The 72,089-nt window shown below is 38.1% G+C and overlaps 4 protein-coding genes across 4 annotated transcripts in view; 3 read left to right on the forward strand and 1 right to left on the reverse strand.

Annotated features, from left to right (window-relative positions):
* Window positions 1-7,598: 7,598 nt before the first annotated feature.
* On the forward strand, window positions 7,599-8,502 carry LOC113013509 (histone H1-like). Its single transcript, XM_026154498.1, has one exon. It carries the CDS (start codon window positions 7,913-7,915, stop codon window positions 8,387-8,389), a length of 477 nt encoding a protein of 158 aa, XP_026010283.1. The 5' UTR covers window positions 7,599-7,912; the 3' UTR covers window positions 8,390-8,502.
* Window positions 8,503-15,948: 7,446 nt separating this feature from the next.
* Window positions 15,949-23,033, reverse strand: LOC113019633 (butyrophilin subfamily 3 member A2-like). The gene is made up of 7 exons (XM_026163399.1): window positions 22,933-23,033; window positions 19,294-19,384; window positions 18,757-19,098; window positions 18,121-18,399; window positions 17,911-18,030; window positions 16,252-16,778; window positions 15,949-16,139 (listed from the first exon to the last, which is right to left on the reverse strand). Exons 2-7 carry the CDS (start codon window positions 19,373-19,375, stop codon window positions 16,125-16,127), a joined length of 1,365 nt encoding a protein of 454 aa, XP_026019184.1. The 5' UTR covers window positions 19,376-19,384; window positions 22,933-23,033; the 3' UTR covers window positions 15,949-16,124.
* Window positions 23,034-35,149: 12,116 nt separating this feature from the next.
* LOC113015322 (high affinity immunoglobulin gamma Fc receptor I-like) lies at window positions 35,150-43,046 on the forward strand. Its single transcript, XM_026157324.1, has 6 exons — window positions 35,150-35,234; window positions 36,086-36,145; window positions 36,368-36,622; window positions 36,850-37,098; window positions 37,513-37,683; window positions 42,985-43,046. The coding sequence occupies exons 1-6, from the start codon at window positions 35,150-35,152 to the stop codon at window positions 43,044-43,046; spliced, it is 882 nt and encodes a 293-aa protein (XP_026013109.1).
* Window positions 43,047-70,384: 27,338 nt separating this feature from the next.
* Window positions 70,385-72,089, forward strand: part of LOC113019635 (high affinity immunoglobulin gamma Fc receptor I-like) — a 5,171-nt gene continuing 3,466 nt past the window's right edge. The window contains exons 1-4 of the mRNA XM_026163401.1: window positions 70,385-70,484; window positions 70,656-70,715; window positions 71,087-71,353; window positions 71,693-71,938. Coding sequence (XP_026019186.1) covers window positions 70,454-70,484; window positions 70,656-70,715; window positions 71,087-71,353; window positions 71,693-71,938 — 604 coding nt within the window. The 5' untranslated portion in view covers window positions 70,385-70,453. The remainder of the gene's footprint in view (window positions 70,485-70,655; window positions 70,716-71,086; window positions 71,354-71,692; window positions 71,939-72,089) is intronic.

The raw sequence follows: 72,089 nt of genomic DNA on the forward strand, positions 1-72,089 counted from the left end.
TATCAATTTTGGCTGCATGTTATAAGCAGGGCTCTAGAGTGCGACCAATTTGGTCGCAAATGCGACCAAATTTTTCAGTGGTGCGACTAAAAGAAAGTATTTGGTTGCACCGGTGCGACCAAATGTTCGGGTAGCAAAAAAAAAAAAAAATCTGCAACCTTCCCTGTGGTCAACAACAGACACACATTTTGCCGCTATCGTGGACTAAACCAATCAGAGATAGTAAGGGGTGGGACCTCTCTGATTGGCCGTGGTCCAGTTGAAAGTGCAGGTGGAAGTGGGAGGTGAGTAGCTTGAATAAAGCAATATCAATTCATTAAATCCACTTTTAAATATAACTGTGTTTTGCCAGAAACGCCAGATTCCAGAATCAACTTTGTCTTTCTCGGCTTTCTCACCCGACGGCCCGTAGACGGACACGCTGTCGGAGCTTAGCGGTTCTGATGCGTCCGGTCTGCGCTGTGTTTACGTCTTTTTGCGCTGATTCTGGGCTGCAGGTTTTGTCTCTCCCACCAAAATCCACCGAGCCAGCAGCAAAAGAAGCAGCAAACTGCGCTTCACATTTGATCAATGTCGTCATGAATTTTGCTGTTTTGCTTCCACGACTATTAAAATCACACTTCATGCACAGCTAGCTCTCTCTCTCTCTCTCTCTCTCTCTCTCTCTCTCTCTCTCTCTCTCTCTCTCTCTCTCTCTCTCTCTCTCTCTCTCTCTCTCTCTCTCTCTCTCTCTCTCTCTCTCTGTACTTCAAGAACAGTTTCCCGTCTCCAATCTCTGTTTTCTGTATTATTCATTCGCTTATTACCCACCAGTCTACCGTTGTTTACAGCGCTGTGGCTGCTGTCTTTTTCTTTTCTTTTTTTCACTTAAATGACCTCGGACAAGAAAGCCTATTTTTTCTGTTGTTCAATACTGAAGAAATTTAAACTTTATATGCAGAACATTGTAGAATATTTTTAAGGTTATCTGCTATAAAAAGCCAGACCAGGAAAATCTTCATGTTTTTCTGTGTTTTATTCTCAGTTACTTTCACACAAAGGCATCTGCTGTGATGTTCACAATTCTGATGAAGTCAGTACTGATAAATGATCAGAATTACAATATTTCTGACTGTCTGAGGCTAAGTTGAATCGAATCGGGACTTTGAAAACCAGAATCGAATGGATTATAGAAATCAGTGATGATACCCAGCCCTATGAGCAGCCTAGGCACGACAGAAGTGGATGTAATAGGAAAAGAACTATTGCTAACTTTTCTGTTAAGTTAAGGCCTGATCCTTCTGAAATTCATAGCCAGTGCTCTGACACGGTGTCATCAATCTTTGAATGCTGAAAAAGCACAGTGTATCCAGAAAAACACATTATATTATATCAATTATTATAAAATTTGTGTGCGCCTAACTTTTGTGCCGGTACGCCTAACTTTTTAAAGTTAGGCGTACCGGTACACCCATGGCAAAAAGTTAGTCTAGAGCCCTGATAAGTGTCTCTCTCTTGCTCAAAATTAATCTGTTTTTACATTTATCTTCCAAATAGACTGTATTGACATCATACGTTGTAGGTTTTAGTATGCAGTTGCTTTATTTAATAGTGGACTCGATTGAGGATTTCCACTTAAATATGAGAATACTCTTTACCTCCTAATTGTTACAGTAACACAACATTTAAAAAATATATATAAAAAAGTGTTGGTTAAATAAAAGATCAACGCTTAGTTATAATACAATATTCTAAAATTAACTACATGTTACATAGCTTAGTCAGACTTGTTTGGAATTGCATCATGTAAAGGTGCCACCAGCTTACATGTTGCGAGACCAGAGGTCTAGCTGCAAAAATACTAAGACTAACAGGACTAATAGTAATAGTCCTACTTTCCATTATGCCAGCAGCCAGTTTTTAAAAGCTCATACCTAGCAAAGCACTAGTTAGTCTATCATACTTTTTTAAACACAAAGTTGTTAGAATATCATACATATCTGCCATTTATCGACTGAAATAAGGCTCAAAATCCTCAACCCATATAACAAAGATAATAAAACAGGGTCTAACCTACATTTTTTCAGTTATATTTCAGTCTAATTTTAATACAGTCAGTAGCAATAAACCATGGAGCTCACAGCTCTTTGCAAGAAACTGTGTGAGTACTTTTGTCTTCTTGTAAAATGTAGCAATTTATTCATAAAACATTAAACAATTTACAGTTTGAATTACATATAGGGAGGCAGGATTCCTGTTTTGATAATAATATGTTGTTTGATGGGGTTATTTACAGACATAATGTTTGGAATAAAAAGTCTAAGACACTTTTGTGTTTTCTTCATCTCTACAGTTACAGCTTTTTTGTTGTTGCTGGTTTTACAAATTGACTATAACTACACACATGACAGATGTAAGTTATCATCAACTTAAAAAACCCACAAAAACAAAAAAACTAAACAGAGACATAAAGGCATAAAGAAAAAAAAGAAAGAAAGCAAGTCATTAAATATTATTATTCAGTGCTAAACAAGTTTTTAGGGTCAGTTGTCTACATATGTGTTGTTGATTTCAAATTATCACTATATTGTCAAACTCATTTCTTTATATTTTAGTATCATTGTTATTTTTACATTTCAAATACAGCTTTTGCTCAGATTGTTCCCACTGGACTTCAGCTCTTTGAATATAGCTCCCTCTCAATTAACTGTGAGGGTTTTACTCCTGAAACTGGATGGACTGTAAAGAGGAGACGAAAGGGAGAAGTCAGTGCATGTGTCAGTAACTGGGTGACAACAACTTCGTCTGTCTGCGCCATCAAACCTGTTTATCTCACAGAAAGTGGGGAATACTGGTGTGAGAATTGAAACGAGAGGAGCAACACTGTGAACGTCCAGAGCGTTCTCACTCCCGAGGCGTAACATGCCGACGTTTTGTCACGTCCCGCGGCGTTCCTGAGGAACGCGAAAGGAGACCTTCGGCGTTCTTATGGTACGCGGCGGGTTATGGCTGGAATCCAGTGCAATGACGCTCCCGCGGTAGTAGACGTTCCAGCCCTGTATTCCAGCCCTAAACCTAACCTTATCCCTAGCCCTGACCATAACCTTATTCCTGACCTTAACCAGGACTTTAATGATGTTAAATAGCGTGTTTCTAAGCGATTTGAAGAAAAAGAGCGAACATGTGTAGGTTCAGTCCAGACGGTTCTCATATTTCCTCTTTTTCCGAGGTCGTCATTTAGGAACGTGGTGGGTAGCCGAAAACGTAATATGGTGACGATTTGTCACCTAGCGTAAAATGTTACGCTTTGGGAGTGAGAACGGGTTGGAACGTCATAGTCGCTGGTAATATGCATTTATGTAAAAAAATATTTTTGATAATTAGCTGGAATAAATCTAAGCTGAAATGTAAAGGTAAATTAAAGAATAGAGAAATTATAGTAAAACTAAAACAAGCGAGAGAGAAAAAAGGTGCTCTATCTCTACAGGTATACTTTGCTGCCTTTCAGAGCTGCCTTAATTCCTAATTGGATAGATTTCAACAAGGTGCTGGAAATATTCCTCAGAGACTTTGGTCCATTTTCAATTCAGTTCAATTCAATGTTATTTATAACACCAAGTCACAACTACAATTGTCCTAAGGCGTTTCTTATTGTAAGGTAAAGTGGATTTGTTTGATGTGAATGTGAAATTTCCATTCTGCAACATCCCAAAGGTGCTCTGCAGTCTAAAATGCTTTGTTACATGGTGTGTTGTCCTGTTAGATGGATTCATCATACAAATAAAGGGATAGTCATCACCAATACAAAAAGTGTGCCAAGAAATTATTCCACACACTATTATAATGCGAGCAGCATGCTAAATTATTGATACAAGTCAGGATGGATCCCTCTATCTAGATATCACAGAAGAAATTAAGAGTCATCAGATCAGTTCTAATTTTTGTGAGCCTGTGTAAATTGTGGCCTCACTTTTCCTCGTCTTAGCTGATAGAAGTCGCTTCTTTTTCTGTAGCCCATCTGCTTCAAGGTTCAGTGTGTATTCAGAGATGGTCTTTTCTATAGCTTAATTGAAATAAGTAATTATCTTGTTACTTTTGTTTCCCAAACCACTTGAATGAGTCTGGCCTTTCTCCTCTGACCTCTGGCATTAACAAGTCTTTTTTGGATCAGTCTCTGTAGACCCCAAATATGTTTGTGTTGGTCATGACCCAAAGCATAGTCAAGCTCACTTAAATCACATTTTTTTCCCTATTCTGATGCTCAGTTTGAGCTTCAGGTAAACTTGGCCACTATCCAGTGCCTTTATACACTGAGTTGCTGTCTTGTGATTAACTGATAAGACATTTGTTTTAATGATGAACACATTAAACAAATTGACAACATTTAGTCATAACAGCTGACTCTCAGTAATGTCTGCTTATGTTTAAGCTGGAGCTGTGATCCTGGAAAATCCTGTTGCTCCTGTGAAGGAGGTAGAAGTCGTGACTTTTATCTGTAGAAGTACCATGGCCCCTTCTGCCCACATAGCAGATTTCTTCAAAGATGACAACACATCAACAGCAGCTCCACAGGCAAGATGACCATTACTAGAGTTTCTGAGTCTGATGAAGGGCTTTATAAGTGCAATATCTCAGAGTTTGGAGAATCTCCAGAGAGCCAGCTGGCAGTCCGAGGTGAGACATGAAGATTTTTTACTTTTAGGCTCAATTAAAAAATAACTTTAAAAATCACAGCAAAATTATAAGGCAGTAAAACTAAAAAATGTACTTCTCAAACATCAAATATTAAAAGAAAAAATAACAAACTATAGTAATGAATTATACATGTTTTGTTTTCTTGCAGCCCTTCACAAAACTGCTCGAACTGCTCAAACCTACTCACAGTGTTAGATTTGTATTGTTGATTGTCATTTATGCTTAGAAATATTTACTTATATATGCTTAGAGTTTTGTAATTAGTTGTAGATTGGTAGAGGTTTTGATCCTTGATAGTCTGCAAACTTTGTGTGTATTAGACAGCACTTTGGGAGCATGAGAGGTCATACCGTGTCTTATTATTTTATGGTAGGATTAACGTAGTTGCGTCTGTTCTAGTCTAAGTGCTCTTTGTTTAGATGAACTGCAGGACTTCCTCACCGTGTTATCTAGGATGAACCATCTAGGGTGAGGGGGAGGCTACCCTCTTCCTGACCAAGGATGTTTGACCCTTTGATCAGCAGTACACACACACACACACACACACACACACACACACACACACACACATACACACACACACACAGGCAAGGTACTCTTTGTGTATGTAGACGTCGTATGTTAATGAACCTATGCATATTCATGTAACCTCAATAAAAGGACAGTGTATGGGAGAACGGACGAGAGCTACTGGGGTCAAGCGAAGGAACGGCGCTCTGTCTGGTTCTCTCCCGTGCACGAGTATCATGAAGAAGTTTGCCTACTTGCGTCTTGCTTGCAGTGTAATTATATTGTCTTAACGTTCCAGCGAATAGGTTCAAGCTACAAACCTATCATTAATTGGTCCTTCGATGCCGGAGCCCTGGAATCGCATTCACCGAGGGGAGGAGAGGCACGCTGAAAGACTGACGTCAGCCAGGAAGTTCCTGTGGATTCGCTGTATGTCTTTTCTCCTCGATGAATGGCGATTGGCGGGATTCGAGGCTGATATTACACGCTAAGCAACACCGAGTAAGTTTAGAGTCCAACTCTATAACTGTACGTCTTCGCCGCTCAGTGGGGCGTTGTCCGTGGCCGCTTAGTGGGGCTAAAATTCGCCGTCTAAGTGGGGCGATGTACAAGGCCGCTCAGTGGGGTTTTTTGTACAGAAGCATTAAGTCGCAGAGTTGCGCAGTTCGAACTTTTTTTGGTTCGCCGTCTTAGTGGGGCGAAATACAGACCGCTGTGTGGGGTACTGTAGTGAGTTCTCCACCGCTCAGTGGGGTGTTGAGAAGTTCCGCGGGGTCCAGATTGTGCTGGACAGTAGGCCTATTTTGTGTTGTTGTCATTGTCGTCGTCGTTGTTGTTGTTGTTGTGTGTGCGGAGCAGAACATGTGGTCTGTGACACCGACTGTTGTTGTTATCATGGGTTTCTAAGCAACCAAGAGTGAGTCGGAGGGAGACAGACGTTTGTGCTGGACTTTGCTCCTGGCAGCACAAAGTATTTATGTAAAAAAGAGAGAGAGCGACGGCTCCACAGCTGCGCGGGTTCACGCGAGCGCGGTCACGCGGACCTGAGCCGTGCGGTTAATCGCAGGCTTATAAATGGAAGAGATTCAAATGTTAGAAGTTTTCAGAAAACACACCAGCCTTGGAGAGCTGTGGAGAAGGCCAGCCCACATCAGCAGCACTTAAGATATGCTCTGGTGAATGGCTTTCCCCCCACCCCTTGCTGACACAATGTTTATTCTTTAGCTTGCCCTGATCGACAGCAGCCTGTGTGCCAGACCATAGATTTAATTGAGGTGGATAGTTGTTAAAAGTAATCTACATTAAGCTTGTGGTTGCTTAAATTCAGTTCAATGACATGTGAGGTGAAGTGATATAGGTAAATATTTAAACTCATGAAGTTCATAGAGGCACTTGACCTGTGTGGAAGACGGTCGTCTTATTATGAGCCATTGTTGAGATATAGAGCACATCTGTGAAAACAACTAATATGCTCAACCCTGTATGAAACATCTAAAAATACATGATGGAGAAGCTGTGTTGAATATGTAAGTGTAAGACATTGCCACTGTGGGCAGAGCATGCAACTACTGTGTGATGTCGCGTTGCAGTTTTGTTTTTGTTTTTTGAGCTGATGAGCAAGCTACACATTATCAGATCAAGAGCTGTCTGAGAACTACTCAAAGAGAGGGAAACAGAGAGTGTGCAGCGTTTCCATGAGCAGTTTTTCTGCACCTTGACTCGTGTGTGTGTGTGTAGCATCAGCATCATGTTTTTGTTTATTTGTTTTGTTGGATTAAAAATAATTAAATAAACTGGTGATCATGCTTATGGATCACCATGGCACATATCTCCAGCCATATGATTTATTTATGCAGATGAAAAAGTGAGTGTGAATGTGTCTGACATCACAGTGTTTTTGTGCACTGTGCAAAAGTGATTGCCTCTGATTGTGAGTGAGAGCGGTGATTTTGCAGACCACCAGCTATTGTGAAGAAAAAAAAAAAGAGTGAAAAAGAGACAAATTACTACATTGTAGACGAAGAGAAATAATCATAGGAAAAAGGTTTTGTTGATCAGCCGAAAAACAACTACAATGTCATTTTCTGCTTTTAAGAAAGGATTGTTCACACAAACACAGAGAGAGAGAGAGAGATGTGTGTTGATTAAGCAGTGATGATAATAATGAACATGTTTTAGTTTGTCACTTTCAGGTGAAAAGCAGACCTGTATCAATTTTCCACATGCAACAGTCAGAAGAAAGTTATAGTTTAACATCATTGGAAACATGCAGGCCAAGTTTCTGGCTGACTTATTTACAGTGCCATGTGTTTCTCAACCTCACAAGCGAGCTCACTCCTCCCTGAAGACAAGGAATGCAGCTCCAAAGCAATAACATGATAAAGAGACAGCAGCAAGTCCTGAGCACAAAAAGTCCCAGCAAAGCAGCAGCAATGTGGATAAACAGCAGCAGAAGAAGAAAGCAAACCCATCTTCCTGTCTGATTGGTTGAATTTCACGGAGGGGCGAGCAAGATGGCAGCGTGAAGAGGAGTTTTTGTTTGAGTTCTCAGCACGAGACACTTATTTGACGTCTTTCTGGCCTTCGGGACTTTTTTGGAGATCAGCGCGCTAAACTTGCTGGATCTGAGGCCAGGGTCTGCGGCGGCAGCATGTTGAAATGCTCAAAAAGGACTGAGTGACTCGGGCAAGCCACATGCGGCTAGCGACATGAAAGAAATGGACCCTTCATGATGCGTTCAACGTGCCAGCGCTGTGGTGGGAAAGGCTCCATCATAAACACGCCCTGCGCCGAGGTTCAGGCCAAGAAGAAGAAGACGATGACTTCCAAGCCCAAGAAGGTCGGCCTCAGCGTGGGCGAGCTGATTGTGAAAGCTGTGGCCGCTTCCAAGGAGCGCAACGGCCTGTCTGTGGCCGCTCTCAAGAAGGCTCTGGCTGCCGGAGGCTACGATGTGGACAAGAACAAGGCCCGTGTCAAGACCGCCATCAAGAGCCTGGTGGCGAAGGGCACTCTGGTGCAGACCAAGGGCACCAGGACCTCCGGATCCTTCAAGATGAACAAGGCTACTGAGAGCAAAGCCAAGAAGCCCGCCGCGGCCAAAGCCAAGAAACCGGCAGCAGCTGCTAAGAAGTCGCCCAAGAAGGCAGCAGCAGCACTTCAGCTACTAGACAGGACAACGCTGAAGGAGAACTGCCGGGACTGTTGAAGAGGGAGAGGACAAAAGAGTGAGAGGACAACAGAGTGAGAAGACTAGGTGAGAACACATAGGAATTATTTAATGTGGGAAATCAAAATTTGGGTTAGCAAACCTGGGGAAAAGAAAACAGACTGCTTAAGTTGGAAAATTGAGACGGAGTCTGAAACATTGCGAAAATAGAAACATATACAAAATCACACACACACAAGCAGAACATGCATTAACCCTACTAACAATTCCAAACACAAAATGACTCATGAAGACTCATAGCACATTAGTTAAGAAATGATTAAATAATAGCAGAGAAGTGTGTAAGAAAGGCAGCTTTAAGAACATGCTCTGCTGGAGATGCAGCTCCACAGACATGCATTAGACCTGCCTAATAACACAAACACACATGCAATGAAAATTAGCTTGTTATCTTTCATCAGTGTTACAATAGTGTCAATTTAGCAGACACTTGTTATCAAATACTGAATTTATCCTAAAGAAAAAAAATTGACTCTACAAGTTGCAGGACAACAATTTAACTTTTGTGGGAAAAAAAAAATAAATCCTGGTTTGATAAATCAGTGATCAGACAATAAATTTAGTGTTAAAATGGTAAATTGGGAGAAGCTTCCTGCTTGATTGAGGCAGCATAAGTAATTTACTGTATGAGGGAAATTGTCTTTTGTGATACTATTTTGAACATGCATTTCTGTCGTCCTGTCAACTTAGTGGGTTAATAGCTGATATGCAAATTAGTTGATTGGTTTTAGATTAATGAAAGGTGATTGAATTCTAGCACGAGTGAATGAGATGTGTTGGAGTTTGTTGTGTGTTGAGTAGAGACTCTAAAACACTGAGTTTCCTGCTTTGATGTGCGAGTGAATCCTGTATTTAGATACACAACTCTGAATACGTCAGAACAGACTGTTTTGTGAAGTGCATGACAGCATGTCACATGTTTTATGATGAAGGGAAAAAGGAAAAATTGAATAAAATAGATCTGTGGCTTAAATGAGTGAAGAGCACAGACCGGGTGATTAAACTCATAGCTAATATGACATTAGGGTTATGTTGTGTGTTGTGCAGCTGATGGTTGATTTGGAGTGAATCTAGCTGATGATTTTTCTTTTGTTGTGAAGTTGAGCCTGCCGATTAGTATGATGGTATGATAAACCATGCTAATGGTATGATTTACCCTCCTGAGATGAGGAGCTTGTGTCATGACTTAACAAGGCCTTTTTATTTTGATACTTTCACAGTGCACTGAAAGTTTTGTTTGATAATCTCTGTTCTTTAAGCAGATCTGCACGTCGGGAATTAAAAGCGCTACACGTCATCGAGAAAATTGTGCCAAGTGAGTTCTCCACATTTAAATGGACTCTGGAGAAAGCCACTTATTTGGGACAATTATTAAATGACAGTCCCAGTCCAAAAGGATTCAGCGATGTAATCCAAACTAAAGTTCTTCTTTTTCTTTTTGAAATGACGTCATTTTGCTGAGAGTGGAAACTAAATGCGACGATAGGTTCCACTATCAGCAAAGAAAGAAAGAATGAATGCATGAATGAGTGAGTGAAAGGAAAACAAACTGATTGACTGGTAAAAGCTGACAAAAGCTGACAAGACTTTACTGATGTAACACGACTGTGTGAAGTTGACCCCCGCCTGGCAGGGGTGCAGATGAGTCTGTGTGTGCTTCCCTTTACAGGAGCAGAAAGATGACAGCAACACTCGAGGTTGCATGATGATTTAACCTTTTAAATGCCATTTTCTGTGTCTGTGCATTTATCAGGTGTGTTATTCATAGGCTTGAGTTGCTCACAGAGATAACTGTGACAAAGTATGCATACGCCTGCGCAAGCGCTAATATTTGCATTTTCTTTTCTTACAGCATGCCAGTTCTTCATGTGAATTGATGATGCGATTTATACCAGGACAACTGGTTGATGTTTTTTCCTACTACAGGATTTCTGGGTTTATGTGTGAGGAAAACTGTGTTTACAGGTTATGAGTGGTGATGCTGTTGCATTGTGTTGATGGGAAAATGTGAAGGTTACTTTGATAATGTGAATAACCTGTGTGAAATTTCCCGTGTTGAGAACTGGTGTTACTTCTTTCCACAGCTAGGGTTGACTTTATGGTGTTTTTATGGCACCTCTGGAACCTGTTGACCTGTGTCTGACCTCTGTCTGACTACAGTCAATGTGTATTGCTAATGTTAGTTTCTTTGAGAATGCTGTGGAAGATTCAGCTGAAACGGACAAGCGACATGAGTAAAACAAATAAGAGATACAGTGTTTCTGGGATAGTTTGATATGGGCTCATTAGCTGGCCACTTTTGAGCCCATAGTAATATATAAGTGGAGTGACTTTGCTTAAGAGCAGTCACCGATTACATTAATGTTGCCTGAGTACATGGGATGATCCATGTCTGAGGCGACTTATGAAAATAATTGTAGTTTACTGATTTGAGAAAACCTGCACATGACACTTGTCTTGCTGATGTTGAATGCTTCTTGTCCTTATGATACAATTGTTTACAGGTATGAAGTTTGATTTTACTTCCAGATTTTGTTTTCCAGGCCGTGATGGTGTGTATGCAGGCTCCTGGGAGAGCCAGGTGTTAAGCAAACTTAATATGCAAAGCACACTAACATTTTCATTGCAGGATTATGGGTCCAGGGTGGTGCTGCTCCAGGGGAGGAGATGCCCTGATGTTGCCTGGGATATGATCTAGCTAATCTTTTTCTTTAAGACTGGAATCCAGGTTTGGTGTGTTGGCGCATGGGTGTGTCCATGCGTCAAGAGGTGGAGTGCAAGGATTAACATTAAACAATGTTTACTATTATTGTTGCAGTGATTTGTGTGATTAGCCGTTTTATTTACAAATATTAAACCTATGCAAGTGGTGCATCCATGTTCAGATGAGGCTTTGATGGCCTATAAGTGAAGTTCACTGAACTAAAGAATGTGGTTTGATGATTGTTGACATGCTCTCCAAATAGAAGTTTTTCTTCTTAGCAAGGAAATACAGGTGCAGCAGTAATCTCCTGAGAAATCTTCAGAGGCCCAGTGAGAAGCGCATAGCTGACAGGACCAGGCAGTGGTTGAGGTCAAAGATCAAGCTGGTTGGGGCCCATCATGAGATCAGACCTTGGAGCCACAGCAAGGACCATGAAACTGCCTGCAAAATAGAGGAGAGGATCGTCCACAAGATGGGAGAGAGGCTTCAGGAGGATCAGAGATCATCTTCAGCACAGCAGACATCACACAGAGAGCTGTGCTACTAAGCTTCCAGGAAATCAAGAGGAGACTTCCCACAGCAAGATTTTAAATACAATGAAAGATTCAATATTGACACTGAGGAAGACAACTAAGGTGTACGACGTGCTCTGCCTTAAACCTTCAGCAGCGTTGGAACATGAAAACTCGTGGGATGAGGGGAGCGTGCCAAGCTCCATCGACAGCGCAGAAGGAGTTCGAGGATGACATCATGATTCTGTGAAAAGCACAGGAACCAGAAGCTATGGTGGTGATAACAGCAGTTTCCTATGAACATCACCTAACGCTGTGCCACTATACTGTGCATACGATGACACTCTGAAGGCTGCTGGGATCATAATAGCAGTAAGACAACCCTGCACCCTTTCCACAGAGGTGTTTCTCTGCAGAGCGTGGACAATGAAGGAGTCATAAATATCCCCCTCGCAGGATGAAGGCCTGAAGTGAGGTAATGGGAGGCCATAAAACTAGAGTGCTGAGAGGTCTGCAGCTTTGGAAATAGCTGAGAACCATGTTGACAAACAACAAAACCAACTGGTATGTTTGAATGTCTATTCTACATACATTTGGACTCTGGTCCTATGGACAGTGATGGAAACAACTGGAAGAGACATTCATGACGCCCTGCAGAACTCAAACCACTCTGCAGAGAGACATGTGATGTGCACACCTGGAGGAAGCATCACCAAGCTGAGATGTTTTTGAAAATGTTACTTTTTTATTTTTCACTATTAAATTAACAATTTCTTTGTTTGCTCGTGAGATGCAGTTTGCCATGAGATGAGATCGATGAGGAATGGGATAACTGCTAATACATTTGTTGAACTGTGTACCTTTTCAGTAATTTAGGGTGATTTGACATATGTTGAGTATAAAAAGGTTTGCATTGAAACTGTCAGACATGAGGTATTCATACCTGGGAACTTTTCAAGCATAAAGGTCAAAAAGGGGGGAAATGTTAGATTTGTATTGTTGATTGTCATTTATGCTTAGAAATATTTACTTATATATGCTTAGAGTTTTGTAATTAGTTGTAGATTGGTAGAGGTTTTGATCCTTGATAGTCTGCAAACTTTGTGTGTATTAGACAGCACTTTGGGAGCATGAGAGGTCATACCGTGTCTTATTGTTTTATGGTAGGATTAACGTAGTTGCGTCTGTTCTAGTCTAAGTGCTCTTTGTTTAGATGAACTGCAGGACTTCCTCACCGTGTTATCTAGGATGAACCATCTAGGGTGAGGGGGAGGCTACCCTCTTCCTGACCAAGGATGTTTGACCCTTTGATCAGCAGTACACACACACACACACACACACACACACACACACACACACACACACACATACACACACACACAGGCAAGGTACTCTTTGTGTATGTAGACGTCGTATGTTAATGAACCTATGCATATTCATGTAACCTCAATAAAAGGACAGTGTATGGGAGAACGGACGAGAGCTACTGGGGTCAAGCGAAGGAACGGCGCTCTGTCTGGTTCTCTCCCGTGCACGAGTATCATGAAGAAGTTTGCCTACTTGCGTCTTGCTTGCAGTGTAATTATATTGTCTTAACGTTCCAGCGAATAGGTTCAAGCTACAAACCTATCACACAGAACTCTTGCCATTGTCATAAGGACTATTTTCACGGTAATCATGGTAGTTCTGCTGCTGCTCATCATGGGACTTCTTTACTGTGGAAATATATGAGTTACAAAGAACTGACTCAAACTCACTTCACCAGAAAATTAAAATCATTTCTGGGGTTTCATATCTTACCAAATAGAAAAAATCTAACAAGAAACTTTTGCTTTGCTTATTTATTTCTCTAATCTTCTCTAAGACAAAAGGTTATGGTTTCATAATTTCAGGTATTAGTTCAGGTAATTTTTTTCCTGATCTTAGAGGAGCACATGTGACAGCTATTACTGTACATAATAAATAGCAAGAAGTTTCAGAGTGTCTGTTCAGTTACCACTTGCAGAAATTATCAAACAGTCACAAGTGAAATCAAACAAGCTACATCTGCTACAACTGTTTGTGTCACGGTCTGCCAGAGTGTGTGTGGAGGACCCAGGTGTGGACAAGAAGATGGAATTAACTCGAACAAAAAGCTTTATTTGGGGTTTATACACATGAAACATAAATCAAGGCAAGAAACAAACTTGAGCAAAAACTAGACTGTGAAGACTAAGACTAAATAAAGAAAACTTTGAATAAACTATGACACTGTGACCAGACTATGATGACCATTATGACTATGAATTAACTATGCATTAACTATGATAACTATGACCATGTGACGAAGAACGGATGGAGACACACAGACTAAATACAATGGAGGTGATGAGGGAACGGGAAACACATGGGGACACAGCTGATACAAATTAGCGTGAGGACACCACAGGGGAAAGTGAAACTAAAACAATGAACACAAAACCTCTTCAAAGTAAAACAGGAACCATAAGACACAGACATGACATGAACTTGACAACAAGAAAACAAATGACAGAGATGAAACCTGACAAGTAACTACATGAACCAACGAGGGAGACTAAATCTCAGGGGGTGATGACACAAAAGGGATCTGATAGCAGAGAACTAAAAACTGAACAACCTAGGGGCTTAAGACAACCAGATGATATTAACATAACTTCCATACTAATATAGGGAATCAATGATACGTAATGAATTCAAAAGTTTGGGGGTGAAAGGAGAAAGACAGGACAAAAGGCTGTGGAAGTGAGCCAGAGATTAGATTGATAACAAATAATAATTAATGGTGACTGGAAAAAAGATAAGTGAAGAAGAGACACTCAGTGTGTCATAGGAAGCCCCTAGCATCCTAGGCATAAGTAACATAAGGTTCATGGTAATCTGATCCAGCCCTAAATATATACTTAGGGCTGATCATTCTTGCATTTGTTTTTGTTTTATTATAATTAATTGCAATTCTCAGACAAAGTAAAAAAAAAAAAGTCACTGGACATATTACACCATAAATCAGTTCTAGCATTTTTTTTGTCTGCAGTTATGACAATTATATTATTTTTGCTTTAGATTTCAAAACTGAAAATAATATAATAATTAAATTCTTCAAAATAACCACATTAAATCATCTCTGTAATACTTCAGGTATTTATGCACTCACAAACATAAAATTTATAAAATTATTTTAAATAATAGCAAATATGGGATATTTCAGCAATTGTAATTCCAGCATTGCAAGCATATTTAGAAGTGTTGGAGGAAGAAACTGCTGACCTAATTATGCTGTATATCAGCTGGACGATGTGCTTGTATTATTAGAGTTTAATGTATGCATGAGTGTAAAATAAATAATGACATGGTAAGTGTGGAGAAAAAAAATGATCTGAGCAAAAAGTAAACACCGTTATATTGTTGATGGACAGTATATAACAATAATCAAATCACTTAAACTAATCTAAAAAACATATTCTGAGCTAAAGCTGAGTTTGTTCTTATCTTATCCCCATGCTCTGAGTTAATGATAATCACCCAACAGGAAAGCAGAGCAGCTGGGCATTGAGTGGAAGTATGATGTAACTCAAAATCCTTCCCAATTAACCATCTAACAGGCAAAACTGAGCAGATATTTTAGCAGATATAAATTCCAAAATCAATTCACACTTTGGACTTTTACCCTTTTTAGTGTCCCTGCTAGAATTTTCACCTCTTAGATCCAATTTTCTGAACTGCTCATCTCACAGAAGACAAAAGGGAAGAACCCAGAGTCTCTTTTACACCCCATTTTTATACCTGTTCACTCTTTCTCCCCCCCTTTCCTACTGGGCATCACATCTTCACATTTTGGAAATCCAATCAAGTTGTTGACATTTTATGATCCGCTGTCCACCCACACATCTGTCACTCTCTGTCTGTCTGACTTACATGATTTAACACAAAGTTTGTACTTTTTAAACCTTTAAAATCAACCCATTGCATTTTCTTTGTTATTCTTAACATGAAGAATTTTAACATGAACATTTGTTGCAGCATAATCCCTCTTCGTTTTAAATACAGAGGGATACTTTCTTTCACCTTTTTAAAATCTGTTAATTAACCTTTTTTACTTTCTATTTATTTTAATAACTTATTTTATTGAATCATACATTTTGTAGTCAGACATTTTCTAATATAATTGGCCCCAGGCTGTCACTTTCACCCCCATCCTGCACCACACCCAGGTCTCATGACAATACAGACAACACATTTTCTTCTTCCTCTCACAGTGTAATTCTTACTTACACACAGACAAAAGATTTAAAGGATCACAAAAATGTTGATACATTTTATCATAACAAACTCTCCTATGATAAAATACAGTAAAACTGCATTTCTTGTTTAAATGTATATAGTATAAATTTAAAGCAAACAAATAAAGAAACATTAGGCATCACATTGCAAAATGACAACAAGAGAAAAAAACAGCAAACTCCATATTTAATTTGTCGTGTTACTCTGTCCTTTGCTGAGGGAGAAAAGCAAAAAAAAAAACGGGTTAGGTTTATAACTGAAGACACAACACGACAGTTTGTACGTGTGATTTTAGCAAGAAATATATACAAGAAAAACTTACACACCTGTTCATTGTTTCTCGCTTGTTTCTCTGACAGTTTCTTCTTAATCTCTTCTATGTCTTCCTGTTTCTTTCTCAAGTGTTTAATAATTTGTTCCTTGTCTATTTCTAGTTTTCCCTTTCTTTCTGTCATTTGGATTATAATGTTCTCGGTTTCCTCCATTAGCTTTTCTGTCATCTTTAACAGTTCATCATGTACTTTTATTCTCTTTTCCAGGTCAGTTTTTTTATCTACAAGCTTGTTCTTTTTTTTCTCTTTGTCAAGTTTTGGGGTTTCTTTCTCTTTTTTCATGACCTCTTTCATCCCTGTGTGGTCCTCCTGCAGTAGAGTGTTGAGTTTTGTTCTCTGGTTCTTCAGAGATGTCTTCTGCTCCATCAGTTTTTCAATGGTTTGTCTGACATGTTCGAAGTCTTCCTCCTTGTTCTGCAGCTCATCTTCAAGTCTTTTCTTTTCCTCACGTTCTCTCTGTAATTTTTCCTCCATCTCTGTTTGATGTGGTTCATTTTCATCCTCATCTTGTTTGCTGATTTCTGTGTGATAAAATTGCAGGAATTTACTATACCAGTAATCAAATATAAATGGAAATAAACATTAAACATTTGAAGCATTACTATACAGACTGACACTATGGTTACCACCCTACAACAATGTAGAGTCTAGAACAAAAGTCTTCTTTTGAGAAGGACTGACTTTCAGATGTATTTCAAAATTCAGTGAAAATAGATGTTCAGAAATCACTAATGAAGGATATTTAAAATAACATTAGATGTACTGAAACTGCTACATGTGAATCAGAGAGGTTTGGCCAATTTTATTCAAAATCACATCTATCTATTCATGCATATCTAATTTTCACATTTAATTTTCTTTCACTGCTTTGTTTATAAGAGTAAACGAGTGAGAACATGACATTTTGGTCGCAATTCCTACAACAAGGATGAAGCACAAAAAGTTTTCATTTATATTATTGCTATAACTATAACTTTACAGTGGGTGATTTCCTCAAATATTTTTACCTTTGCCCCCAAAATGTCTCAGTCATACTAGAGGAAAACAATAGGAAGGCAACTTCCTCGTGTGGAATTTCTACACATTCAGCAGGTGGTTGTGGCAACCAGGTGTTCTTCTAGAGGTTGAGGGTGTTCTATACTTCACTTTTGATCACAAGGCAATTGCACAGGTTGCTAATGGGATAAAAAAACTGCCAACAAATAATCACAGTCTGACTTGAAGTAAGTCCAGTTACTCTCCGACAGACGGGCAACCACTTGCCAATAATTAACACTTAGTTTATAAATGCAGACAGAGAGTCAAGATATTGCATTCAATCTCAATCAGTCTGCACTGATGGGAACAATTCTGCATGTCTTAACACATCTCTTTACAACACAGGACACAGGGTTATATTCCTTTATAAAAGTAAAGTTGCTGAGAGCCTCCAATTTTGCTAGTAAATCGCTGTAATTTCTGCAGTTTCCATCCACTGTTTTCCCTCGAGCGCCTTTAACATAACTGTTTATGTGTTTGTGTCATTTTTACTTGAATCACTTTTGTACTTCTTAGCCCTAAATTTTAAAGGCAGTTACATTAAAACAAGACATTAAAAAGATCTGATGATAATTTAAGGTTGGGGTAAAAAAGTACCATGAAGTTTGAACTTACCGGTTTTCTTTTGTCCACATTTCCATATTAGGATTACTGCTGTCCCGACGCTTATTAAACAGACAGCCAAGTTGATGGTAATGTGAACAGCAGTATTAGACTGGACCATAAAGAGATCACCTGAAATACAAGGAGACAAAATATACTAGATTCTACTTTCTGTAACTGAAAATTAATGTGAGTGATATATTAAAAAAAAGGCATTTCTACCTGAAACGTGAATGTGTGTCTCTTTGATTTGACTGATATTCTTCTGTTGAACTTTGCAGGTGAAGCTGTAGCTCTGTCCTTTCTCCACAGTCACTTTACTGCTGACAGCATAGAGGCCATCAGAACCTCTGACATTCTTTGTAGGTTCAACAGTAATGGGTTTTCCCTCACTGTACACCCACAACATCTGAGGCTCTGGATACCAGCCATTAGATTTACACTCTAACACCATTTCATTTTTGACATTGGTGAGTTCTATGACTGGTGAGGAAACTGAACCTGCAAAGAAAAGAATGAAAGACAAAATATTGAAATGTAGTTGCCAAAATATATATCTAAAAAAAAAGGTTCTTAAAATAGTTACAGTTCGCCCAAATTTCTCTCTTTTTGACCTTAACTCAAATTGTCCTTTTAAGCTTATAGAGAGGCACAATGCTATGTGACATCAACTGTGCCAATCTAACTGGTCAAATTTCTAATAATCTTACTTATTTATTCCATTTTCTCTTTTCAAAGTTCCTGTATATAGGCTGAAATTAACTTGTACCTATCCACTATATATATATGTTGCTTAAAGTCTTTCTTCACATCTAAATTGCAAAGTGAAGAAATGAATCTGAATTAAATGAAACTTACCTACAGCAAGCGTCACCACAGTTTCTGCATTAAATTTAGGTACAAGGCATTTGTATGTTCCTGCATCAGAGAGTTGCACTGTGGAGAGTTTTAATGAAACGTCTCCACACTGCAGTTTGTTGACAGAGAGTGATGTTCTTCCTGTGTACAAAGGATTCTGCTCAGTCAGAAGCTCCACACCCTCTCGCCTCACATAGACAGATCTAGGTTTGAGGTCAGTTCTGGACCAATCCACAGTCAGGTCAACAGCATCCACAGCAGGTTCCAGGTGGCATGGCAAAATGATGTCATCACCAATCATGGCCACTACTGGCTGAGTTGGACCAATCATCTGATGCTGACCTAACAAATTTAGGGACACATACAGTTCAGCAGTTTTGTAATTGTGAAGATCAGTCTGAGCAAACTGTGTAATTGATTTATTTAACTACATCAACATAAACTGGTGCAGTTACAGTGTGTGTTTCCATCGTCTGTGTAAGACTACAGGTAAGAACTTTAAATCGTGGATTTTATAAATGTTTGTGTGCAACTTACCACCACAAGTTTGTGTTAGAAAAAGGAGGACGACAACAACATGATGCAAAACCAAGAGATGTTTATTCTTTATAGGACTCATTCTAGATGTCTGCAACAACAAAGGGGGGGGGGATAGCAACACACCTTTTTATATTAAGCCATTCTCTGATAGAAAAAAATGAAACAGTGAAAGACTGATTTGTAGACTGTCATGGTAATATCACATTTGAAAAAAAGTATTTAATTATGTTGAATTTATTTTTAATCATTTGGAAATGTGCTCCTTTCCAGGAGTAACAGCAACAAGAGAGATCAAGAATATTGCAGGAAATCTGGACATTCAATTGAAAGACAAGCTGGGAATTGTTGACTTTTTTTTCTTATCTCTTGATGAGAACTACCATGTCATCTGGACAAAGCCCAGTTACTCATCTTTACGAAGTCATTATACTACAAGCAAAATAACAAAAGCACTTTTTACTAAATCAAAGGTCTCCCTTTTTTTTCTCCTTTGTGCAATATTTTAGCAGATGTGCAATTTTCATAGCCCTTCCACCCTTATTTATTTATTATTTATTATATTTGAGTGTACATAGTGTTTATGTATTTCTTTCTTCTTCTTTTGTATATTGTCTTTTATTTTCAAACCCTGTGGTCTTGTGACATAATTTAATGGTGCAAGTAACTATACAATGACAATACAAGTTCTACATCTAAGTCTGTGAAATTTAGCACAAAAGTAAGTTTTTATTGATAAACAGTGATAAAACATTGGTGATTTTTTTTTCTGTCCCATTTTCATTGTCTGATTCCAACATCTACTCTTACCAGTAACTGCTTATAAAGAGATCAAAATAATAGAGCGATGAAAGTTGAGAGACAAGAGACACAAGTAACATTGAGTTCAGTATATCCATGAGGTCCTCCTCAACCAATAAGCTGTGTCTGTGCATAGGTCATGGTTTCTTTTGTCCTGTTTGCAATTAATAGACTTACGGTCTATAAAATGCTGATAGAAGATAGGGATTTTGTTTCAAATTGTAAACTCTTGAAGTAGCAACTAATAACAGCATGTAATTAAAAGTACACATTTTAAATATTTATGAATGTACAAGTATCCAGAAATAATAATTATGTTACTTTCGCTCCTTGACGCTTACAGCACTCTTTGTGCCTCTGTTAACTGTTAATGCTAATGGGATCAATGTGATTTTATGTATTATAAGCACCTACTAGAAAACTGAGGCTAAGTAATCTAAATAAATACAGAAGGAAAAGATTACAGTTTAGCTTTCTATGGTAAAAGTCTACATACCTGTCGAACTGCTCAAAACAGTCACCAAAGCTCAAAGAAAGTAAGTTGTAATAAAACTATGTGCACTCTCAACCCAACCCTCTGTTAAACAATAACGCGTGTTTACTTTATAGTTACTGATATCAAAGGTCAGTTCTTTTCATAAAGTGAGGACGGGTTGGAATTTTGTTAAACTTTCAATTTGATTCATTTGTTCATTTAAGTCAAAGCTGTGTTTTAACATGATGAATGTGCTTCAACATCCTACATGCTGTGAATTCCTTGTTTAGGAGTTGTGAACAAGGACATTATGTCCGTGAAAGGTGTCAAATATAACTCACTGTGTATAGTGCATACAGCTTTCTTGGTGTGTGTATTTAAGAGCAGCGCTTCAGTAATTGGATGACCTATTTCATCAAATGAAATGATAAGGGTGTAAAAAATTATTACATGGTATATTTGCATTGGGTCTTTAAAATGTTTCTCTCTTCTGAGTGAAAGAGCTTCAGCTTTCTCACGGCATAACTGGCCATTTTAAATATTGGTGTGTGGTTTTTAAAGAGAAACACTGGAATATCGCTTTCCACACGTGCTGTCTGGTTACCTTTTAATGTGCTTGAATTTGCTTCATTTAGAGGACAAGCCAGGTACATATACACACTAACAACAGTTTTTCTTTTTGAATAAGAGGCCATGTTTTGGCTTAAGCACCTCTTCAAACATACATCAAACATATCTGCTAAGATGATCTTTTTCACCCCATTAAATGATCAGTGCATATTTACAGATTTACATACATGCTCTCTCATACACATTCAATTCTCCCAACCCCCCCACACACACACACACACTATTGGGAAAATATATTTTCTAGCGCTTATTTGCCGTGTATTTTGTTTTATGCATTTAATAACAGGTCAGTATATTAAAGGCCATCTTTGAGTTATAAACTGTGTCATAGGTCATTAGATTGTTTAGCAAGACTGAAAATTGTGCAGAACAGGATGTACTCAGGATGTGTATTATATGACTATTATAGGCCTCATATTAAGAACAACAGGAAACAGCAAGGAGAGAGGCAGTTAAGATAGATTTTTAAGTAATTGTAGAAGATCAACAAAAAAGGAATCATATCTAGCTGTCTCTAACTGTAACTGATGGATGATAAATATACTCTGCTTACGCATGAAGAGGCCTGAACCCTGACATATACAACTGTGTATCAAAGTGCTTCCTCTTTGAGATCCACCGGACCACGCTTTGGGCGGTGTCATGTGGATGTCCCACATATATGTACTAAAATAAATTATTGTTGTTAACTGGACCTGTTCTGAGTATTGGTTGTTTGTTCTCAGCACATCAACAAAGAATCGAGAAAACAAACACACACACACACACACACACACACACACACACACAAAGAGATCCATTTATCTCTTTCTCCCAAACACGGACATACATCACATATTCAAAGCCTGGATGTTTCAGATTCAAATGTATACATATTTCATGTGTTCTGTTGTGTTTATTTTTTTTTGGTGATGTTTTCCGTGTTGGTGCAGTTTGCATAATAAATGTGCTCATTGATGAATCAGATGTTGATCTAAAAATAGTTTCACACACACATCCATATAAATCAGTCTTGGGACGACCTGGTGATCACACGGCTCCAGAATACAAGTGGCAAAAAGGCAAGAATTTCATGCATTAGCCTACAATGGAAAACAGTAAAAATGTAAAATATCACTACTTTTCTTTAAAAAATGCTGACATGAAATGAACGGGGCATTTTTGTGTTGAGAGAAACCATACAAAAAAATAATAATCCAATCAAATCAATTTTGTTTCTGTTCTTTGACATGTCCAAGACTCTAATCACCCCCAATGTCTGCTGTACAGACTCCATTTATTCTTTTAAAAAGCAGCTGAAGACATTTTCATATAAAAACTTTTTCAACTAATTTGTTGTTTTTATGTTGCACGAATCAGCAGCAGTCTCCCACATACAGTGGGAGACAAATACTTATTTTCCACCCTAATTTACGAATAAATTCTTTACAAATCCTACCATGTGAATTCATGGATTTCTTTTTCACATTCTGTCTCTCACAGTTGAAGTGTACCTCTGGTGCAAATTACTGACCTCTGTCATCATTTTAAGTGGGGGAACTTGCACAATCGGTGGCTGACTAAATACTTTTTTGCCCCACTGTAGCAAAATTGATATGGCACAGATCTGGCCCACACAATGTGCTTGCCAGAGGTGGCAGACCAGATTCCTACTTGTTCTCTGACTCAAAATCAAAAGAAAACCAAAACAAACAAAAAAGAAACCAAACAAACAAATAAACATAAAGACTTACCACAGATAAAGACCCTAGACTCAGACACAGTGATCCAAACTAATCCAAAGTGTCGCTGTTAAAGTGAAATGAGTCACTGGAGCCGAGCAGGAAACAAAAACTGAGACAAGTATCAACCAGTTACTGCACAATAGACACTCCGGTTGGACCAGTTTCTAACGTTCATTGCTGCACATTCCTTTATGTTTATAAGATAAACACTGGGCATTACTAACACAGGGATGGCTTACCTTGACTGCATACGGCAGATCAGTTCAGATCATGTGTAAACCAAAGAGGAGCTCAAAATGGTTTTGTCATGGTGCTGGGTCATTGACCCAGTGTTTTGTGTTTGGCATTGTGTTTATTATTATTAGCTGATCTGATGTTTAATTTCTTCATGGTTATCTTTATAAGTATGTAGGTTTCATTGTCAGGGTTTCCAGTTCTAGGTTTATTTCCTGTGTCCTTACCCTGGTGCTTTGTTTGTCTCCCTGAGTTTGTGTTTGTGAATTTCCTGTTTTACTTTGAAGGTCTGTGTCTGCGAGCGGGTCTATCCCATGCTTTGCTGTGACACTGAGCTGGGCAGACATCTCGGAAATCATCGACGCACTTTTGTAAAGAGGCTCTATCTTGACAAACCGACCAGATATCTGAAGATTAAACCACTACATTCTCGGCTAAAAAATATTAAAACTATATTTGGTGACACACAAACAGGGTTTTTCAAAGTACAGTTCAGTTAGTTTCCACATGCTGGTTGTTTGTGTGCAGAAATGCCTTCTAAAAATGATGGCCACCAGGCCAAAGCAATGGTTTTGACTCGATCAGTGTTAACCCCGCCCGGTGAGGTTGACAGATAAAATTATTTCATGGTGAGACCTGAAAGAGTCAAGTGTGCCAAAATCAATTAATTAAATACACATTAATTAATTATGTAAATGTTCCAATAATTAATTAAATGTGTCAAAAATATTAATTTAATTAACATATTTAATTAATTATTTAATGGTGTATTTAATTAATTAATTCATTCATCACTGTCAGTCCTGGCGTTCCATATGCTACAGCTGTATGTATGAATATGTGTCTCTGTGCTCACAGTCCACCTCTCAGGAACCTGCAGTTCATTTTTAATCTACTTTAAACAGACCTCACAAAAGGCTGATGTGGCAGGTTCAGTAGTCCGATTTAAGTATGATACTTTTGGACAGGGATTAATCTGGTATCTCGCTTCGCTGCACTCCTATGTATTTTCCCCACACCTGAATAAAACATACTGATATTTACAAATAACAGATTCAGCTGATGCAGCCTGACTCAATCCTGATTCTGTGATCTGGCTGCGATTAAACACTTTACTGGAAACTTTATTAACTAGTAACTTCATCAGTCATGACAGAAGCTAATATTTCTGTCCTAACATCGTTTAACCAGTAACAGCTTTCCTCCAATATAAGCTAACATTTACACCGTAACTTTAAGCTAGCACCATAAAGACGGTAAAACACGTAATAATATCTACAAATGCATCTTAAAGCTGTTATATTAGCACTCGGTGTATTACTAAGATAACCACATTAACATTATTGACACTCGCTGACTTTTAATAGTCATTCTATAAATGCTGTCCGTTTAAATGGTCTTACCTGTACACACTGCTGTATTCACTGGATTCCAGTCAGAGTGGATTCTGGAGTCTTCCACGCTCCTGTTAGTGATCCTCCATCTGGATGGATGAGAACAACCTTATGAACAAACTAGAAGGTAGAGAAGGTCCCTTCTGGCCCATATCTATGGAAATGATTTCTGATAATAACACCCAATGTATTGACTGGTAGCATCCGAAGTGGGTGCATGGTAATATAAACCCAACAAATTTAAAACAATATCATGTCAGTTTCTTTTCTTTTCTTTTTTAAAAATATCTTTTAGACATAATGCTCATATAAGAGGCTGTTCTAAAATAGACACAATTTGCAGTGTGGAGGCCAATCCCATTATCTAGAGTAGAAATGTAAGCACATAATTATACAGCATAGTTATCAAAGAAATCATGTTAGCAAGTGCTTAAGATTTATGTAGGTCTTAACATATGAAAAACCATCAATACTGTAGTATTAGTGATGCCATTAGATATTGATGAAAACTTTTACAAGTTGTTACAAGTATGTTAAATATACATTACCTGAACACAACAGGATGCAAAGAAAAACCCAGCAAAAGATAAATGTCCTCATTTTTGGCTTGTGTAAAAACCAAAAAAACAAAAATGTAATTGATGTAGTATTACCGAGATCTGCAAAGTCTACTTAAATAAGAATAAAAGAAAAAGACACAGTGATGTGTTTAGGAGATCTTTCCTTTTTCTAAGGGATTATTTAGCTTGGATTTTTGAAGCATTCAGGAAATGTGTAAGCAGTCATTTTACTGTACAACGTATCTGCTATAAATTGCACTGTATACTTAATATCAATTATCTGTATAAATGCCGTTTTTTGTAAAAACAATCACTGTGTACCACCATCAGAAACTAATACTAATATAGAAAGAGATAAATAAATACAAATAAATAAATAAATTGTAAGATATTATGAATTGTTATGCATTGTTAGGTATTACTGTCATTGCAAATTATCATTAACAGGAATTTTATCAAATCATACGTACATACCATGAAGTGTGGCAGAATGTCAGCTCACCTCAGAGGAAAGTAAGTTGCCTTGTCAAAGTCCATTTATAAAATCTTGCTATTGTGGAGGAATGTAAAGACAACAGGAGAGGTCTCAATATGTCTCACTCTAACTTCTTTATTCACAGCTTCACAACAACTCCACATACGCCAAAACCTCCACCCCAGCACTTCCCTTGACCTTGGGTGTGAGTGGAGCCACCTGGTGGTCTGCCCCACTATCTCTTTTAATTGCTATCACCCTTGAGTAATTATTTAATACGGATACATACCTAACCTATGACTTTTTCCTCAAAGTCAAATTGAAGAACTGCTGTAAGCTAATTAAAAACGCACAAAAAGAAAAAGCACCCCCCCCCCCCCCCAAAACACACACACACAAAAAGTAAAAAAAAATGTAGGAAATTGAAGGCTGTCTGTTGTTCAGTCCCATCAACATGCTGATAATATTTAATCTGAGACTGCTATAAATCAGATATGTTGCAGCAACAACATAGCTGCCTTTAATTTTAACTGTGTTTATTAGAATTGACCTTTAGACGTAGTAACAGGAGGTAAATCAACACACCAGAGAGAGAATCTTTTAAGAAAATGTGGTAGATGTGGTCTTTGATAGATTATCACGAGAATCATAAAAACTAAATGATCATAAAATTTATAAATGGGAGCAAAGAAGAAAAAGTAAATATAAAAGAAAAAAGGAAAAGAAAACTTGGCGATGAAGGGGGTGGGACAACTTTTTTTTTGAGTCACATACTTTTTCCACATAGGTTTTGATAGATTTTTTTCTGTTAATAGATGAAATCATTATTTAAAACTGCAATTTATATTTACTCATGTTATCGTTGTCTATTGTGATTGATCTGAAACGTGTGACAAATCTGCAAAACAACAACAAAAAAAATCAGGGAGACAGCATTGTAAAAATATAAAAACTAGAATATAGAATAGAAAAATACGTAGAATATTAAGATGGGAGGATGAAGACACACAGTAGCCAACAGCACTGGCGGCTTCCTAAACAGTAGGAAAGGGCCTGCGTGCCCAACCATCGTCCCCTGATCGATGATGATGATGATGATGAAACTTTATTTGTCACTTGCAATCATACACACATTACAAAAACATCACACCGGGGAGACAGGTCAGAACAGGTAGCATTAAAGAAAAACAGTGAAACGTACAACACAGTAGGGAAGAGGAGGACAAAAAAAGAGAACTCCACTCAGACTGAGCTCCTTATAGGGGATCAGTATGAGAACAGAAAACAAAAACTCCTTAGTACAAAAAGCACATAAATGTTCACACTGTAACACCATGAAAACCCATGACAAGCAACAGGGGTAGCTAAATGGGGTTAGAGTAAGCCAATGTAGAAAGCAGCATCGGCTCCTGCAGAATCTCTGGCGGAATCTAGGCAACCCGGCTTCTGCATCAGGTTGGGGCAAGCGTCGGAATGCGGATGTATCTGATGGTAGATCTTTATTTGCAAGTCATTTACTGCAGTGCTGCTCTGATAATGGCTTAAATCTCTCCAGTAAAGTCTTTTTGCCTGATAATAGCTACACACATAATAGAGAAGCATGGCACACAACATCATGGTTAGATCATTGTATCTGCACAGCTCAGGACTCATTAGAGTTTGTGAGCATTAATTAGCATCTTGCTCTTACTGATCATGTGCCTGTATCTCTTTATCTGTATATTTGGGCAAATTGCCTTCGATTAATAATACATTTGAGGGGAAAATTGGTCTAACCTGATTGAGGAGGATCTTCTGGTATATTCTGATAGGACTGAGCTACCAAAAGATGCATTTACATGTTAATTGTAATAATCCCCAACATGTGGCTGAGTTGTGTTCCTTATATGAGAATATTGTGGAGTCCCTACTCATGTCAAGCAGCTCACTGTCTAAGACTAAAATGTATAAAGCTAAATGAGGCTGGAAGTTACAGTGGGATGCAAAAGTTTGGGCAACCTTGTAATAGTCATTATTTTCCTGTATAAATCTTTGGTTGTTACGATAAAAAAATGTCAGTTAAATATATCATATAGGAGACACACACAGTGATATTTGGGAAATGAAATGAAGTTTATTGGATTTACAGAAAGTGTGCAATAATTGTTTAAACAAAATCAGGCAGGTGAATTAATTTGGGCACCACAAAAAAAGAAATGAAATCAACATTTAGTAGATCCGCCTTTTGCAGAAATTACAGCCTCCAAACACTTCCTGTAGGTTCCAATGAGAGTCTGGATTGTGGTTGAAGGTATTTTGGACCATTCCTCTTTACAAAACAGCTCTAGTTCATTTAGGTTTGATGGCTTCCGAGCATGGACAGCTGTCTTTAACTCACACCACAGGTTTTCAATAATATTCAGGTCTGGGGACTGAGGTGGCCATTCCAGAACGTTGTACTTGTTCCTCTGCATGAATGCCTTAGTGGATTTTGAGCAGTGTTTCGGGTCGTTGTCTTGTTGAAAGATCCAGCCCCGGCGCAGCTTCAGCTTTGTTACTGATTCCTGGACATTGGTCTCCAGAATCTGCTGATACTGAGTGGAATCCATGTATCCCTCAACTCTGACAAGATTCCCAGTCCCTGCACTGGCCACCAGAGATGGGCAGTAACGCGTTACTGTAATCTGATTACTTTTTTCAGGTAACGCGTGAAGTAAGGGATTACTATTGCAAAAACGGTAATTAGATTACTGTTACTTTCCCGTAGGAACGCTGCGTTACTGCGTTACTAAAACCGTGATTTTTTTGCGAGAATGTCTCATGACAGTGACGTAAGTGAGTACAACGTTCGTGACAACAGCTGTGTGCAGATCAACAGTGGATAATATATCGAGTGCGGGAGAGAGTATGAGTGTGCAGCATTTAAAGCGTGGAAGTACTGACCTTACTTTGAGTTTGATTCCATAAAAAGTGACAAAAAACATTTGTGTCCGTTGTGCGTGGGAAGAAAACTTCTTTTTACAGCGAAAAAACCCCCCTAAACTTCCAAGCAAGCAATGTACAGAAAATAGGTTTAACCCTTTACAGCCGATCGGAGCGGGCACGCTCTGTTTTGCGTAACTATTTTTAAATACCGGTAGCTTTGCAACCATGTAAGCTAGCGCAATAATTTTTTTTGCATATGAAACTAGAGGAGTTGTACTTACATCTTATGCCATCAGCTTGTCCTAGGTCACAGTTTCCTTCCACATATAGCTTTGCAAAAACCGCATAAAAATCACTTGCAGCAACAAAAACATGATATTCCAGAAACACGCTTCGCCGATCCAATCAGCTGTTTGTAACACTTCCTATGTCCATCAGCGCGAACTATCACATGACCGCATGACCTGCCCGAAACCGGAAGTGACGTCATTTTGCGGAAATGTAGTTTTTTTTTACCATCGTTTCCTCATGAGCTTATACTTGTGTTTTTAAAAGTTATGTTTGACTTCATGACTTTCTGTGTGGTTTCTGGGATGCTTAGGACTCATATTGCACTGCTGGAAATAGTTTATTTTGATGCATATGCTGTTATTTTGCAAATTTGCACTATAATATTTATTTTCGTTTTTCCTGCAGTATATAAAAATTGGTGTATTTCAAAAATAAAACTATGAAGACACTTAAAATAAATTTCCTGTGGTGGGAAACTAGTTTGTGCAACTTTTTTGTATTTACAGTTTTGATGGATAAGCCTCTTAAATTTCTCTAACTAGAAATATATGTTAAAAAAACAAAAACGATTTTAAATTTTCTTGTAGTTTATTGCACTTTTTTGCAATTTATGTAATTACTATGCACCTAATGCAGGCATATTATTAAAGTTTGGGCTATAATGGTTGTATTGATGTATAGCAACTTGAAATGCTCCAAAAAATGGCTCCACAGCATGTAAAAATATAATATAAGCTCTGGCGGACTTGGTTCTATGGTAGGTCTTAAAGGGTTAAATGTTAAACTAATTTCTTCCAGTCAGAGAATGGTGCATATAATTAAATTTTTGCTTGATGCATAAAGTTAAAAGATTAAAACTGATAAAACAAGTTTTAAAAAAACATTTTTTCATTTGATTACATTTTGTATGATGGATTATGCAGAAAAAGTAGAATTGGGCTGAAAGATCTATCGCTTTATCACCTATTCAGGTTGTAAATCGTGTTTTTAAAAGTAACTAAGTAATTAATTATTTTTGAAAATAAGTAATCAGTAAAGTAACGGGATTACTTTTTTGGGGAAGTAATTGGTAATTAGTTACTGATTACTTTTTTCAAGTAACTTGACCAACACTGCTGGCCACACAGCCCCACAGCATGATGGAACCACCACTATATTTTACTGTAGATAGCAGCTTTTCTTGGAATGCTGTGTTCTTTTTCCTCCATGCATAATGCCCCTTGTTATGCCCAAATAACTCAATTTTAGTTTCATCAGTCCACAGCACCTTATTCCAGAATGAAGCTGGCTTGTCCAAATGTGCTTTAGCATACCTCAAGCGGCTCTGTTTGTGCTGTGGGCGGAGAAAAGGCTTCCTCTTCATCACTCTCGCATACAGCATCTCCTTGTGTAAAGTACGCCGAATGGTAGAACGATGCACAGTGACTCCATCTGCTGCAAGATGATGTTGCAGGTCTTTGGTGCTGGTCTGTGGGTTGATTATGACTGTTCTCACCATCCTTCGCCTCTGCTTATCTAAGATTTTCGTTGACCTGTCACTTCCGGCCTTAACTAGAACTGTGCCTGTGGTCTTCCATTTCGTCACTATGTTCCTCACAGTGGAAACTGACAGCTGAAATCTCTGAGATAGCTTTTTCTATACTTTCACTAAACCATGATGTTGAACAATCTTTGTTTTCAGGTCATTTGAGAGTTGTTTTGAGGCTTCCATGTAGCCACTCTTGAGAGAAGATGCAAAGAGGAGAAAAATTTGCAATTGGCCACCTTAAATACCCTTTCTCATGACTGGATTCATCTGTGTGTGTAGGTCAAGGGTCAATGAGCTTACCAAACAAATTTTGTGTTCCAATAATTAGTGCTCAAGATATTCAAATAAATAAAATGACAAGGGTGCCCAAATTTATGCACCTGCCTAATTTAGTTTAAGTAACTATTGCAGACTTTCTGTAAATCCTATAAACTTCATTTCAAATATCATTGTGTTCATCTGCTGTATGATATATTTAAATTAAATTTCTGATCCAAACAACCAATAATTTATGAAGGAAAATCATGAAAATTATCAGGGGTGCCCAAACTTTTGCATCCTACTGCATATGCTAATAAGCTTTAGAAGATCCTTTAAGGCTTGGGTGGAATCAGGGCAGAGACGTTATGGCGTTATCTATTTGAACATAGGAAAAGAACACAAACTCATTTTAAGTATGCTTTATGTTTTATTAAAAGGAATGAATTTGGAGACTAATAAAGTAAATAGTTATTTCCAGAATTTTTTTTTTAATGAATAGTGTTAAGAACTCTGTACCAGCTAATATTGATGGTGTTAGTGGCTCAGCAGAAATTACTCGAATATAGCAGAAACATTACTGTGATGTGTTTTATTTAAACTGATAATAAAGAAGATGTTGTAGTGTTATCAAGAGTAATTTAAGACGCAATTAAAAACGTTTAAAGGTAGTAAGGCATGGGGGATAGATAAGATATCTGCTGAACAATTAGAATTTGCTAATAAAAAACTTTGCCCACCCTTTGTTTCACAGGGTCATAGTCGATATGATTTAATTCTTCTTGTCAAGCTGTTATTGATGCCTCCAAAGTGTTTGATCATGTAAATCATGAAGAGTTATTCTGTAAGTTATACAACAAAGGGTTTCCCAAATCTTTGGTTAGAATTCTGTCCTTGTGGTATGCCCATCAGTCCATGCACATAAAATGGGGTAACCGTGTGTCTGCCCCCTTATATGTGGGGAATAGGGTTAGACAGGGGAGTGTTTGGTCTCCTCGTATGTTTAATGTTTACATGGATGATTTGTCAAAGCTGTTAGATGACTGTGTAAAAGGTTTTGATCAGTGGTTGTTAGTAGTTGTAGTAGGAGTGCTTTAGGAGAAGAAGTTCGTCTTTAACACGCTGTACAAGACGAAGCAACAGAAGAAAACGTGTTTTAAATTTAATGTTGGTGACACTGTACGAATATCAAAACTGAGAGGCGTGTTTCGAAAAGAATATGAGCAGACCTACACCAATGAAATCTTTACCGTCAAAAAATGCATAGGGAGACAGCCACCAGTGTACAGACTAGCGGACCTCGCAGGAGAGGTATTGAAAGGGACATTTTATGAGCCTGAGATACAACGTGTGGTTGTTGATTAAAACAAAGCATTTAAAATTGAAAACATATTGGCTAGAAAAAAAGTGGGACGGAAAAAGGTGGCACTAGTGAAATGGCTAGGATGGCCCGCCTCTTTAACATTTGAGATTCCGAACAAGTCTTGCATAGGTCATGTGAACTATTACATGGACCTTCTTTTTTTTGTATTATGCATCAAACTTATGCAAATAGCTTGCAATTTATTTGAACAAATCTAGGGAGAAGCAGCTCCTTTTTAGCTTCTGTGATGCATATACTTCTCACACCTTAAATTACGGTTCTCAAAGTTAACATGCCTCATGTTACCATCTTGTATTTCTAAAACACAGCCTCAGAGTATGCCTTGTAGTCTCTCAGATGGAAAACACCAATGATCTAGATATTCAGAAATTTCTTCAGGCCATATTTAACGTCTTAAGTTTTGTTGTTTTTATGTTTTACATAAAAAATTTCAAATTTTTATATTATGAAATGAAAGCATCTGTGTTTATCTGTGCAATATGTCACCAATTTTTATTCAATAACCAAAAAGTACACAAATACAAGATTAAATATTTTATTTATCGAAGATACATAATTACACATTGATACAATGAACAAAGTGTGTATAAAAATTACACACGGTGTATGAAAAACATTATAACATACAGATAAGTGTTTAATGATAATCTAACATACTTTTAAAGCATAAGAATAAGTTTTTAAAATCATATTCTTTGATGATCACATTAAATGTATCACATTTTCAAAGCATGATATAGATTTGCACTATGTTAGCATATGAACTAAAGTAGGGTGATGATTTCTCTAACATTAGACAGGGCGCAACAACAAATAACGTATGCGTCTGGGGACATTGTTAGAAGCAGAAAATTAACGTAATTAAAACACATTTTTTAACACTTTTTCTGACTAAATGTAAATAAAAAAAAGCCATCGTGCGATTTCAGGCTTTGTCAAGGGTTGTCGTGGCAATGGAGAAATAAAACTGTTCCGCTCATTCAGACAAGACAAAGAATTGCTTTAAGAACGTTTCATAACTGGATGCCAAGACATCCCCGCAACCCATAAAGAGTAGTGGGCTGAGGGGGGGAATAAAAAAAAGCACTCCTACTACTACTGTTGTTGATGATCAATGGTCATGAGAATTTGCATATTAATGATCAAGGATCTGACCTCCCAGCCCATTGTTCCTTCAGTGGCGCTAGTTTCAGTCATCATGCAAATGTACTGTTTATAAGATTGGGGAAACCTGCAGTCAGCTGAGACTGAAGAAGTCACTTGGGTGTGTCATCTGAAGGCTGTGCGCAGGCAGGAGTGGTGGTAACGAGGTGTACAGACTCACGGAGATGGAGGGTAAACTCAAACTTAGATTTATTGTAAAACAAAAGCAAAAACTCAACGGAAAACTACAAAACCAAACACGCTGACTGGCAGAACATACAGCATGATAAGACGCTAGAAAGCAACATGAACAGATGAAAACACAGGGCTTAAATACACAGAGGGAGCAATCAGTGAATGAGAAACAGAACGGAAACACAGCTGGGGCAAATCAGAGCTAACGAGACGAGGGAAGCAAAACCAGATACATTAACATAGGACACGGACTTTCAAAGTAAAACAGGAAACACAGATTGGCCTTACAGACAGACTCACAAGCAGACACTGTAACAGAGGGAACAGAGACATGGGACCAGGGCAGACGCAGACACCGACTGGACACAGAACAGAGGGAGTATGGAAACCAAAACCAAGAAGAACCGGGGAAAATAGAAATGCAAAACAGAAACCAAAACCTTCACATTAATAAACCAAGATGAGAACACAAATAATGGTACAAAAATGAAAACACTGGGTCAACGACCCAGGAACCCTAACAGGATGAGTGACGAAATGTTTCTGCCACTGAAACAAATGAACAGAATCAACCTTTTGGGATGTGTAACAGGTTGTGCAATTGGCAATACCATAGTTAACCATTTGATATACGCAGATAATTTAGTAATCTTCTCCCCATAAAGTGCTTTCCTTCAACAATTATTGAGGGCCTGCTCTCAATATGATCTGGAGTTTGATATCCAATGCCAAGAAGAGTAATATTTTGATTGCCAGAAGTAAGGAGAACCAGAATTGAGTTATTCCTGAATTTTATCTGGCAGGCTCTGTTCTTAAAGTGCAAACTGCTGTTAAATATTTAGGTCACTACATATATGATGATTTGTCTAATGATATGGACATCTATAGACAATGCCGGTTAATATATACCCAAGCTAATATGTTGAGTCAAAATTTTGGTATGTGCACTGTTCAAAGTGCAATCAGAGGGCCACCAGGTATAAGGACGCAGATGCAGACAGCACACAGAGACACAGGCTGCCTGTGAAAGCAGTGCTTTATTTACAGAGTGAGAACTGTGGAAAACAATAATCACTAAACACTGTAAACCTAAACCATGCACAGGCGATAGTTAAGTATGTAAAGCAAGAGAAACACTATTAACTAAGCAATGCTATGAACATTTACAGTTCTATGAATGTGGCTACGCTATAACCACAAAGTCATTTACTATGAGGTGTGAGAGTCCAGAACAGAGCTAGTACAGAACCCGATACTGGGTGACTGCAGGTACAGGAACCCAGAAGTAGCTGGAAACAGGGAGGCTAAGCAGGGGACTGGAGGCTCAGTGTCTCTGCAGCGAGAAAAAAGCCGTTAGGTGAGAATTCCAGGCGGGAAATCCAGGTGATAAACAGCAATACGTGCACAGTCTTACTTTCTCATAAGGTGGGGTGAAGCGTGGAGAGGGGCACGTGGCCCCGGTGAATAGTGAAGTTCAGAGCTGAGATCGCATATAGAAAAGAACAGAGTAGCCCTTCATTGTCATTGTAAATGGACAACAAAATTGTGGGTGCTCCACACCAACTGTGTGTGAATAAAATATAAATAGTAGACATCAGGAATAGATAGTAAACAGAAAAAAATATACACAATCAAGAGTGATATATACAAAAGAGAAATGTATACAAAAATAATAAAGGCACACATTAGACAACAAGATAGTTTCAAAGTGCTCGGAAGTAGTGCACATAGTCTTAGTCTGTGTCTGAAGTCTCTGTATGAGTTTCCGGAGTGATGGGGGTTACTCAAACCATGGCTCAGATTGGTGAGGTGGGTGGGCAAGAGTGGGGTGTGGGGGGATAGTGTTTACTGCCAGTCCGCATGGCCCAGGGAAAGGAGCTGTTTGTGAGTCTGGAGGTGTGGGACCTGATTGAGAGATTGAACAGCCTGGTGAGGATTCCTGCCAGTTGGTCTGCGCTCTCAGTCTCGTCCTGACCTCATGTTTCTCGAGGGAGAGGGGGTGTGGTGGGTGAGGGAGAGTCGGGGAGGGGTGGTGATTTATATGGATACACCGTAATAACATGGGAATGGTTGGTGATATTAAAGTCCTGTTTGTGGCACATTAGTATATGTGAGGGGGCAAACTCCTCAAGATGGGTGGTGACCATGGTGGCCATTTAGAAGTCGGCCATCTTGGATATAACTTTTGTTTTTCCAATAGGAAGAGGGCCATGTGACACATCAAACTTATTGGTAATGTCACAAGAAAAACAATGGTGTGCTTGGTTTCAACATAACTTTATTCTCTCATGAGTTATTTACAAGTTTCCCTTTGTTCCCCATAAAAGTTAATCATGTGGGGAAAAAAAATCCCCAGAAGTCGAGGTAGCTTCTACACTGAACAGGAAAAAGGAAGTACTGCACCTTCGCATCTGTGATATTGTGCTTTTACTCAGTTATATCTTGAGACATGTGAGGGGTAACATGGAGGTCACAGGGCTGGGTGTGAAACAGAGTAAGTACTTATTCTTCTTTCCATCTCAATTCAATTTCAAAATCTTAAGATACAACAAAAACAGTCTTTGTCTACGTGTTTAACTACTGTAAAAATTTTAAAGATTTCACGTGTTTGAATTGTGAATTAGTGTGTGTGATTACATAATATATTACTGTTATCAAAACATGAATCCTACTTTTAGTCAATGTTTACAATATGTATTTATTGAAAAAGTTGGAAAATGGTTGAAATATCTCACTAAAAGCTAAATTTGATATCGACTAGTTGTGTTGATCAAGGTTTTCTTTTTGTGTCTGCAGTGGTGATGATACTCTTTCTGCTCATAGCTGAAGATCAGAAATGGTGCTATGTTCAGAAATGTAAGGAGAAATTTTTGATATATAAATTGTAAAAAAATGAGGATGTAGTTACTGTATGTATTTTCTATCCTGAGGTTCATAATTTGAACAATGATGGCTGTCTTTGCTTTTCGTGTAACTTCATGTGACTTTTTCATTTCACTTTTCTTTGAACAGTGAATATCAACTGACTTTATTTTTTCTTTTCTTTTCTTCTTCTTCTTTTTGTAATTATCTGTGCAGCAGAAGGAGCTTATCTTCATGTTCATCCAAATAGACTGCAGTTCTTTGAATATGATTCCATCTCATTAAACTGCTCGGGGTTTCATGGCCCAGCAGAATGGAGAGTGATCAAAAAGCTTGGTTTAAATTCTACTCAGTGGGAAACATCAACAAGAACTTTGTACGTTAAACCTGCCTTTAAGTCACACAGTGGAGAATACTGGTGCGAAAATGAAGACGGAGAGAAAAGCAGCACTGTCAACATCACCATCACTAGTATGTTTAGTAACCGCCAGTTTAAAAAATCCCAGTATTATGTCAAAATCTCAAGATTGCCTTCAGTTAAAAATATTTTTACAGTCATCTTCACTTTAGTCACATTTATACATGGACTTTGTATTAAATGGAATTTGTATTTATTTATTTATTTTGGGGGGGGGGGGGGGGGGAGGGGATCACTGTATTCATCATTATAATTGTTGCTGTCTTTTTTTTTTTTTTAGGTGGAGATGTGATCCTGGAGATCCCTGCTTTTCCTGTTATGGAGGGAGATAATATTGCTTTGGGCTGCAAGAAAAAAACAATACCTTCCAGTCTTGCAGCTGATTTTTATAAAGATGGCCACTACTTGGAAACTGGATATGTAGGAAAAATAACCATTCCCAATATTTCCAAGTCTAATGAAGGACTATACAAGTGCATCTTTACTGAATCTCAAGGGAAATCACCAGAGAGTTGGCTGACTGTTGGGGGTGAGTAATAACCACATATTTGACGTATAATTGTGTATAAAAGAAAGAGCACATACATAGTACTTCCCCTCTTCTGCTCTTTTAGCTTTACTCAATAATTAGTCTAAAAATGTGATGCTAAAACAAAATTGCAATGTACCATATAAACCAAGGCTCACCAGGATTCATCTTCTAGTAAAAAAATCTTTAATTTATTGCCTGCATGACAATCTGGAAAACAAAAAAGTCAATTGAGACAAAACAAAAAGGTTGATTGTTTTGCCAAGATCTGTTTGACAAAATGACATTAATTATGAAACATTATATTGTCACAGAATAAATACTAAGAGGTTTTGATAAGTGCTTTTTTTCTTTGACTGATAATCTCCAGGAGGAAACTTGAATATTGCCATACTAATGCTTTTATTGTGTTAGCAGTGAATATTCCTACTACACCTCAAGAAACAATACCTACGGATAATGAAAGAACTCCTGAGGAGACACCCAACTCCACTGAGCCCTCAGTCTTGTTGCCGTCTGTCTTTACCATATTAGGTGTAGCTGTGCTGGTAGTTATTGGAGCACTTTACTGCCGGAAAAATAGAGGTATAGAAAAAATGATTTACTTTATTCGATATAGAATGCTTCCCTATAAAGGAATCATTCTAAAACCCAACACATTTGGTAGTTCTCACATTTGATCTCTCTGTTTATCTATTTTTCTATCTAATAGCATGGGCTTTCTCGGGGACATCAGCACCAGGTGAGAATCACATGGTAAATGAACAGAAACCATATTGCATAAAAATACTATTAGTACTATAGATAATACTGTGTGCTCAGTATTTTTTTTCAATAATTACTCCTCTTGAAGCATAGTTGTAATTTCAAGTGAGGCATTAAGTCAAGCCTCTAGACTTTATTAAATTTATTGAAATTCTTTTTCCTGAAGTCTAATGAATACATCGACTGTAAAGATTGTAAAGATTACTATTTTTAAAGTATGTATCTTTTTATGTCTATTCTACTAATATTACTTTATATCTCAGTGTATGAAGATGTCAGGGTACCTGATCTAATCATGGATAAATGTGATAATGACAGAAAAAACAACAAGAAAACAGGTACTTATTACATAATATCTTGTTTTATACCATAGTGTGGTTGAAAATAGCAATAAGCATACTATTGTAATGCATGTAGGTATTAGAGTATAATGTACGTAGCATAATGTAAAGTGGTGTGAAAAAGTTTTGGCCCCCATCCTGAATTCCTATTTTTTTGTGTTTGTCACACTTAAATGTTTCAGATCATCAAACAAATTTAAATATTAGACAAATAAAATGTAATTAAACACAAAATGCAGTTTCTAAATGAAGGTGTTTAATATTAAGCTGGGGATCCAAACCTACATGCCCCCTGTGTGAAAAAGTGAACCACACACAGGCCTAATTACTGCCACACCTGTTCATGCCATGACATCATGTCGGTATCCAAGAAAATTCTGAAAGAAATGAGAAAAAACGTAACTGGCATCAATCAGACTGGAAAAGCTTAAGCTAAATCTGTGGGACTCCACCAAACCACAATGACAGCCATTATAATGGCGAAAAAGTGCAGGCCTCACTTGCCTCAGTTACAGTCAGTGTTCATGACTCCACCATAAGAAATAGACTGGGCAAAAATGTCCAAGATGAAAAGCACTGCTGAGCAAAAGAAACTTAAAGTCTTCTCTCAATTTTGCCAGAAATCGTCTTGATTATCCCCAAGACTTTTGGACTCTGGAAAATACTCTTTGGACTGGCAAGACAAAAGTTGAACTTTTTAGAAAGTGTGTGTCCCATTACGCCAGGTGTAAAAGTAACACAACATTTCAGAAAAGGCACATCATAACAGCAGTAAAATATGGTGGTGGCTGTGTGATGGCCTGGGGCTGTTTTGCTGTCTTAGGACCTGGAAGACTTGCTGTGATAAATTAAATTAATTAATTCTGGTGTCTACCAAAACATCCTGAAGGAGAATGTACAGCTAGCTGTTCATGACCTCAAGCTTAAGCCCACTTGAAGATTCTGCAGCAGGATAATGATCAAAAACAAATGAGTAAGTCCTCTCTGAATGGCTTAAGAAAAACAAAATGGAGACTCTGGAGTGACCTAATACAAGTCCTGACCTGATTCTGATGAGATGCTGTCTGACAAAGATGCAAAAAAAGAGGAAATCAGGAAAGGGACAAACAGGTTTTTACACCACTGTATGTGTATAAAGCCTTTAATATCCATAATAATAATGTCTTAGCTCCATCTTACCATTAATCAAAGGATTTATTGCTTCTTGTGTTGAATTAAGAGGTGAAATGTATTTTTATATTGTTACAGAACGTCAGAGAGCAAATGTAGCTGATTCAGACAGTGTTACATATGCTGATGTCACAGTCAAACCAAAGAGGGAGAGAGGTAACTTATTTGCATTAAGTTATTTTGTGTCGTTCGCTGACAGAAGCACAAAATATGTGAAATATGTTATATGGATGGATAATATTTTTTTTTCATTAATAAGGGCTAGTGACAGGTTTGTAGCTTGAACCTATTCGCTGGAACGTTGAAGACAATATAATTACACAGCAAGCAAGACACGAAGTAGGCAAAGTTCTTCTTGTTTCTCGTGCACGGGAGAGAACCGGACAAACGCCGTTCCTTCGCTTGACCCCAGTTGCTCTCGTCCGCTCCCCCGTAACACTTTTATTGAGGTTACATGAATATGCATAGGTTCATTAACATATGACGTCTACATACAAACAAAGAGTACCTTGTGTGTATGTGTGTGTGTGTGTGCGTGCGTGCGTGCGTGCGTGTGTGTGTGTGTGTGTGTGTGTGTGTGTGTGTGGGGGGGGTCAGAGTGTGACCCCATAAATGACTTCCCTAAACCTGCTGGTCTCGAAGCACAGCAGTTCATCAAACCAAAAGGCACTTAGACTATTTTTCTGTTGCACCCTTTATTAAGATTTTTGCTTAATTCCAGTCACTATTACGTATTTCACATCTATCGCATCTATTTTTTTGTCCTGAGGGTAATGAAGTGAACCGACAACGTTATATCTCTGCTCAAACATGAGTGTTACTTATACCAGAATAGACATGCTGTCATTTGTAAATGCACTCACTGTGGTGAACTACTTATATTGCAATTTTAGTACAGATCATTTTGAGATGAGTGAGAAACATTGTGTGGCAGGAACTTCATTCTACATTAAAAGGAAACTGAAAGCACATAACCACAGAAACTATAATAGCCATGTTTAAGTAAGCTGATTCGTTGTTTTGTTTTCACACAGGTGATATTCTGTGTCTGTGTGCTTAGTAATTACAGTGTATCTGTCTACATACTGCTTTAGTATTAAAGTGTATGTGGCTGATACATATAGTTTGTCATGTTCTTCTCTTATTTGTCAGTTTGTAAAAGGACAAATGAATCCGATCCAGAGAAAACAACATATGCTACTGTTGCATATCATAAGAAAGACCGAGGTAATTTTCGCCTTACAGACTACAGCAACGGGACATTTGTAGACATCAAAGCAAGCCAAACAACATCACATTTTTGTTTGTCTTCCAGGTCATTGACAGCAGAAAAATGCATCTGAATACAGAAAAAGTTAAGACATAAATCTGAAGCTTTTTGAATGTTTTTTTCAAGTTTTATTGTTTTTTGGATGCATTACAATGTCCACCTTATACTGTTTCTTTTGCCTGTGTTGCAGTGCTACTGATTGTAAATCGAAGTCTTATTATTATTTCAGACATGACCATGTGACCCAGTTATGTATTTAGATGACATAAATCTTTGTTAATTAAACAAAATAGAAATACATATTTAAATGTTGGTTTTAATAATTGTTTTCAAATGCAGGCAAGCAGACTTTCAATCTAAATATTTGAATTGTTAAATCACAAAAACTTATCTTTGAAAAGGAAGAAGTAATTAACTTTTTTCTTTTTTGTTAAAAAAAATAGAATATCTATTGAGAGCATTTCAGACAATTGTTTTCCCATATGAGCTTCAGCTTAACACCAACAGGGCTTGTTTTAAAGGCAGCGGGTTATTATATACTAAGAAGTTATACTGCAATGCTTTTTGTTTTAAGCGCTATTGCTGCTGTGGCGATAGCTAAAAGTACCTGTAAATCTCCATTTGAACCGAAGCAGAGATGCAGTGTGACAGAGGGACTATACGGCCAAAACTATTCATCAATCCAGATCATTGAATTCAGGTGTTCCAATCAGTTCCAAGGACCTAGGCATGCAGACTGATTCTTTACTTTAAGTTCTGCTCGTTTGCAATGGTTTCGGCAAAGACGAAACGGCCAGGTTGCTGGACTCGCCGTTCCCGTGTCAGTGAAGAACAGGAACATTTTGCTCCTCCTCCCCCATCTTGTCTTTAGGTGCTGCACTGTCACATGACATGACTTAGAGGCTTTGGGGGTTGTTAAGTCGCTTACATATTAATTATATTTTAATTAATTATATTTTACACCAGTTGTTTTTGTTGTTTAGAATTTTAATTGTAATTTTAGTATTATAGTTTCTCAACGGTACTTGTTTGTTTTAATTTGTTTACTGGTTTGCTTGCACTTTAAGATTTTTATTAAAAAAAATAAAAAATAAAAAAATAATAAAAACTTGATAACCAAACCACCACGGCAGACCTGATGGCATTTTCATCCTTCGCAGCATCATTTGTTCTTACAATAATTACACGGTTGCTGTAACACTACATTCAACAGCTGCAGTTCTCCCGCTGCCAGCCCAACAACAACCAACAACAACACAAGAAGAGCACAGGTTTTAAGCTGGAGAGGTGTTATTGTAGATGCCGTGCAGGTGAGTCCATCTCACCTGCACCGTGTCCCGGGCCAGTATGATAACATGATAACATGATAACATTATCATATTGAAGGCATCCACCAGAAGATGGGGGATAGACATAGAGGGTCATTACGTGTTGGTTTCCAAACTATCTACAGTGGGGCAAAAAAGTATTTAGTCAGCCACCGATTGTGCAAGTTCCCCCACTTAAAATGATGACAGAGGTCAGTAATTTGCACCAGAGGTACACTTCAACTGTGAGAGACAGAATGTGAAAAAAAAATCCATGAATTCACATGGTAGGATTTGTAAAGAATTTATTCGTAAATCAGGGTGGAAAATAAGCATTTGGTCAATAACAAAAATACAACTCAATACTTACCCCCCCCCCCCCCCCCACGGTGTGCTGCAAATTCTGTGTCTGTGTCTATGTGCACGAGCACATGAGTGCCTACATGTGCGCGTTCCCACGTGCCTATGTGAGTGCTCGTGTGTGACTGTGTACGCATACATGTGTGTATGTGTGAGTGCCCATGAGTGAGTGTGCGTGTGGATGTGTGTGCTTGACAGTTAAAACACTGTGGGTGCAGGTAACTCCCTAGAGGTCATAAAACTCATCTCCCTTCCAGACCACAGTTATCAAGTTACAAATCTTGAGACCCCCAACCTAAACATCCTCTGGGGAATTTCCACTCAGTGGGGGAGGGGTCTCCTACAGTCTTACTCCTAAGTTCACAACACAATGAGGCCTTTATAATATTAAGGGCAGTATCTCTACAATAGTTCTACATTCTATGTTAACACATTTCTAAACTCTAAAATAAGCTAAACACTCCTACACATGCTAACACTAAGCTAGTAAAAAACCCAGCTGAATGAATGCTGACCCCAGGCCAGTAGCCAGACCCTGAACTTCAAAAGGTAAAAAACAGATTAGCAGTTAATCTGCTAGGTTTCTACCTGTTCGTGTTTCTAAAGTAGAATCACTGTACGATTGCTTTGTAGTCTCTTAGTGCTGGTTTTTATCATTGTGTTGTGTTGTCAGTTTTGTGTTCATACCTAGATACTACAAGCCACAAGACTATTGGAGCAATGTCCATTGGATAAAATAGAAAAAAAAAGCTAAAATATTTGGCAATAATACACAGCTCCATGTTTTGCATATCAGCATATCAGTTTTGCTACTTTGTATATCAGCGCAAACACCTCATACAGACTGTCAAGCATGGTGATGAAATTCCTCATCATAGAGTCAAGTGTAAGGCCGTCACTCCGATAAGTAAAGCATGTCTGAAATTGAGTCATGCAATAGGACAAGGACACCAGTAACTCTACAACATAAAAAACCTTAAACAAGCTATGCATAAAGAAATTCTCACAAACCTGAATGAAGTGACGCAATGTTGCAAAGAAAGGTGGGCCAAGACTCTTCCACAACAATGCAAGACATGGATAATGTCATTCATGCTATTGCTGGTAAGAAAGGGTCTACAAACTACTGAATCATGAGGTACACATTTTTTTCCACAAGAGTACATGAAACTACCAACCTGTGCACTGGCTGGATTTACTACAATAAAGCCTATAACTCCTGGAATACATAGAACTGTACAAGAGCAACAGGATGCTAAGATTTGAAATTGAATAGGGATGTGGAAAACAAATCTTCTTCATTATTATTTCTCAGTTGTTTGTCTGTTAAATATATTTTTGCATAGACATACATGGTTTTAATTTACTGTCCATAACTGCCTTCATGTGAAAGCTACGGAGTCATCAGGGTCTGTTTTGAAGATTTAGTGGTTTAACCTTGTTCAGCTCAGTCTTCCTGTTCACACAACTGAAAACACTGTTTACAAGAACTGTTGCAGTTTATAAGAAGACACTCCAAGGTTAGTGCTAACCACTGAGTGTGTATTTTCATTTAGGTCTGTCTAAAGTGTTTGCTTTAGTTCATAAAAGAAAATTTAAGCAAAGTGTGTCAATTTTGAAACAATGTAATTACTGAGACGTGATGCAATCACTGATATACAATTCACATGATATTACGATAAGACAAGATAATACAAGCTTGTCATTGTTAGCACAAGAATACAGTTATTTTACTTGATTAAAAGAGTAATGATAAAATATCTTCTATGCTGTATTATGACCCAGGTCGTGATTTCGTGTATTGATTTGGCTCCTGCACACCTGGTGGTCGCATTGTTTATTTTCTCTGTTTTTGTGAAACCGGACCACTTCTTAAGATAAGATAAGATAAGATAAGATAAGATAAGATAAGATAAGATAAGATAAGATAACCTTTATTAGTCCCACACGTGGGAAATTTGTTTTGTCACAGCAGGAAGTGGACAGTGCAAAAGTTATGACGCAAAAATTAGAATACAATAAGAATAAATACAGTACACAACTGTACAGAATAGAATAAAATAATATACTATATACAGTAGAATAAAATAGAATAAAAATATACAATAAGATAAAAATAGAATACGAATGCTATATACAACTGAGTAAAAATACAACGATGCCAGAAAAGATTATTGCACTTAGTGTTATTGCACATGTGTGGATGTGTGTGTTTGTTCAGTTAAAGTCTTTGTTGTGGAGTCTGACAGCAGTGGGGAGGAAAGACCTGCGAAATCTCTCCGTCCCACACCGTGGGTGCCGCAGTCTCCCACTGAAGGAGCTGCTCAGTGCTGTCACAGTCTGCTGCATGGGGTGGGAGACGTTGTCCATCAGGGATGACAGCTTAGCCGCCGTTCTCCTGTCACTCACCACCTCCACTGGGTCCAGAGGGCATCCTAGAACAGAGCTGGCCCTTCGGATCACCCTGTTCAGTCTCTTCCTGTCCCCAGCAGAGATGCTGCCGCCCCAGCAGACCACACCATAAAAGATAGCAGAAGCCACCACAGAGTCATAGAAGGTCTTCAGGAGTGGGCCCTCCACCCCAAACGACCTGAGTCTCCGCAGCAGGTACAGCCTGCTCTGCCCTTTCCTGTAGAGGGCGTCTGAGTTATGAGTCCAGTCCAGTCTGTTGTTCAGATGAACACCAAGGTACCTGTAGCTGTCCACAGCCTCAATGTCCATACCCTGGATGTTCAGTGGTTGCAGTGGAGAATGCTTGTGCCTGCGGAAGTCTACCACCAGCTCCTTGGTTTTACTGGCGTTGATCTGGAGGTAGTTCAGCTGGCACCAGTCCACAAAGTCTTGAGTCAGTCCTCTGTACTCCTTGTCGTCCCCATCAGTGATGAGGCCGACTATTGCAGAGTCATCAGAGAACTTCTGCAGGAAGCACTGGGTGGAATTGTGGGAGAAGTCTGCAGTGTAGATGGTGAAGAGGAACGGAGCCAGAACCGTTCCCTGTGGGGCCCCCGTACTGCAGACGACCCTGTCCGACACACAGCCCTGAGTCCTCACATACTGTGGTCGGTCGGTGAGGTAGTCCAAAATCCAGGTAGTGAGGTGATGGTCCACTCCAGAGTTCTCCAGCTTGTCCTTCAGAACCGAGGGAAGAATAGTGTTGAAGGCACTGGAGAAATCAAAGAACATGATTCTCACAGTGCTTCCAGCGGTCTCCAGGTGAGCGAGGGAACGATGTAGGAGGTGAATGACGGCATCATCCGCTCCAATGCCATACATTATACTGTAATGCCATATGGGTTATGAAATGCTGCAGCCAATGTCCTAAGGCTGATGAATAGAGTACTCTCTGGTGTCAGCAGCTGCAAAGTATACTCAAATAATATTGTAGTTTATTCATCAACATGGTCAGAGCACATGGACACTTTGCAGGAATTCTTCACCAGGTTAGAGAGTGCATACTTGACTTTAAATCGTGTAAAATGTGAGTCTGACAAAGCTGTGGTCAACTGTCTAGGAAAACAAGTAGGTCAAGAGCAAGTGTGCCATTTGGTACAGGAAAATCCAAAATGGCTTGAACCCTGGCTTTCAATTTCGGGGTATGTGTGGCTACTATCCTGCTTTCTGCAAGTTGGGCTTTGTTGGTTGTTCCTTTAGCTGATTTGTGAAATCTTGCCGACACTTTTGTGTGGACTTCTGGATGTCAGGAGTCATTTGACTCAGCCAAAGCCCGGCTGTGCAGTGCTCCAGTGGTGGCTGCTGCTTATTTTTCTTGTGCTTTCAAGCTAGAGGTGGATGCAAGTTCTTATGGTGCAGGTGCTGCACTTCTCCAGGAGGCTGCTCACCCAGTGTGCTGCTTTTCAAAGAAATTCAATACACATCAGAAGAATTGCAGCACAAATGAAAAGGAAACCTTAGCATTACTTTTAGCACTGCAACATTTCCTGTCTCCCATGCGCAATAACATCAGGGCCTCATGCATTGGTCCATATTGCTGCAAGATTTTAACCTTGATATTTATCATCATATAATTGTAGAGGGGCTGATAATATTGTGTCAGATGCGCTATGCCATGTAGGAATTTAGGTTGAGCATTTCTTCACTCCTGATGGTGGCATTGTTAATTTTCTCTCTCTCTCTTTTTGTTTCCTTATGAAAGTTCCAGGTGGAGGCTGGCCATCGGTTGAATGAAGCTCCCTGTAAATTAGGACCAGTGTAGCTCCGCCTACTTCGTGCAGATTTATGTACTGTGTGTGATGAAGTTCCTGTATCTAGAAGAACTAGATTAGTTATTTTTCTATATATTGTAAATATTGTAAATAGACTCTTTTGTTGATTGATCTGGTAGCTATTTTTGTAGGAAGCTTATGGCTTTTAAAACCTTTTCTCCTGTTTAGGTTAGGGAGACAAATGAGAGGCCTGTATTATTTTTTGGATTTTCACGAAAAGAAAGTTGGTTCGGTGTCCTTACTTGAATCTTTTGTTCGTTGTTTTGGCCGTGCCCAGCCTGATGTTTCCTACCTTCAAAGATAAATAAAATATTCAGTTGCTGTAACCATGTACGTTTTTGTAATAGAGAAGACATTTAAAAACCTTCTATAGAAAATAAGTTTATTTAGATAAGAAAAATTAATTATAAGTATCTAGCATATTAATACAAATGCATTTTCCCCAATAAGAATGTGTCTTTCAAAGAAAATGAGATTTAGAGATAGAATGAAAGACCACTTATAATAAATTAATCACCTAATTTTTTTTTACATTTTCTCACCAAAAGTGTTCTGTCAGTCCGATTGCTTGCTGGCTGTTTTGCTAGTTGGCTCAACTACATGGAAGGTAAACCTTTTATTGAGAACTAAGTACATTATGAAATCAACATCAGATTGTTTCTTCTTTATTCAGAATGAGGTGTTACTTGGACACTCTTATAATGTCATTTGGACTGAAGAACTGTAGTCAAATTAACAAACAGTTAACAAATAGAGTTAAGGTAGTCAGGACTGAGTGGACCACATTAACAGAATGTAAAATAGCAAACACTGAGGCTAGCTAAAAAATTACTCAGGAATCCCATACGCCCATGGGAACCACGAAGAGGCCACTAGGATAAAAGGTGATTTTAAAGGGCAGGGGCTATCAATTTTGGCTGCATGTTATAAATGTCTCTCTCTTGCTCAAAATGAATCTGTTTTTACATTTGTCTTCCCAATAGACTGTGTTGACATCATACGTTGTCGCAGGTTTTATCATACAGTTGCTTTATTTAATAGTGGACTCGACTGAGGATTTCCACTTAAATATAAGAATACTCTTTACCTCCTAATTGTTACAGTAACACAACATTTAAAAAATGTATATAAAAAAAAGTCTTGGTTAAATGAGGACAAGATCAAGGCTTAGTTATAATACATCATTCTAAAATTAACTACATGTTACATAGCTTAGTCAGATTTGTTTGGAATTGCATCATGTAAAGGTGCCACCAGCTTACATGTTACGAGACCAGAGGTCTAGCTGCAAAAATACTAAGACTAACAGGACTAATAGTAATAGTCCTACTTTCCATTATGCCAGCAGCCAGTTTTTTTAAAAGCTCATACCTAACACTCTCATACCTTAGTCTATCATACTTTTTTAAACACAAAGTTGTTGGAATATCATACATATCTGCCTGTTATCGACTGAAATAAGGCTCAAAATCTCTGACCCAAATAACAAAGTTTTAGGCGAAGCTAATAAAACAGGGTCCCTTTGTGACACAGCCTGAGCCGAAGTTTATTTTTGCATTAGTGGTATCCATCAGTCACACAGTAGGAGGCGGGTCTAACCTACATTTTTTCAGTTATATTTCAGTCTAATTTTAATACAGTCACTAGCGAGACACCATGGAGCTCACAGCTCTTTGCAAGAAACTGTGTGAGTACTTTTGTCTTCTTGTAAAATGTAGTAATTTATCCTTACAATGTATCCTCCCTTTCTGAATTCCTAATTTGATAATGACATGCTGTTTGATGGAGTTATTTGCTGAAAAAACTTCAAATTTAAAAAAATCTAAGACCCTTTTATATTTTCTTCATCTCTACAGTGACAGCGTTTTTGGTGTTGGTGGTTTCACAAATTCAACATAACTATGCACAGGACAGGTGTAAGTTATTATCAACTTAAAAGCAAAGAAAAACACAGACGTAAAAGCAGAAAGAAAGAAAGAAAGAAAGAAAGAAAGAAAGAAAGAAAGAAAGAAAGAAAGAAAAAGAAAGACAGGACGTCACTAACATATTATTATTCAGCAGTAACCAAGTTTTTTTAGGGCCTACATATATTTCAAAATATCACTATATTGGCAAATTAATTTCTTTTTATTTTAGTATCATTGTTATTTTTACATTTCAAATACAGCTTTTGCTCAGATTGTTCCCACTGGACTTCAGCTCTTTGAATATAGCTCCCTCTCAATTAACTGTGAGGGTCTTAATCCCGAAACTGGATGGACTGTAAAGAGGAGACGAAAAGGAGAAGTCAGTGCATGTGTCAGTAACTGGGTGACAACAACTGCGTCTGTCTGCGCCATCAAACCTGTTTATCTCACAGACAGCGGAGAATATTGGTGCGAGATTGGAGGCGAGAGGAGCAACACTGTCAACATCACAGTCACTGGTAATATGCATTTTCATAAAAAACATTCACTCAAGTAACACATGAGCTTTAAACTATGTATATTACCTGCAATAAAGCGAAACTGAGATGTCACAAATCTAGTTGTGTGTTACAAAAAGTTAGTCAGAGGTAAATTAAAGCTTAGATAAGTTAGAGTAAAACCCAAACAAACGAGAAAAAAAAGGTGCTCTATCCAGTCACTTTTTCAGGTTTACTTTGCTACTACTGGGTTAGCCCTCTTTTCCTTTCAGAGCTGCCTTAATTCTTGATGCCATAGATTTCAACATGGTGCTAGAAACATTCCTTAGAGATTTTGGTTTATATTCAATTCCTTTTATTCAATTCAATTGAGTTAAATTTTATTTATATAACATCAAGTCACAACTACAATTGTCTCAAGGTGTTTTATAATGTAAGGTAAAGACCCTACAATAATATGTCTATATTGACATGATGAAAAACATCATCACACAGTTGCAGTGGATGTTTCATGTGCATGTGAATCTTCCATTCTGCAACAAGGGGCTCCACTGAATTTTTGTTCACAGAACCAATATAAGATGCTTTGTGAGAAGGTGTGTTGTCCTGTTTGATGGATTCACCACACACATGAAGGGATGGACATAGTCAGCACTAATACAAAATGTGTGCCAAGAAAATATTCCCCACACTATTATACTGCGAGCAGCATGCAAAATTGCTCATACAAGGCAGGATGGATCACTGCATCTAGATATCACAGCAGAAATCCAGATTCATCAGATCAGTTCTAATTTTGGCGAGCCTGTGTAAATTGTTGTCTCACTTTCTTCTTCTTAGCTGACAGAAGAAGAAAGTAGCCCATCTGTAGCAGATGGGCTACAGATGCTCTGTAGCCCATCTGCTTCAAGGTTCAGTGTGTATTAAGAGATGGTCTTTTGCACAGTTTAATTAAACAAAGTAAGAATTGAATGAATTACTTTTGTTTTCTTATCCACTTGAATCAGTCTGGCCATTCTCCTCTGACCTCTGGCATCAACAAGGTATTTCTACCCAGGGAGCTGATGCTTATTGCATATTTTCTCTTTTTTTGGATCCATCTCCAGAAACCCTAGAGATGATTGTGTTGTCGACGGTCATGAGCCAAAGCATAATCAAGCTCATTCAAATCACCTTTTTTCTCCCATTCTGATGCTCATTATCCTATGCCTATACACCAAGTTGCTATCTTGTGATTGACTGATGAGACATTTGCTTTAATAACGACAAAATTAAACAAAGTGACAACATTTTGTCAAAGCAGCTGACTCTCAGTAATGTCTGTTGATATTTTAGCTGGAGCTGTGATCCTGGAAAGTCCTGTTGTTCCTGTGAAGGAGGGAGAAGTCGTGACTTTTATCTGTAGAAGTACCATGGCCCCTTCTGCCCACATAGCAGATTTCTTCAAAGATGACCGACACATCAGCAGCAGCTCCACAGGCAAGATGACCATTACTAGAGTTTCTGAGTCTGATGAAGGGCTTTATAAGTGCAATATCTCAGAGTTTGGAGAATCTCCAGAGAGCTGGCTGGCAGTCCGAGGTAAGACATGAAGATTTTTTACTATTAGGCTCAATTAAAAAAAAAAAAAAAAACAAGTCACAGCAAAAATATAAGACAGTAAAACTGAAAAAAGTCATTCTCAAACACTAACATCTCTCTTGATTATGTATCGAGTGTATGTTTTAAAATTCAAAAAATTAAACAGCTTAAGTATAATATTTATTGCCTATTCAAATGCTTCTCTTTCCATCTGCTATTTGTTCGGTTTTGTAACTCTAAGAAGTGTAAATTAGGCATGTTTTGTTTTTTCTTTCTTTCAGCCTTTCAAAATGCTCAGAGCTACTCACAGAACTCTTGCCATTGTTACCTGGTAGTACGGACTATTTTCACTGTAATCATGGTAGTTCTGCTGCTGCTCATCGTGGGACTTCTTTACCGTGGAAATATATGAGTTACAAAGAACTGACTCAAACTCACTTCAACAAACAAACAATCGTTTCTGGGGTTTCATTTCATACCAAAATAGAAATATTCTAGCAAGAAGCTTTGGCTTTGTCTTGCTTAGCCAAGGCTTATTTTTTTCTCTAATCTTCTCTAAAATATAAGGTTGTGCTTTCATAATTTCCGATATAGCTTGAGGTATTTTATTTTGTCTGATCTTAGACAAGCACAACGTGTGACAGCTTTTACTATATATAATAAATAGTAAGAAGTTTCAGAGTTTCTGTTCAGTTACCACTTGCAGAAATGATCAAACAGTCAGAAGTGAAATCAACCACAGGTTAACAATCCATTAAAAAAAACCTGTAGTGGTGGAGTGTGGTCTGTAGCTCAGCTGCAGGGGAGGGGTGGTATAGTGGGTTGAGGGCTAGTGCCAGGGAGGCTGGCTGGTGCTATTATCAGTAGTTATCTAATCATCCCTCCCCTATTTCTACAACAGTAGTGTGCTGGGACCAGAGAGAGAAGAACTGAGCTGGTGTCACTGCAAAGTGTTATTATGCAGTAAGGAAAGAAAGTGTGAAATAAAGAGTCTGCACAGCAACAGAAATTTTCTAGATGGGGCCCTCAATATCTTGTTACAGATGGGCTTTATAATTTTAGACGCTCTACATAGCATATGAGATCTACATATGAGATGAATTAAGATAATTCTTTCAGCAAAAAGTATTTTTGAAAATAGTTTGGAAAATCGTATTACTTTAAAATATTATCAAAATCTGTTACAACTGTTTGAGGGTGAAAGGAGGAAGACAGGACAAAAGGTATGCTGTGCAAAAGCCAGAGATTACATTAATGACAAATAATAATTAAATGCAGAATGGTGTATAAAAACATGGTGAGTGAAAAAAAACAGATAAGGGAAGAAGAAACAGTGCATCATGGGACGCCCCTAGCATCCCAGGCATAAGTAACAGGTTCAGGGTCATCTGATCCAGCTCTAAATATATACTTAGGGCTGGATCATTCTTGGTTTTGTCTTTTTTTTTTTGTTCCTGCAATTCTCAGACATCAAATAAAGATTTCACTGGAATTATTACACCATAAATCGGTTCCAGCATTTTTTTTGTCTGCAGTTATAAATTCTTCCGTGAAAGTATTATTTTCTCTTTAGATTTCAAAAGTGAAAATAAACCAATAATTGTATGCTGCAGAATAACCACATCAAATCATCTTAATAAGCCAACTCCATAATACTTCAGGTATTTGCACTTACGAACATAAAACATTTTTTTCATTATTTTTCATTATTTAAAAAAATAGTAAATCATATGATTTACTATTTTTTTTAAATAGCAAATATATGAGGTGACATGGTAGTTGCTGCACAGCAAGAAGGTCAATTCCACCTTCCACCATCAGGCCAGGGTTTTTCTGTGTGGAGTTTGCATGTTCTCCCTGTTTTTGCGTGGGTTCTCCCTGGGTACTCCGGCTTCCTCCCACAGACCAAAGATATGTTAGGGGGGATAGGTTAACTGATCAATCTAAATTGCCCATAGGTGTGAATGTGAGTGTGAATGGTTGTCTGTCTCTGTGTGTTGGCCCTGCGACAGACTGGCGACCTGTCCAGGGTGTACCCTGCCTCTTGCCCTATAACAGCTGGGATAGACTCCAGCGACCCCCGCGACCCTAAAAGGGATAAGCAGAAGCGAGTGGATGGATGGATAGTAAATATATGATATTTCAGCAACTGCAATTCCACCAGAGTATCGCCAGCATATTTATGACTTTAGTAATGTTGGGAAGAAACTGCTGACCTTGTTGTCCTGTATATCAGCTGGAAGATGTGCTTGTATTATAAGTAGAGTTTAATGTACGCTTGAGTATAAAATAAATAACGGTAAACATGATGTGAGCAAAAAGTAAGCAGCTTTAAACCGATTATGGACAGTGACTTTCATTCCTTCTTAAAAAGATTGTGATCAACTAGAAGTCATCAGAACATTACACTTAGACCTATTTGTGTTGTAGCTTAGATCCACTCCCCAGCCTTAGAAACAACACTGATGGCAGGTTCTAGATGGAAAGGAAAAAAATGTTTGTCATCACCAACTACTGCTTTGATTGGCAGCATAATTTGTAAGAGCTATTTGTACTAATAAAGAACATGTCACAATCCTGGGTCATTTGGCCCAGTGTTTTATGTTATGTCATTATGTTCATTTGTGTCAGCTGTTTTCCCATTTGTTTCCATTTCCCCTGATCACCTCCTGTGTGCATTTAGTCTGTGTTTCGTCTGTTGTTTTCCATGTCATGCTCCTAGGTTTGCATCTTCCACGTCTCAGGTATTCATGCCCAGGTGTTCATGTTAGGGTCTTTCATGTTGTAGTTTAGTTCACCCAGTTAAGGTTTCAGTTTTTCCCTTGGCCTTTGTTTGTAGTTCTTTTGCCAGCCTTAAATAAAAGGCTCACCTTCTATTATGTCAAGTTTTGTCACTTTACGTGTCTATGTTTGGGCTCAACTCATCACTCCATATAGTCTGCCACAGCCAGACTGTGACAGAATAATACTTAGACCATTACCTTTACTGTTTCACAAAAGGTTAAAAAGTGAATGCCCACAATTTAGACTTTAATTGCAGACTATTTTATTAAAGAAATTTAGCAAGAGCAAAGCAAAATCAAATAGTAAGCATCACAAAATAATAATCAAATCACTTAAAATGCAAAACTGAGCACATATAAATAAAAGAGATATACATTCCAAAAATCAAATCACGGGTTCACTGTTTGGACTTCCATTTTCAAGTCTTAAATCCTGTTAAGGTTCAAAATTGAGGAAGGAGAGTACAAACCACCCTTGGTCCAGAAGCTCTTGGTCAAACAATGATTTTAATGAATACACGCGTGGGAAGACCACTCTGTACGCAGACAGGGATTGATCTTCAACTTAATCAAAGCATGAACAGATTTTATACCGTCAGGGCTTGTTTACTGACGCCCCTTCATGCGTCACAGATACATTTTATACATAGATCAGATCAACACCACAATGGCTTTTAACCCAGAAGATCATCTTCTATTTTCATGGCTGGTACTTTCCGTTCTTGTCTTAAAGTAAATTGTTCCTCTTTCTTGCCGAGACAACAAGGACGGTTCCTCTTTTACCGAGACACTTTTGCAGTTACAACCAGACATGACTAATCTCTCCTCTAAATAAATTTAACTCATGTGTGTGTGTCACGACCTCACATGCTCTTTCTCAATTCACCTGTTGCACTTCTGACCTTTCACCAGACCAGAGGCTCACTGAGACTATGTGTATGTCTTCTACTAAATAAATGTTTTAACCAAGAACTTCTACTAAAACCTTAATATGAAATGACCTGATATATAAGTGTTTTGTAAGCATGTATTGCAATTCCTTCTATGGCTCCAAGTCACTTGCACAATAGATTGTCCGAACATCGCGCCGAACAAAGCTTCCGACCCCCAATTAATTGACCGAGCTCCAACTCTTTAATAAGCACAGATATGCATTGTGTATAAAATAGTCACAGCTGCTTAAGGCCTTCTTAAAGCTATCTGTTACATTGTTAAAGCCTCGTCTTAGCCTGCTGCTCAAAATAACTTCCTGCTTCTGCAAAACTCTCCAAGCCTGTTTCCTGTCCTGTTACTTTTAGCCTTTCTGAAAGACACACTGTTCAACCCCTGAATGCAATATAAACTCCAGATTATATTATTAATGCAATGGTAATGATGACAATTATTTAACAATAGCAGTAAAATAATTTCCCTGCTCCACAATCCAAACTAATCTAAACTGCTCATCTCACAGAAGACACCCCCCCCACCCCCACACACACACACACAAAGAGATACCATTTATCTCTTTCTCGGAAACACACACATGCATCATATATTCAAAGCCTGGAGGTTTCAGATTCAAATGTATACATATTTCATATTTTCTGTTGTGTTTATCTTTTGTTTTTGAGGTTTTCAATGTTGGTGCAGTTTGCATAATAAATGTGCTCATTGATGAATCAGATGGTGATCTGAAAATTGTTTTACACACACATCCATATAAATCACTCGTTGGACCCCTGGTGGTCACACGGCTTCGTAATGTTAGTGACAAAAATAAAATAAGTTCATGCATTAGCCTACAATGGCAAAATGTTTGAATCTGATGGAAAACAGTAAAAATATAAAATATCACTTCTTTTCTTTAAAAAAAATGCTGACATTGAATGCATGGTTTTATAATACAAGAGTATTACAAGAGAGATTTAAATATGGGGTTTCAATGGAAGTGAATGGGGCATTTTTGTGTCGAGAGAGACTATACAAACAATAATGCAATCAAATCAAATTTTTTCCTGTTCTTTGACATGTCCAAGAATCTAAAAAAAAACCCAATGTCCCATCCTCGTTCTATTTATTGTATGGAAAACTACACAATTAGACTTTTTTCAATGAATAAACTGGCATTTCAAGGCTTAAAATCCTGAAATTAATTTAATGTTTGATTATTGTGAAAAGGGCTGAAGATGATTTAGTGATTTATGAAAAAAAGCAGATTTTGTGTGTGTAGATTTTTGTGCACAAAGGTGTTGAAACGGTGCAAAATGCATCAGCAGAGTATGGATGACATGTAAGATTAAAGGACACAAGATTTTAAAAATTTGACTAAAAAGAAGATTTCCTTCAAAAATCCATGTCACGAGCTATAACACGGCCAACATGATTGCCAAATTTTAAAAAAAGTCCTAAGGAGGGCATGAGGGTTTCAACGGTGTAGTAAACAGTAATCACACCCCTGTGGTTCACTCACAAGAGTAACATTGTACCAATGCCTGACTATCATAACTCCACAAATGATCAAGGGTGATATGTCATCGTCAGGATAACCGGTTTTGTTTGAGTTTTTTCAGCATGAACCACAAGTCTTTGGGCTAGTGCTCCCTCTCCTTGAGTCGCTACAATATTTTCCTTTGAAAGGCGAGCTCTCTAGCTTTGATTGACATAATGCAGAACATTGTTACAGTTCAACACAGACAGGTGCAAACTCAGTTTAATCTACGTAAATTCAGAAAAAGTGCTTCATCTTCAGTTATTTCAGACAGCTGTGCTCCTGGGTTTCAAGCAGTCATTTTCAAAGGAGAGTTTTATAAATTATCTAGTTTTAATAACTGTCTGACAGAAATCAAGTTAAAAATGATGGTTAAAAATGAACTTCCTCCAGCTAATCTTCGATAAAACATAAACTTTAATTATTGCTCTCAACCACATGATTTCAGAAAGTAGACAGCATATCAGCTTCTTAGACCCTCCTGTTAAATCGAGCCTTAGAAACCTTGGTGTCATATTTGACAGCTCAATGTTGAGAAACATTCCAAACGGCTTGTCCAGAACTGTTTTTATTATCTAAGGAATACTTTAAAACTCAGAATAAAGGTGTCAAAGGCTGATTATTCATGCTTTTATTTCTTCCCGTTTGGATTAACCTGTGGATCAGTTTCTAACGTTCTAAAAAAAAAAGTCTTAAAACTTAGAATCTATGATTATTAATAGTGTGCTGTGTAATGCCAACATTTATAAAGTATAAAGATTTAAAATATCATATCACATTTGACCTCTGACCTCTCCCATAAGTTCAACAGCTCAACCTGAAAGTCAAAGTAATGATAATGCTATATAGAGCCATTTATTTAAAACTATGTCCCTGTTGGTACTGACAGCATGTAGGGAATGATACATGGGGATTGTAAATATCAGGTTACTTTGGACCTCTGATCTCTTCTTTAGGGTGAAATATGTTCAAACTTGCATAAAATGTATTTCATCCATGCTTCAAATTCTGCAACCTTTATATTGGTGACATGATTCATGACTTTATTTTGTGCATTACAGTAACAGGTTACAACCTTAAATACAAACTAATACATTTTCAATGTTGCTGAATGTTTTTTAAATAAATTGTTGAAATCTTATTTTTTCACTTCATATTCATTTTTAAATATTTGCATGAATTTTTCTTAAAATCAAATGAATGCTACACTTGTACTATATCCACATAAATAGCAAATAATTATACTCAAATTATGTCAGGTGTTTAAGGTCAGTTTTAAAATACTGTTTGACATGTTCGTTTGCTGGAACTCGTGTGGAACAAGTCAGTGTCAGTGTGGTTACTGTTTTTACACTAAATCCAAAAGTGACCTCTAGTGTCAATCTCTGGTATTGCACTGAAAGGACGCAGCACAGCTGGAGCTCTGTTTGTTCAGCCTCTGAATTCTTCGAGTGAGCTAGCCTGTAGCTCCAGGTCAGCTGCAGAGTTTTTGACCTTAAACAACAAACAACAGAGGGCTTTGTGATCAGATCAGGCTCTGTGTGTCCTTCCTTTAATTCCCGACTCTGACATCAGCTCACAGCTTCTAATTAGTGAAATTAGTAACTAGTATTGACATTCAAGTTGAAATCCAAACTTCTGCTGAAGAAGAAATGTTCATGTCACGGTATGCCATGGCACACCGTGGGGATGTGGGGAATTAGTACCCAAACGCTGGACTCTGATGAACAGTTAATTCCCGTGTGATCCCCTGACTCCCGTGTCGTGTCTTCTTCCCAATAAGTCCATGCCTCGTGCTCTCCGCTCCGTGTGTCCGCACTCCCTGTGCTCGCTGCTCTCTGGCTTTCCACACTCCTACTGGTGGAAACAATAGAAGCAGCCGTCAGGACACTTAACTACTGTGGGCATACACTCACTGAACTTGTCTCTCTAAAAACACTTTGTGGAGTCTCACGCAATGATCCCACATCAGTGAGAGCTCCATCATACTCTTAAATAGCTCCCCCGATGAGCCTGATCAGCAGCAGGTGTGTGGCAAGGTCTTCAGGTGTGGCCAGCCCCCTAGCACGGCCACACCAACCAGGCCTGCAGGTGCCTGTCAGCTGGCCTACAGGAAATAGCCGCACTGCGCACACACACCCACACACAACTGCCTATACATACAACGTGGAAACACAACAGCAGCACAGACCAACTAAAAACACACTGTCCACACTGCTCATGGACCCTGGGTCCCTGACAGTTCAGGTCTTCCCTGTGGTTTCCACATGCTGATGCTCTCTTCATTAAGGCGTCTACACTGGTGTGTGAGCAGGAGTCTCTGTTTAAAACAAAACAAGTTTGGACTTCAAAGTATACACTGTTTTTTAAATTTTAATTACAGGCCAGTAAATCCAGAGTTATGATTTAAAAAAATATAAGCCATGATTTCTTCTAAATACTGTTGTCACTGTGTTTTTTTTGGATAAAAAAAAAAGCATTTAAAAAGCAAGGACAGCGCGAGAACAGTAAAGAAAGAAAAAAAGCCACCTCTTTCCTATCAGTGGAAACAATGTGCTATGTCGACCAAGTAAAAACAAAAGTCAACATGTGGGATTTGGTTGTTTAGGAAGAGGGGAAAGTTTGGGAAGTGTTGGTAACAGCAGCGAGACAGAGCGAGCGAGTGAAAGAGAGAGAGAGAGAGTTTCAAGATGTGGGAGATTTGTGATGTTTAGTGTTAGCTTGTTAATGCGTTGACGCCGTCTGGCCCCACGCACTGGGCGATCCGCCGTAACTAGTTAACGGAGATTAATGCAGTTATGGCGTTAACGTCATTTTAACGAGATTAACGCTGACAGCGCTACTGTTTTTATTTACATTTTCTACAAAGCTCCAACTTATTTGGAAATAGGGCAAAAATCATGGTTCATAAGTCACGTCACTGTTTGTTGTGATCTTTATAAAGAATCACTTTCACCTCTAACTTTGTTCTTTTCATTCACAGCTGCTGTTTGCAGAGGTCTGGATCACAGCGCTGTTGTCATCGCCATAATTTTAGCAGCATTTGACTCTGAAAAAAATGTTTTTTTAATAAATAACAGATAAAAATACTACATGGATTATCAAATAATAATTTTCCTAAGAAGGCTTAAAGAAGCTTTATATAATGCAGCATAACTAATTAAAATCAAAGCTAGAATAACTCTGTGTGACATCATCAATTACGATATGAAACATTTCCTGGAAGAACTCACCAACAGCCAGCCTGATATCTGCAGCTCTCTTCAGGCCCCATAACTCTGGGAAGAAACATCTATCTGTATATTCCTTCTACTGAGAGCTCCACCGTGCAATGTGCTGCAGCTTTTCAGGCCATCCTTGAACAGCTCTGTCCTCCCAGCGTACCTCCACATCTTCATGTTGTTGTCATCCTGGTTTTGGTTTTAACGGTGCACATACTGGCTCTGTCGAGGAAGGTCCGGTCTCCACCACTCCTTGTCCACAACTGGAGGCTCCAACTGACATGGCAGCATGGCATCATTGTCATGAGTGGCCACGATTGGATGAGATGAACCGATCGCCTCAGGATAACCTGAGCCACAGAGAGCAAACATGAAACATTTCATTGTTTTTGAAACATGGTGAAGCTCATTTAGTCACATATTCACTGAGCATCCGGCCAGAGTCAAAGAGCCCTGCTACACATGTTCAAACACTTATGCATATAAGAGTCACTTGGAGCTGCTTTCATGCCATGGTGAAATTCTTTATAACAAAGTGTTAGAGGAGGTCACAACATGAAGAAGCAGCAGACAAGCCAAAGCAAGCAAACATGTTTACGGTTTCTTTCAACAGCTCAAACTATCTGCATTTATAACATCCACCATACCTGCTGCTGAACCACAGCATGGTGTTTATACTCTTTACTGTACACATCCATGTATATACTGTATATATAGAAACCACTTATGCACTCTTTATTCATTCCATGATTTATTCCAAAATCTTTGAACTTTGCAGCATAAATAGAATTATTTTGTGGAAAAAAATTCAGAAAAAGTTGCTTTTTATTTAATTTTTCCTCATGTTAATCTTTGAAATATCCTCACCAGAAATAAATAGCTATTAATTAAATGTCACAAGCAGGAGGCCTCAGTATCAAAATAAAGCGAAAACTTGTGAGATTTCATCAGAGGTGTAAATATTACAGCAGATGTTACTGTGTCAATGTTACTGAGGCTGGAACATAGAAAAAGAGATTTCAACCTTGCCTAATTTATTTTTGGATTGCTTTGGATAAAACCACTTTGAAAATATGCTTCAGTAGACAATAAACTCCAGAAAACCAGGAATCAACACATCTGTGCAAAGACTGATGCTGCTGAAGTGAAACAGTGAAAGGTGATCAAGCTTTTAATAAACTAGTTGCCAGGCATTTTTCCATTTGGAGCATTTTGGCACCATCTGTCAGCTGAAATGTCTTAGGTATTGAACGACAGAAATGATTGAACTTGATGTACATGCCTTAAAATTGTTGTTTTTTGAATAATTATTGAAGAACGACGTACACATTCAGGTATATTGGATCTTTGTGCCTTTGCGTAATGCACTTTTAGAAAATAGCCTCGGCCCTTTAATTCTGAGGGGCCATAACTTTGGCTTCTATTGGCCGATTTACATGTTTGATCCCTCTTTTTAATCATCTGAGCCAAAAGAGTCACGCTAATATAATGGTGTTTACATCAGTTCCACCAATCAAAAGTTTTAAGACAAAAAATGCACGTGACAAACAATTTACAACACACTCGCTCATCCGATCACACGTCTGTAATCGGGCTGAAAATGTTGAAAATGTTGATTGCTTCTACCTGAAACATTGTGAACGACCTTGTGTATTCAGGAAATGAGTTTATAGAGGCTATTGTCAGCATCTGTGAAGAAAAACTAATAAATTTCATGAAAGTTTGTAACTGCTCTTTTAATTATTATTTATTTTTTTTGTTTTCTGTGTGTTTGGTGATAGTAGAAATGGTTTAGCTTTTTAGCTAAACTTTTTAGCTGCGATGCGGAGGTTTCTGTGGATACCACACATGTGGATATTTACATAACAGACCTTGTATCACAACTGATGAAACAGAACCGTGCTTTACTAAAATCTGGCTTGATTCATTTCAATAATTCGGCAGTTCCTTGGTGTCAATTTCACAACCTGAAAAAAAATGGAAGGGTGATATCAGGTTTATGAATCTAGTCTACTGTTAAGAAAAAGGAAAACAAATAAATTTTCATCTGTCAGATAGAAAATACCTTCTGGTACTCTTCAGTCCGTCAGTGCCTGGGGGAGGTGGCGTACAGGATTCAGGAACAGAGTGGCCCCTTATCAGGGCATGACCATCCATCTGGGGCAACAGCAGGGCTGTGAGCAGACCTAGACTCCATTCCTACAGATTCTTCTACCAACAATGTGGCCCCACCTAGTTCCCACCTCCTGACTCTCAAGCTGTGAGTCCCATGACTCCTGGGCCAGTGACCTCTCCTGTTGCAGCCTTTTTCTCCTGTGGTCCACATCACTTCTTATGCAGTCAGTCTTGTCTCTGTGTTTGTATTTCTGTCTGTGTGTCAAGGTTGCATCTCTGTAGTCCGTACTTCCTGTCTTATATTGCCAGTGCCGAGTGTTTAGTTAAGTTTCTGTTATTCTTTGTGTTCCTTTCCACCTGTGTCAAATTCTTGTATTTAGTCTATTCATGTGTGTGTCTCCTTATGAAGTCTGTTTACTTTTTTATCTGTACCAAGCTCTTGTGTTGTAGTCAGTCGAGGTTTCCTGTTTTATTTATTCATCATTCCATTCAGGTGTTTTTTCTCTTCCCTGACCTCATTTGTGGATTTAAGTTTTCAGTTTTCCTTTGTTCCTCATTGTATTGTGATCCGTCCTACCCCAGGCTGTGTGCTCTCTCCTAGTATTAGTGTTTCTAGTTTCTATGTTCCCAGTTCAGTTGATGCCCGAGGTTTGTGTTTCCTGTGTTGTTCGGGCATGAAATTGGAAATGCTGTTGCACCCTCAGACCTGATTCTAGGATCACACTGTTTTTAAATGTACACATTTGTGTGAAAAAAACAGTAAGCAGCAGTCTGTCAGAGTGGGCTCCTGAAAGGATTGCTGCACCTCCAGGTCAAAGGTCAAACCCTCCTCTATGCCTCAGTTTACTGAGCACTGAGGTATTTTGTGTCACAAAATAAGCAAATAAAAAAAATAAGTTTAAGGTTTGGATAATCATCAAAAATGTGGTTTGCTGCATGAGGGCAACATCCCACATAGCAAAATTTGTATGGCCCGGATCTGGCCCGCACAATGTGCCTACATGTGGCCCATATACTGCAAAGAATGAAGGCCCTTTGGTGGCCCAGATCTGGTTTGCCAGAGGTGCCCCGCACATGGGTCAGCACAAGGCCAGTTGCAGAAACACTGGTGGTCCTGTGCTGGCCCATGTATGGATTACCTCTGGAAAACCTGACCTGGGCCACCAAAGGGCCGTCATTCTTTGCGGTATGTGGGCCATGTGTAAGTTGTGTGCAGTCACGGGCCAGCTACAGACACAACTTCGACCCAATAAGCTTCCGATCAGCTACAGCCACCCAGTGGTAAACATGAGTAAACCCTCACTAGGGTTTGGATAAAGTGTACACTCACAAACCTGTCAAACCTGCATTTGAAATGTTGGCTACTATAGCAGTATAGTATTGCAACATAGCATTTGGGTCCATCCATCCATCCATCCACTTATCCTTTTCAGGGTCGCGGGGGGCGCTGGAGCCTATCCTAGCTGTCATAGGGCGAGAGGCGGGGTACACCCTGGACAGGTCGCCAGTCTGTCGCAGGGCATTTGGGTCTTCTAACTAAAATAGGAAAATAGGAACATAAATAGTGCCATCATTGCCAGACCTGGCCCACATGTGGTTGACATACACCCTGCCATGACACCAGTCAGTCGGAAGTGCCAGCTTGATGCCAGATCGGGGCCAGACCTGTTTTCTATGACCCTGGGCCACATAAACCAAACCACAATCTTGCCAGATGTGGCATGCCATCACATAAACACTGCCATCTTTGCCAGGTCTGGCCCATATCTAGATGACATACCACTTAACATGCCAGAAGTCAGCCAGTGGTGCCGTCTTTACACTAGATCCGGGCCAGACCTTTCTGCTACGTGGGATATAGGATTAAATAAACTATTTCACAAAATAGTATATCATCCCAAATGATATACAAAAAACTTAGTAACTGTCAAGTGTTACGAAATCAGTTTTACCCCGGTTCTTTTTATTCCTCGAGCATCCAGAGACGGCACCGGACTCAGTAGTCATTTTCACAAAACTTTATTCATCTTTATTGTGTGGACACTATTGAGTTCCTTCTTGGTGTTTCCGTACACTTTTCGCCGTGGATCTACTTCCACAATTTTCAGCCGATTTTCACCGTTCAAATTTTAAACTATTCTGCTATTTCTGCTAATGACAGCTATGTCTTTTGGTATTTTTCACTATTATACTTTTTAAAATATTAAGCTTTTTTCCTTTAATTTGAAATGAATGGGAAACTTCTGCAATTCTGCTAAAATTTGCTTGTTTTTGAAACTTAACTACTTCCTCATATTTTCATGTAGAACAACCATTCAAACTTTAAAATGTTCTCAAATTATTGGGCTATTCAGGTATAAATCAGCTTTTTCAAATCTTTTACCGTTTTACTTTTATGCCTCTTAAAGTTTTGAGTTGCAAAATTGTGATTTTTCACAAAATACATGCGTTGTTATGGTTGCTATGCACTTGGCTTCCAGTGTGCCACTGAAGGTTTCTCTTCATGTCCGAACAACTTCTTGCTACTTGCTCAAATTTCACTCAACTTCCACAAATTATACATCAAAACGTAGGTATTTTTATTGGCTTTCAGGAAATGTCACAATCATTGTTGTGGAATTTATAGAATTTTGGCAAATCTCCTCAGACCAACAGAAAGTCCGAAAACTCTCCATAGAAAGTCAATGGAGAGTTTGTTCAAAATCACCGCTTGATTTCTGTAATGAGAGGCATTTTCGAATTGTCATATCTCCTTAACGAAGCAAAGTTAAGACATGAGGCTTGTCCCAGTATATCTTCAGACACTCCTGACGCTCACAATTCAAGAATTTCTTTCTCACCTATTACCGTTCTGAAATGAGTTAGACTTGTTTGAGGGTAAGAAATTCGTCCTTCGCTCAGATTTCTTCAGATTTCAAACTCTGGAAATGAACCACTTTTTTTCTCTCGTCATATCTTTTTAATGGATTTCCACAGAGACCTGAAAATTTCCATGATTGTTCACCAAAGCCTGCTGTCTCTTATGGTGAAAGAATGATATTGATACTCCAAATAGATTAAGAGTTAGAAAGCGTTGTTTGAGGGGAAGTCAAGGCAGTTTTTGCTTTGCACTACTCAGTTATGGTGCATTAGAAGTCAAATATCTTTAATAATTCATATTTTAATGATAAATTGTCAACACTGGAAGATTCCCCCATCTCTTCTGAACAAAACAGTGTAAGAATGACCGCTCTAGCCCCTACGGTTAGGAAATTATGGTCATTTGTTTGAGGGGAGTCATCATTATGAGAAATAGACTGCAAAAATCCTGTGTCTCTCCATGCTGCGTTTACCTGTTTTGGCGGGAAAAAGTGCACAGGCTCTCTGATTGGTGGATTCAAATTCAGCAGCTCACAGGCTGCTTGACTGAAAACTTGCTTCTCTCTCCCTGTGTGTGTGTGTGTGTGTGACAGAGAGAGAAAGAGAGAGAGAGAAAGCCTTTTTATGGGATGATCTCATTGTACGATTCAAATTCAATATATTTAGACTGGTTGACTGAATTGGATCTTGTGTGTCTCTCTCTGTGCATGTGTGTTTCCATATGTGTCCATATTTGTGATTGTGTGGCTGTTATATTTTTTTTTTGCTGATTTTTTTCATTTAACAAGTATATTTGAGGGACATGTTCAGCATGTTCAGCATTTTTTCAGCTGTCCATTTTGCTTTTCCAATTTTTCTGTTCAAGTTATTACTATTGTGCTAAATCATAGCATTTCTGCTGTTTTATAAGATTTGTGCTAAATATAGTATTTCTGATGAATTATAGTTTTTCTACCAAATCATAGTACAGTATTTTTGCTTTTTATAGGATTTTTATAGGATATTTATATTGCTTAATATAGTATTTCTGCTTTTTATAGGATTTGTGCTTAACCCTTTAAGACCTACCATAGAACCAAGTCCGCCAGAGCTTATATTATATTTTTACCTGCTGTGGTGCCATTTTTGGGAGAATTTCAAGTTGCTATACATCAATACAACCATTATAGTCCAGATTTTAATAATATGTATTCATTAAGTGCATAGTAATTACATAAATTGCAAAAAAGTGCAATAAACTACAAAAAAATTGAAAATCGTTTTAGCTTTTTTAACATATATTTCTAGTTAGAGAAACTTAAGAGGCTTATCCCTCAAAACTGTAAATACAAAAAAGTTGCACAAAATAGTTTCCCACCACAGGAAATTTATTTTGAGTGTCTTTATAGTTTTATTTTTGAAATACACCAATTTTTATACACTGCAGGAAAAACAAAAATAAATATTATAGTGCAAATTTGCAAAAAAGCAGCATATGCATCAAAATAAACTATTTCCAGCAGTGCAATATGATTCCTGAGCATCCCAGAAACGACACAGAAAGTCATAAAGTCAAACATAACTTTTAAAAAGACGAGTATAGGCCCTGAGGCCCTGATAGTAAAAAAGACTACATTTCCGCGAAAATGACGTCACTTCCGGTTTCGGGCAGGTAATGGCGGAAATGCAAGAGTTCGCGCTGACGTCTATTCCAACGTAGGAAGTGTTACAAACAGCTGATCGGATCGGTAAAGCGTGTTTCTGGAATATTATGTTTTTGTTCCTGCAAGCGCTTTTTATGCAGTTTTTGCAAAGCTATATGTGGAAGGAAACTGTGACCTAGGACAAGCTGATGGCATCAGATGTAAGTACAACTCCTCCGGTTTCATATACAAAAAAATTTTTTGCGCTAGCTTACGTGGTTGCAGTGCTACTGGGATTTAAAAATAGTTACGCAAAACAGAGCGTGCCCGCTCCGACCGGCTGTAAAGGGTTAATATAGTATTTCTGCTAAATGTAGTATTTATGCTTAATCATAGTATTTCTATATATTTCTGCCAGGTCCCCAGGCAGCTAATCCTCTGTGAGGACTGAGGCATTCAAATTACATATCAGGGCCTGCACAGCTTCCCAGCCAGCCAATCATATCTGAGGGATGAGACATTCAAATTTGCAAATCAGGGCCTGCACGGCTTCCCAGCCAGCCAATCATATATGTGGTGCTGAGGCATTCAAATTCGCATATAATGGGGCCTTCGTGGCTTCTAAGCCAACAAGTCATCGATGTCATATATCTCTAAAAATTCATATTTTAATGATAAATTGTCAACACTTGACGATTCCCCCATCTCTTCTGAACAAAACGGTGTAAGAATGACCGTTCTTGCCAATACAGTTAGGAAATTATGGTCATTTGTTTGAGGGGAATCCTCACTATGAGAAATAGACTACAAAATCCTGTTTCTCTGTGCTGCGTGTGTGCACCTGTTTTGGCGGGAAAAAGTACAAAGCCTCTGTGGATTCAAATTTAGCAGCTCCCAGGCTGCTTGACTGAAAACATGCTTCTCTCTCCCTTTGTGTGTGTGTGTGTGTGTGTGTGTGTGTGTGTGTGTGTGTGTGTGTGTGTGTGTGTGTGTGTGTGTGTGCATGAGAGAGAGAAAGAGACCCTCTTTAGGGCAGCATCTCATTGTTGGAAAAAAATATAATATATTCAGACTGGTTGACTGGCATAGACCCTCCGTGTGTGTGTCTCTCTCTCTCTCTGTGCATTTGTGTATACATATTTGATTTTGTGTGTATCTGTTGGCTATTCCTTCTTGTTTTTTAAATTTATTTATATTTCTTTATTTTTTTTTCACAGGTGAACAACAATTAGTTTTGACGGAACTTAACCATGTTCCGTTTTTTTTTCAGCTTGTCATCTTATTTTTCTAGTATTTTCACTTAAGTTATTACTATTCTGCTCAATCATAGTATTTGTTCTAAATCATTGTTATTATGCTATATTGTAGTATTTCTGCTAAATCATACTATTTCTACTATATTATATTTTTCTTTCTAAATATAGCATTTCTGCTATATAATTGTATTTCTGCTATGTTATAATATTTGTGCTAAACCAGAGTATTTGTGCTGAAACATAGTATTTCTGCCAAATGATAGTATTTGTGCTAAAACATGGTATTGATTTAAAATTACAATATTCATAGTTCATCACAGTGTCTCTGGTAAATCACAGTATTTCTGCTATGTTGTACTATTTTTCTAAATCATAGTGTTTCTGTAATGCTTAAGGATTTTTGGCTAAATATATTCTTTCTGTTATCTTATACTATTTTTCCTAAATTCTTGTATTTTTGAGAAGTTATCATGTTTCTGGTAAGTTACAATATTTCTGCTAAGTTCTGCTATGCTATTGTATTTCTGCCAAGTATTATGTTTCCTCTAAGATATTGCAGTTCTGCTTTTTTAGCAAAGTTCCTTCGCTTCTGCAAAGTTTTTACAATTTCTGCAACTTTTCAGCTTTTTCAGCTAGTTTTTGCAGACAGCTTCAGCTTTAAAGCATCCACACTGCATTTTCGCAGGAAATGCAAATTTTTCTAGTTCATCTTCATTTAAGCATGCACTTCTAGAAGGGAAGACGAGGCCGATGTCCCTCTGCAAAATCTTTACCCCTTTGTTAGTTATAGCCAGCTTTATAGAGGCGACCCCATCATAAAACCCACCCACGGTGTGCTGCAAACTCTGTGTCTGTGTCTATGTGCACAAGCACGTGAGGGCCTACATGTGTGCGTTCCCACGTGTCTACTGTATATGAGTACTCGTGAGTGACTGTGTACGCATACCTGTGTGTATGTGTGTGCACGTGAGTGAGTGAGACAGTTAACCCTTTAAGACCTACCATAGAACCAAGTCCGCCAGAGCTTATATTATATTTCTACATGCTGTGGAGCCATTTTTGGGAGCTTTTCAAGTTGCTATACATCAATACAACCATTACAGCCTAAATTTTAATAATATGTCTGCATTAAGTGCATAGTAATTACATAAATTGCAAAAAAGTGCAATAAACTACAAAAAAATTGAAAATCGTTTTTGTTTTTTAACATATTGTGGCATGCAGAGGAATCTTTACAAAGAAGCTCACAGAGAGAGATTGAGCTTGTTATTCAACCCCAAGCTGGTAGGAGGAGCTCTTTATTACAACACTTACTGATGCTACACTGTGCTTCGAGGGTCATTAACAGCATAACAGAACTCACTTATCGTTGCATTCATTCTATAAAACAATAACTGTAAGTGACTTTGAACCGCAGTACAAACATAACATTCAAGATAACATTTAAAAGTAGTGTAACCATAAACAATAAAACAAGAACATCTAAATAGCAGCATATGTCCCAAGGCATGATGGGAGAGAACTAGCTGTTCCCCCAACACGCCACAATATATTTCGAGTTAGAGAAATTTAAGAGGCTTATCCCTCAAAACTGTAAATACAAAAAAGTTGCACAAAATAGTTTCCCACCACAGGAAATTTATTTTGAGTGTCTTCATAGTTTTATTTTTGAAATAATTTCTATACACTGCAGGAAAAAACGAAAATAAATATTATAGTGCAAATTTGCAAAAAAGCAGCATATGCATCAAAATAAACTATTTCCAGCAGTGCAATCTGAGTCCTGAGCATCCCAGAAACGACACAGAACGTCATAAAGTCAAAGATAACTTTTAAAAAGACCAGTATAGGCCCTCAGGCCCTGAGGGTAAAAAGAACTACATTTCCGCGAAAATGACGTCACTTCCGGTTTCGGGCAGGTAATGGCGGACATGCAAAAGTTCGCGCTGACGTCTATTCCAACGTAGGAAGTGTTATGAACAGCTCATCGGATCGGCAAAGCATGTTTCTGGAATATTATGTTTGTGTTGCTGCAAGTGCTTTTTATGCAGTTTTTGCAAAGCTATATGTGGAAGGAAACTATGACCTAGGACAAGCTGATGGCATCAGATGTAAGTACAACTCCTCCGGTTTCATATGCAAAAAAAAAATATTGCGCTAGCTTACGTGGTTGCAGAGCTACCGGGATTTAAAAATAGTTACGCAAAACAGAGCGTGCCCGCTCCGACCGGCTCTAAAGGGTTAAAACATTTGTAGAATATAAACAGAGCGCTCTGCTTCTCTTTACAGCTCCTCACTCCACCAGGGCTCTGTTTGGCACTTTCTGATTTCTGAGTGTGCAAATGTGGTGCACGTACTGCGGCAGTCATACAGACAACTAGATAGTCCAAAAGTTGGCCTACCTATTACTGGCTGAGGTTTTAGTAGAGTTGTGGCTGAACCACATAAAAATATATAATTAATTTTAATCTCCCCAATCAATGATAATGTTATGTTGGAATTAAAGAGGGTCAAAAAATGTTTCAACCGAGTTTGTTTTACAGATTCTGTATAGCAGCTTTAATATAGGGAGGACACAACTTCCAGATTGTATGAGTAAAGTTAGGTTTTTTCTTCTTCTTTGGAGCACAACTTTAACAGTTTCTGTTACATTTTCTAAATAGAGACATTGACTGAATTTCAAAATTCTCCCCTTTCTTAGAATTCATGAAGATCATATCTTTATAACTCTTTTTGAACTGCTTTATGTTTGGACATTGCTTCAACTGCATATTCAAATGCTCTACAGTTTCACTACACACACAGAAACACTTGCTTTGAACAGAATCTGTGCTCTTTGAATTTCCAGTAGACTTGCAAGTTTTAATGTTTCAGACTGCAAAGATAGTGTGTTTGTATGATCCCCATAACCTGCATTGTGGATAATTTGAACTGTTTTTTTAAGAGTAAAAAATGAATATAATGTACTTTTATAGTTATTTCCCCAGACCTCTATACAATAGCTTAAGTAAGGTGAAACCAGTGAACAGTAGAGAATATGAAGTGATGTCCAGTCTAATACCTCCTTTGCCTTGTTAAGGATTGCAATGGTTTGTGATACTTTGGAATGAATATATCTTATTTGTGCTCCCCAGTTAAGTTTTCATCTGTAACTACCCAACCATTTATTTCATTTTTTCCCCTAACAGAGGCTCTGCAGAGTTTAGACAAATCAGAGAAAATTACAATTCTGATCTGGTCTCTCATCAGAGGCAGCAGATAAACCAGTGCAAGTAGTGCAATACAAATATATTCTTTAAAAATCATACAATATGATTTCCTGAATTGTTTTAAATGGTGTCTCTCATAGTGGGAATGCACTTACAATGCAAATTTTACACCCCTCCATGATTTCTAAGTGGGGGGACTTGCAAAATTGCAGGGTGTTCAAATACTTATGCTCCTCACTGTATATCCCTTTACAAAAAAGATGTTCTTTTAAATATAAAGCAGCTCTCTCTCTCAGGAAGACAATACCCGCTAGTGAGTTATCTAGAAATGCAGGAAGTTCTCAAAAGCAACACATTCTCGTTTCAGTCTGATGCTCACACAGTCAGCAGCAAGCCAACATGCAGGTCAGAGTTTCCAGCATCAGACTCTGTGAGTACTGACATTATCTGTCAATAAAAAGATATTAAGTCAACTGTTGAGAAAATGTATGTATGAACTTAAAGGGAAATTATTATATCCAAAACACACCCATACATTTTCATGCATTCATTATGCAAATTTGTAACTTCTCAATGATAATCTCTTTGTCCATATTTCCAGTGGTGAACATGCTGTTTTTGTTTGTTCCAAAAGCTGGATTGAGTGTTTCTCAAAGACATAGTAAGTAGTTCAAATTCAGCTTGAGGCATTTGAGATACTGGGGTATAAAAATAAAGTTGATTTAATATATCACATACATCTCATAACAACTTGAATGTTTCTGTAACTGCTGCAGTTGCTGTTTTTAGATTCAAATCTGAAAGAGTACGACAAGGGTACTGCATTAACCTTTTAAAACACAAAAATAATTGTCTGAAGGAAGCATACAAAAGAAAGCATGGAAATGCATATTTACTTATTCGGTAGATATATATGTGTAAATAATTTTTTGTTATTTTGAAAATATTTCAGCAATATATCAGTGCTTAATTCTTTTCTGTTTGTATTTCTCTAAAAAAAAGAAAAAAAATACCTTTGATTTTCTGTCTCAGATTCAGCTTTTCCTCAAGTTGCTCCAAACAGACAGCAGTTCTTTGAATTAGAATCTATCACGATCAGCTGTGAAGGGCTAAATGGACTGAATGGATGGAGAGTGATGAAAAAGATAAATGGAGATGTTAGAACATGTGCTTCATCCTGGGAAACATCTACTGGGCCTTGCAATATTATTAATGCATATCCTTCAACTGACAGTGGAGAATACTGGTGTGAATATGGAGGAAAACAAAAAAGTAACACTGTCAACATCACTGTAGCTGGTATGTACATGGAAAGAAATATCAACTATGCATTGACATATTTAGGTAATTTACTTTTTAGATCAGTTGTTTTGGTATACCATAAATGGCACAATATTTTTGAGAATTAAGTATTACCAGTAAAAGAGAGTTTTTCAGATAACAGAAGCATCATGATCACAATAAGGTCTGTTATAAGTGTGAAATAATGTTTTATGTCTTAAAAATGATATACGACCTATTGTCTGTGGTAGTTGAAAGATTTGTTTGTATGAATAATTTCAACATAAATTCCACATAAACATAAATCTTTTTCTCCAAGTCCACAAAGTTTTCAGATCATTTGTCATTCACATTTAGATGGTCCTGTGATTCTGGAGAGTCCTGTCTATCCTGTGATGGAGGGAGAAAATGTGAGCTTGTATTGTAGAAAAAAGCATGCAAACTGTAGCTTCACTGCAAAATTCTATAAAAATGGTGCCTCAATTAGGAGCAGCTCAACTGGAAACATTACAACTCCCACTGCATCCAAATCTGATGAAGGACTCTACAAATGTAGTATTGCTGATACTGGAGAATCACCAGAGAGCTGGCTTAACATAAAAGGTGAGCTATACCTGTGTGGGTTTTATTAATCACAGGTTATGCTTTTGTTGAATTTTGTTTTAGCCGAAACTAACTATCAGAGAACTGATAATACCTACAACTGTAGCATTTTGAGACTAAAGGCTTTCTAAAGTCAGATTTTGTAAAGGAA

The sequence above is a fragment of the Astatotilapia calliptera genome, chromosome 3, assembly GCF_900246225.1.
Source record: "Astatotilapia calliptera chromosome 3, fAstCal1.2, whole genome shotgun sequence".
In the NCBI taxonomy this organism is placed as follows: domain Eukaryota; kingdom Metazoa; phylum Chordata; class Actinopteri; order Cichliformes; family Cichlidae; genus Astatotilapia; species Astatotilapia calliptera.

Coding starts and splice junctions, on each gene's coding strand:
- LOC113013509 (XM_026154498.1), top strand. CDS start 7,913: ATGATGCGTTCAACGTGCCAGCGCTGTGGTGGGAAAGGCTCCATCATA.
- LOC113015322 (XM_026157324.1), top strand. CDS start 35,150: ATGGCCCAGGGAAAGGAGCTGTTTGTGAGTCTGGAGGTGTGGGACCTG. Junction 35,235..36,085: donor CCTGGTGAGGATTCCTGCCA/GTTGGTCTGCGC, acceptor TTGTGTCTGCAG/TGGTGATGATACTCTTTCTG. Junction 37,684..42,984: donor TTACTGCCGGAAAAATAGAG/GTATAGAAAAAA, acceptor TTGTGTTGTCAG/TTTTGTGTTCATACCTAGAT.
- LOC113019633 (XM_026163399.1), bottom strand. CDS start 19,375: ATGAGTCCTATAAAGAATAAACATCTCTTGGTTTTGCATCATGTTGTT. Junction 18,400..18,756: donor TGTGGTGACGCTTGCTGTAG/GTAAGTTTCATT, acceptor TTTTCTTTGCAG/GTTCAGTTTCCTCACCAGTC. Junction 16,779..17,910: donor ATGTGGACAAAAGAAAACCG/GTAAGTTCAAAC, acceptor TTTATCACACAG/AAATCAGCAAACAAGATGAG.